Source organism: Elaeis guineensis, chromosome 2 (assembly GCF_000442705.2).
Source record: "Elaeis guineensis isolate ETL-2024a chromosome 2, EG11, whole genome shotgun sequence".
NCBI classification, from domain to species: domain Eukaryota; kingdom Viridiplantae; phylum Streptophyta; class Magnoliopsida; order Arecales; family Arecaceae; genus Elaeis; species Elaeis guineensis.
This window is the reverse complement of record NC_025994.2, coordinates 100,904,191-100,975,258: the sequence shown is the minus strand read 5'-3', so window position 1 is coordinate 100,975,258 and position 71,068 is coordinate 100,904,191. Positions and strand designations below refer to the sequence as shown.

Here is a 71,068-nt window from a genome sequence, read left to right as displayed (position 1 = left end):
AGGACATCTTCGACAGGCTGCTGCTCCAACTTCAGAAAGAGTTCTGAAGTACCTTCAAATCAGATAAAGATCTGATTTTTGGAGCGTAGATTCATGAGGAGAAGATGTTCTAGATCCTACCTGAGTGAATACCGGTAGAGGCCAGACGCTTACGTGGCTACATCAGAACCTCAGACTGTGCAGAGATCATCTACAGGGTAATCAGATTACCCTTGAGGTATTTCTTCTTTTATCATCATTTTAGATTTAATTTTAGATTTTAAATATCAGATAATAAAATTAGATCTAAAATATGTAGGATAAATTTTTTTAAAAAATCATTCCGCTCCAGATTTGATGAAATCTAGAAGATCCTACGCGGAGAAACCGTTTCTCCTCCTTCAAGTGGTATCAGAGCCAGATTGTTGGCTCTATTTCAGATCTATTTTAGATCTAATTTTAATTTATTTGATATTAAAAAATTTTAAATATCACATCAGATATGATAGGATCTGAAATCAAAATATTTAAAATTAAATCTAAGAAAATCTAACATGCATAAGATGCATGACTAGACTAGGATTAGTTGAATTTATGAATGGTCTTAAGTTTTATATTTTAATGAGATTAAAATATAAATTAAATCTAATTTATTTTTTATTTTTTAATATTATAAGTGTTATAATTAGATCAAAAAATAAAAAATAAAATTTTAATTTTTTTCATAAAATTGATCTACTGCATGCCTAAACTAGTTGTAGAATTGTTCTAGTAACTTGTCTAGAATAGATTTAATTTTGAATAATTTAATTTAAATCTTATTTTTCAGATATTACATGTGATGTATCAGATCTGAAAGTATGCTAATTAGATTAATTTTTGATACATGAGATGTATGCAAAGCATGTATTAGTTAGATCTTAAATTGTATATATAGATATGTTAATTTAGATCTAACTAGTTTTGTAGTTAAATTTATATTTCTGATTAAGGTGTTCCTCATGGTCGTCCGGTCATAAGAACAAAGTAAGGTTTTAAGATCCTCTCTTTCCATTCAATGGGGTGTTCATATGACGTGTAGGGGTGCCGTGCATTCATCCTTAATCAGAAATCAAAACTTACTTTTCTGTAAAATCCTAGATCCTGAAACCTTAGGATTTATTTTACATGTTTTATTTATCAACCCAAATTTAATTAATGAATTAAGCTTATGAAATTAAGTTAGGTCAAAAATTGAGAATTTTAGATCTAAGATATTTTCATAAAATTGGATTCGGGCTTGGGTAGCTCAATTAGGTCTAGCGGTTGATCAAACCGAATCAAGAGTTGGTTAGGTGGGATCATGAAAGCTAATAATTGACCAGTCTAATAGGATTAAGTCTGGGTCAAGGTCGAAATATATTTAGATGTGACTCAATCAAGTTAAGACCTAATTTGGCTCAGTGGTTAGAGCCTAGATTGTAGGCTAACCCAATTAGTTCTGGTTCGACAATTTGGTGTCTAAGGTAAGTTGGGCAAATACGACCGACTAACTTTTAATTGAGAGCTACTCGACTCGAATGCGTTCTTATCGAGTTAATGGCATATCCCTCCCACCGATCTCACTTACCTGGCCATATGTGTCGACTCAGTTCTGATTAGAGGTGGCTAACAATTCGAGCTAACCCATGCCACTAGGTTAGTCATAATTGTTATGACCATGTCAAGTCAAGTTTAATGAGATTTAAATAAATCTCTCTAAAAAAATATTAAGTCTAGGTCTTCCACCATTGTGGATGTGCGGACCCTTTCCGGGGTTGATTGTTCTCGGCTGGTTACAGTGGCTCAGTTGCATCGGAAAGACGCAACCATGTCCATTAGGCATTGGATGCTATGGATTAGAGGATGGGTTGGGCTCAATATTTCAGATACGGTGAGGAACCCAATCAAGAATCTAGTTCGTACAAATGGTGGGTGTGACTTAACTAAGGATTGAAGCAATATCCCAGAGACGGTGAGCTTCATGAATTAGAGACCAAGTTTTGGATGCACCATGATTAGAGAATCATTGGACAAGAGTTGTCCACTCATTGGTTGACCCATCACCAATAATTGTTAGGTGAGGTGATGAGCCAGTCGGTGAGACCGCACCACCCACTAAAAATCACTGATCACGGAGATTTTCACATCTCTATCAAGGGAGTGTAGGGATCTGAGAAAATAGTGAAAGCTTAATTTGTTTAAAAATAAAAATCTTAAATAAATTGGTTGAGTCTGATTACAAAATCTAACTAGAAACTTTTGACTCTCTATAGGAAACATGTCTGTCTCAAACTCTCTGACCAAAATTCTAGACACCCATAGACTGACTGGACCCAATTTCAAAAACTGGTTGAGGAACTATAGAATTATTTTGGATTTCAAAAAATTGACTCATGTCTTAGACCAGGATCCACCTGCCATCCCAGCACGTCCGACTGCTGAACAGAGAGCGTCTCTGGAAAAGTGGACGGATGATGATAACAAAGCAAGGTACTACATGTTGGGTGCAATGTTTGATGACTTGCAGCGCCAACATGAGAATATTTTGACTACTCACTAAATATTGGCTCACCTACAAGAGTTATTTGGTGAACAGAGTCGCGCGGCCAAGTATCAAGTCTGTCAAAGACTTTTTAAGGCCAAGATGCGTGATAGACAGTCAGTCCAAGATCATTGTTTGACAATGATCAAGGATCTTGAGAAGCTCGGTATCATCTTAGACAAGGATTTTTAGATTGATGTGATCCTTCAGTCCTTGTTCGATGCATATGGTCAGTTCATCATGAACTTTCATATGTATAAGATGCAGTGTACCTTGGCCGAGTTAATGAACATGCTAGTTACGGCTGAGCTTTCTATGAAGGATTCAAAAAGCTCAGTTCTTGCTGTGGAGCAGACTTCTTCCAAGAGAAAGTCTTTTGGAAAGAAAAAGAAGTCTGCGAAAAAGCAGAAGGTGGATGAGAAGAAGAGGAAACAGAACTGTCCTCAGTACTTGGCCACCCTAAAGAATAAGAAGGATGGTCCTTCTGGAGGTATGCTTATTTTAAAGTCTAATCTTACGATTTCTTCTGCATCCAGTTAGGTGCTTGACTCTGGTTCTAGTGCTCATTTGTGCACTTCTATGCAGGATCTTGAGGAGAGCAGGAGGCTGAGGGATGGAGAGATGATCCTACGCATCGAGAACGGAGCAAGAGTTGCTGCTGTAGCCGTGGGAACCTATCCTCTGTGATTACCGTTAGGATTAGATTTAGTTTTTAGAGACTGTTATTATGTGCCTGCAGCAAGTAAAAATTTGATTTCTGTTTCATGTTTAGCACAAGAAGGCTATGTGATTAGCTTTCATAAGGACCATTGTAATATTTTTATAAAAATAATAAAGTTGCAGATAGTTTTCTTATTAACGATCTCTATCAGCTACATATTGATGTATCTGTATTTAATATTGAGCAAAATATGAATACCATAGGAATTAAAAGGCCTAGAGATAGTCTAAATGATAGGTATCTGTGGCACCTAAGGCTAGGTCATATAGCGGAAGACAGGGTTAACAAATTGGAGAAATCAGACTATTGAGTTCGTTGACTTCCGAGTCCTATCCAGTTTGTGAATCATGCCTTCAAGGCAAAATGACCAAGCTTCCTTTTGTGGGACATGGGAAAAGAGCCACAGACCTACTTGCCCTAGTACATACGGATGTGTGCGGCCTATTTGATGTGCCGGCTAGAGGCAACTACATCTACTTCATTACCTTTATCGATGATATGTCTAAGTACGGGTATGTGTTTCTAATGAAACACAAGTCTGAAGCTTTTGAAAGGTTCAAAGAATTCAAACATGAGATAGAAAAATAAATAGGAAATCCCATTAAGGTTCTTCAATCAGATCGAGGAGATGAATACCTTAGTCGGGAGTTCCTAGACTATCTTAAGAAAAATGGCATAATCTCTCAATGGACTCCATCTGGAACGCTTCAGCTCAACGAGGTTTCAGAATGGAGAAATCGGATCCTATTAGATATGGTCCGCTCCATGATGAGCTTCACAGACCTCCCTGAATTTCTTTGGAGATATTGTTTCATGACAGCAATTTATATATTGAATAGGGTTCCCTCTAAAACCATTCCTACCACACCATATGAGATATGGAATGATAAGAAGCCAAGTCTGAATCATCTCAGAATTTGAGGTTGTCTAGCTCATGTCAAGAGACAGCAGGCTGACAAGTTAGAGTTTAGGTCTTTTAAATCTCGATTCATAGGATATCCTAAAGAATCATTAAGATACTATTTCTATATTTCGGAAGATCACAATGTGATTGTGAGTCGAAATGCTATTTTTTTTGAAAAATAGTTTATTCAAGATGGTGGCATCGGAAGAATAATTAAGCTCAAGGAGAATGTCTCCCAAGAGCAACAAGCTAAAGAACCTGAGGAACCTAATCAATCAGATCGACTATTATTTTTCGTCCTCTTGAAAGGTACTTAGGTACCATACAAGAGGAAGTAGAGAAAATATTCCTCACAAAAAATGGGGTTCATGGTGATGATTCCAAGACCTATGATGAGGCAATATTAGATATCGACTCTGAGAAATGGTTAGAAGAAATGAGATCAGAAATTGACTCGATGCACTCAAACCAAGTCTGCACCTTGGTAGATCCATCTGAAGGTATTGTACCTATTGGATGTAAATGGATCTTCAAGAGAAAGATAGGTGTAAATGGGAATGTGGAGACATTCAAGGCTAGACTCGTAGCAAAAGGTTATAGTCAGCACGAAGACATTGACTATCAGGATACCTTTTCGCCCATAGCCATGCTAAAATCCATCCGCACATTGCTTGCTGTTGCAGCCTATTTCGATTATGAAATATGACAAATGGACGTGAAAATGACGTTCTTAAATGGACATCTTGAGGAAGATATCTATATAGAACAGCCGTTTGGTTTCACATCCAGTGATGATGATCACAAGATCTGCAAGCTGCAAAGGTCCATTTATGGACTTAAACAAGCATCTCGGAGTTGGAATACTCGTTTCAATGATGTCATCAAAATGTTTGATTTCATCAAGAATGAGGAGGAACCATGTGTGTTCAAAAAGGTCAGTGGGAGCGCAGTTGTCTTCCTCGTATTGTACGTAGATGACATCCTCTTAATTGGAAATGACATTCCCATATTGACCTCAGTCAAAGTATGGTTGTCTAAGGAGTTCTCTATGAAAGATGTAGGAGAGGCATCCTTTATACTGGATATTAAGGTCTATAGAGATAGACCAAATAGGATGCTCGAACTTTCACAGAAGATGTACATAGAGGAGATGCTAAAAAGGTTTATCATGGAAAACTCCAAAAGAGGTTTATTACCTTTTAGACATGGCATTCATCTCTCCAAGAAGATGTGCCCTAGCACACCTGAGGAGATTGAACGCATGAGCAAGATCCCTTATGCTTCAGCAATAGGGAGCCTCATGTATGCCATGCTATGTACACGACCTGATATAGCCCATGCTGTGAGTGTCACAAGAAGATATCAGTCGAATCCAAGTGAAGAGCACTGGACTTCTGTGAAATGTATCCTTAAGTACTTGAGAAGGAATAAGGATATGTTTCTAGTCTTTGGGAATGAAAAACTCCAGATTCAGAGATATACAGACTCAGACTTTATGTATGATATAGATGATTGAAAGTCGACATCTGGGAGTCTGTTCATTTGCAATGGTGGTGCAGTTAGCTGGAAGAGTTCCAAGCAGACGGTGATTGCTGATTCCACCATGGAGGAAGAGTATATTGCTGCATCGGAAGCTGCGAAGGAGGCATTCTGGTACAAGAAGTTTGCCGCAGAGCTTGGAGTGATGTCATCAGATGCCATACCTCTTTACTGCGACAATAATGGTGCCATAGCCTTAGCTAAGGAGTCAAGATCTCACCAGAAGTCCAAGCATATCGAGCGGCGATTCTATCTAATCCGTGATTATCTCGAAAAAGATTATGTCGAGGTCAAGAGAGTCGACTCCACAGATAATGTGGCAGACCCACTGACTAAGTCATTGGGCCAACAGAAGATCGAAGCCCACCTTGAGAAGATGGGACTTAGATATGTAGCCAATTGGCATTAGATCAAGTGGGAGTTTGTTAGATGTGTGCCCTAAATGCCAGATCGGCTGACACATTCCTGTACAGATCTAAAGATAAATTTGTAATTTTGATTATAAATGAATAAAAGGGTTATTCTTCTATCACGTTGTGTACATTGTGTCTGTGATACATCCTTTGAGTTAGTGAGAATGTAAATTCATATTTTTAAGAGTTGAAAATTTAAGGCATGAATTTACATAACTAACTCATAAACAGCTCCTGACCATAAGATCATCACGAGGATGGTGATCGATCCGAAAGGTTGGTGTATGATCGCTTCCTTAGGGTAGATGTATCTTGAGTCTATGGTGTGGAGACACCGGAGCGAGAGTACAGGTATTCATTGAGAATGAGAGTACTGAGCGTGACCACTTTGAGCAGTCATAAAGAAGTCTACCTTCTCATCGATGACTAGCTCGATGCTGCAGTTGTGTGTCTAGTTCTTTGACCTGAGATGCATCGACAGTTCACCTTAAGTGTGTTATAGTTTGACTACACCATAACTCGATCTCCTAGCCATTCGAAATCCGGAGGTGTATGTTGGCTGTAGCATATTCATTGTAGGAACTAGGTCGCACCAAGATGAGATCTATCAACCTTGGTAGATGAGAGGAGTAGTCCTATGGTGATCGAAAGATCGAGTCCTTAAGCCTATGACCATGGCAGAGTGAAATAATGAAAAAAGAATTTTTCATTAAGGTTTCATATCGGACTCGGATCGATCGATTAATTCATATGACTGATGTTGGGTTTGACGAGTTCACCTTAACGCTAATTCAGTCGGGACCATGATAGAGGAACTCAATCACATAGGTAGCTGTACCGAGATGTTCGTTTTCAGTTCTGATGGATTGCCACCATATACTGCTAGGTGTCACTGGTAGATTTTGGGAGTAATTAGAATGATATTGATGATCGATCATTCTAATTGTCTGAATCAGAAGAGTTCTGGTCCATCGAAAGGAGTTTCGATGATGTCGATGATGAGATCACGACATGTCTCATTACCATACGGAATTGAACCTGACTGGGTCACACAAATAAGGGTTAGGATCTGGATGTCATCAATTGGACTAACCCAATTGATTTGGATAAGATCCAATTAGGTTCAAAAAAATCGTGCTAGCACTCGATTGAGCCTAACTTTCTCCTCGTGTAATCTTTTCTGTCTCTACTGAGCCAAATGTGATTTGACTCATCCTGAAAATCTTAGAAAGATTTCTCTCAGTCTAAATGAAGATTGTCCAGCTCAGAAAAGCTTGTCTTAATTCATGAGATAAATTTAAGACAACACTTGCTAATTCCTAGCACCTGCCAATTTCATTTTAGGACATCTGTCAAAAATTGACATATGGGTCTTAAACTGAAGAGGACTCATTGGAGGATTTTTGTGGAGTGTCCACATGTCAAAACCTAATTGAATTGGATGCCATAATTAGATTATGGTATGAGCTCAATTGGATTTAAGTGGGCACCCCAAATGGATAAGAACCAAAGAGTCCTGATAAACTTGGACTCTTTGGCGCCACCTTGATTGAGCTTATCCATTGTTGGTGCCAACTTAGGAGAGAGGGTGGAGATTCTTATCTGATGTGATCAGATGACATCACTCCATCAATCAAAATTTTTTTAGAATTTATTAAAATTTTTTAATTGGTTGAATGATGTGGCACTGCGCAGCATACAGGGTCTATATAAACCCTGCTGCGCCTAGGGTTTCGAAAATAAAATTATTTTATGCACAAAATTCAATAGCTGCTGCCTCCTACCCTCTTCTTCATGTCCTCCCTGCTCTCCTTCCTCCCTTCTTCATGTCCAAAAAGTTGGACGTCCATCTGGCAAAGATCCAAGGCGTGGTGACGCCTGGAACAAAAGGCTGCAGGACATCTTCGACAGGCTGCTGCTCCAACTTCAGAAGGAGTTCTGAAGTACCTTCAAATCATATAAATATCTAATTTTTGGAGCGTAGATTCGCGAGGAGAAGACGTTCTAGATCCTACCCGAGTGGATACCGATAGAGGCCAGGCGCTTGCGTGGCTACATCAGAACCTCGGGCTGTGCAGAGATCATCTACAGGATAATCAGATTATCCTTGAGGTATTTCTTTTTTTATCATAGTTTTAGATTTAATTTTAGATTTTAAATATCAGATAATGAAATTAGATCTAGAGAATTAGATCTGAAATATGTAGGATAATTTTTTTTAAAAAATCATTACGCCCCAGATTTGATGAAATCTGGAAGATCCTACGAGGAAAAGCAATTTTCCTCTTTCAATTGGGTCTCCTGAGGATGGAGAAATAGAGGAAAAATAGAAAAAACATAAGAAAAATCAATGAAAAATAAGGAAAGATGGAAAAAATCTGATTATGAGAGCATTTGAGTCCTGTCCAATTTTGGGTCTTGGCGAGCCGACGGGCAAGAGCGTGGATGCAGTAGGTGACATCAGCATGGAGATGGGTGATGGAAGCGGCCGCCAAGGTCTCTGGATAGTAAGGTTAGAGTAAGGTGGGAATCAATGATAGGGCCACCAAGAAGACACAAGTATAGAAGAAAAAAAAGAAGAGGGGGGTAGGCAAAGGAGAGGGGAACCAAAACGCACTCATGAGATGCCTCTCCTTGGGGGGCACTCCACATGATTCGTGGCTTTAATGATGGCAACATCTAGGTCCTTCAATCGGATAATAGTAGCACGCGAATCAGACCGAAAGGGGTTAGATCGGATTCAAGTTAGTTTAGGGTTTTAGAATTGTTTACTTTCATTGGATGTGGGGAAAAAATCAAAAATATCTATAAATGATTATCTATCTTTACCTTGAAATTGCTGTTGAGGTTGATGGTGGTGTCTTTGAGGGTGCCATATGCCTTTTGCCAGCTTTGCAGCAACGCCATCTGCCCTCCTCTTCCGCCTCTCCCTCTGTCTCTGCCTCAACTGCACTGTCCCCTTCGGAATTATCCTTTTACTTCTATTTTCTTGAAAGCAAACTATGTGTTGGGGCTTGCCCTCTCTTTCACTTGCCTTCATCCACCCCCGGCACTCATCGCTCCCTGGCTCCCCATTGTCCCCCTTGTATCCTTGATCTTGTGGTAATAAAAATGATCGACCCTGCACACAAAACCCTAGCCATCGTTTAAGCTTCCCTTTCGATTGCTTCAAGCTTCCCATCCAATTAAGACTCCTCAAGCATTTCGTTATAGGTATACTGAGAAATTATTTTAAAATCTTACGTATCAACATAAAATTTTACTTTTAAGCCTATTGATCATTTTACTTATATTATATATATTTTTTTGAAAAGACTGTGTTGGGGCTTGCCCACTCCTTCACTTGTCTTCCTCCTCCCATGGCACTCGTCACTCCCTGTCTCCCTATTGTCTCTCTCGTGTCCTTGCCCTCGTGGCAATAAAAATGATTGGCCCTATACACAGAACCCCAATCATCGTCTAAGCTTCTTTTTCGACTGCTCCAAGCCTCCCATCCGATTGAGACTCCTCAAGTATTTTGACACGTGGCATATAAAAAAATTATTTTACAATCTTACATGTCAACACAGAATTTCACCTCTAAACTTATTGTTCATTTTATTTATATTATATGGATGCTTTGCAGTCCTCTTGGTGCTCATCAAGAGGGAAAAACAATTCAATCCATCAAAAATCCCAACCACATGACAGTCGTTTCTATAACGATGCACCGAAATATATACTTGGTGAATAAAGTTTACAAGAATAAACTGTCGTGATTGATTGTGTGGAATAATTTCTCCAACGTAGCCCACTGCCGAGGCCCCGCCGCCCGCAACAAATTCTTTAGATTGGCACCCGGGGCCGCTTTAATCTGTTCCTCACGATCAGCCTGTAGATTTCCGTCACAACGTGGCATACTTCTCCGGTGGCATTTCCGTCAAAAGAATGACACGTGCAGCGTGGAGAAAGACCATAGTACCCCTATCTCGGTTCCACCTATAATGGAGGAAGGAGGGGCAACCAAGCCAAAATGGAGGCCAAAGGACCTCCAGCGAACAGACCACGAGCTCAGCGGCGCTAGATGTATAACGGGACGGCCGGGGAGGTAACCGTCCGCCACGTGGCTACTTCGGGTAGCCCGGGCAGTTGGGCAGCACTTCCTCGCCTCCCCCTTAAGCCGGCGGGCCAACTGGCGCGCGCGGACCACGGAGGAGACGACAAAGACACAAGAGGCAGAGCCATGCGCCGCCTTCGCCGGTTTCCCACCCACCCCTCGGGCACGCCACCAATCCTCTCCACCCGCTGTCTTTCTCTCTCTCCCGATATAGAATAGCGATCCAAATCCCCAAAGTGTCTATCTTCCCCGTTTCTCACCTCTGGTGGAATAGAAATCCTCTCCTAAATCTCCGGGAGGCGATGGGAGCGAGAGGGAAGCGGAGCGGCCACTTCCTCTGTTTTGGCGCAGTCGATCCGGTGGAGGAGGAGGCGGCGGCGGTGAAGACAAGAGAAAGCTCCGCCGGATCCTCCGGGAGGAGCGAGGTCCTCGTGCCGGAGGCCCGTCGGCACGGGCGGCGTCTCAACCGCCGGGTTCTCGCGAAGATCTTCAGATCGGTTATGTTTGTTTCCGCTCCGGTGTGGCGTTAGTTCATGAAACTATATCGATTTCGATTCAAATTTGGATTCAAAATCCGGTTTTGAATTTTTTTTTTTTTTTGCTTGATCTCGTTTAGAATCAAAGCAGGAAAGAAGGGAAGGATCCGAACCGCTCGGTAGCGCCAAAGGTCTCCGACGATAAACGGGCGGCGGAATGGAGCAGGAAGTCATCATACGGCGACGACCGAATGGCGGTCACGATCTTTACCTCGTTCCGACAGCCAGAGCACAAACCGAAGCCGGAGCTCCGGCGGAAGAGGGCGTCGTGGATTCCTGAATCGAGGAATCAACCGCCACCGGCGCGGGCGCCGGCGCCGGCCGGAAATTACGGTTCGGCCACGGGGCTCTTCCTCCTCCTCCTAAGCCTATCTGTCATGGTGTTCTGTGGACGCATCTACGCGATCCTATGGACGTCGTCTTGGCTCTGCTTCGTCCCTCGCCGGAATTCCGACGCCGGGCTGGCGGCGGAGAACGTCGCGCCGACGGCGGCGCCGAAGCTCCGGCGGAAGGGGCTTGAGGAGAACGAGAAGAAGAGGATCGTCTTGGAGGGCATATTGGAAAGAAATCGAAGGGTTTGAAAAAAAATAAATAAATAGAATCAAAAAAAAAAGAAAACAACGGAAATTGTGGATTTTTGAGAGAAATTGCATGCTCCTAGTTAATTTTGGCGTGCGGGAACGCGTCTGCAGTCGGTTTTTTTTTTTTTTTTTTTTTTGGGTAGAACATCATGTTGTCTCGGGGTTTTTGATTTACGCTTTTTTTTTTTTTCAAGAAAATAAAAATGAGAATATGCTCCCTTTGTCTTCGGGATCAGAAGATTTTTTTTTTTTTTTTTTCATTTTTGAGTAACAGAATCAGAATATCTTCTTATCTTCTTATGCCAGGAATTTACTTGTTGATGTACATACAGAACTCAGATATCTCAGACTTTGTTACGGGTAAATATTTATTGCATCTTACGTTGTTGTCGTTGTTATTGATTTTACTGCATCCTATGCTGTGATTATAATTATTTTTTTTTAAATATTAATTTATTGGAATGCTCCGCTCAATATCTCTTATAGTTTTTTTTCTAATATAATCGAATATTCATACAACTCTGATGTGTGCATAAGCCGCAGAATCAGCGTGCGCAAGATCCTTCAATGCCGGTGGGCATAAGTCACCTTATCCTCAAGTTCAAATTTTAGAATATTCTTTAGTATAAGCAGCAATGCTACACTAAAATATGCCAGATATGAGCAGTGTCATGGAGAAGCAGATGAGTCTTAAATTGCTTGTTATTGTCTCAAATCCATAATAATAGCCGAATCTCTCTTTACGAAAATTCTTTTTATTCGCAATATCTTTCTGTCTTTATAATGTCCGCTCAGACTGCATGAAGGCATCCAGGATAGAAGATTTGAAAAGAAAAGAGTCTCTCGAAGGATTTTTTTGTTTTTCAATGAGGCTTCCTTTGAAGGTCGAATTGGAGGATTTGGATTCTTTATCTAATAATTCTGTGGGTGATCTGGTCACGATTTTGTTCCTATTTTTTGAAGGCTTGAAGAGGTTGATTAGTTTTTTTTTCTTGACTGATTATAGTAAATAAGTTAATTAATTATTTATCCATGATGAATTAATTAGATTGGTTAAATTTATTTAGTTAAGATAAAGTCATTTGGAAAGGCTGCACTAAGCACTTGGGACTGATGATTTACACGCTGTATATATATATATTATTAAATAGGCACTTAATATATTTGTTTAGTCTATACTCTTAGTTATTTGGTAAGCTTTGATGGGATTATAGTTACTAATGTTGGAAAGTTAAAAAGGCAACAAGAAAAACACTTCCATGAAATATATTATTTAGGATTTGCTTGTAGCCACGTTCCCGTGATTGGATGGCGCACGGGTGAGATTAAAATATTTGAGGTCATATCTTAGTCACTAAGATTCTCATGCGAACGGATAATGTTAGAAAATGTTCATCTCCACCTACGTTCCATCAGGAGTGCACTTTGGCCTCTAAAATTTTATCTTTATAAAGCAAAGCAAAGGTGTTTAAGTGACAAGTGTCCACCGTATATACAACCAACAATTGAAATGGCTGTGAGCTTTCCACCTTATCACAAAAAAAAAAAAAAAAAAAAAGACAACAACATATTTTGGTTGAGGGATTTCTAATACCTTCCAAAAAAACAAAAAAAAAAAAAAAAACAATTGTTATAAGATACACTTAGTAAGCTAGATGGTTATTATAGTTCATAAGAGTAGTGCTATCACTTTCTTTGAGTCCTATGATAATCTTCATATGAAAAATTCAAAGTCTTGACAGACCTTTCAGCCCTCGATGAATATTTTCCAATCTTGGAGGTGATTTCTCGAATGTTTGACAAAGATAATCTTGCATTATCTCTTTGAAATGATTGCTGGAGCTCAATTGTCTGTTATTTTAGAAGGAGGGATAGCTTCTTGTTGCATCAATATTATGTCTAAAATTAACTGCAGCTTTTTTTTTCTAGGAGCCCTGTTATTTCTGGATGCATGTTAGGGTTTTTTCAGCTACAAAATTATAAGCTAAATCATTATACAGCCTTCTGAGACAAGGTATGTATTACATATCCAAAAGCAAATATCTTGGACTATCCTATGTAGAATCAAGAAATTAAGCATCATTTTTCTTGGTAAAATGAAATTAAGCACCATCGGATGATAGAATCTGTACCTCTCTATGGTAAAAGGAAGTTTTTTTTGGGTGTAAAGCGGAATTCAAAAAAAAAAAGAGTGCCATAGAGTACGATGGTGACAACGCCAACAAAGAAACCATACATCCAAATACAACAAAATATTAGTTTTCTTCGAGATTAGTACCAGGGCTCTAAAAGGTGATGTTGATTCCCGGCATCCCTAACTTCATCACAAAGACTCCCTACTTTTTAAAGTTTGTTTTGCATAAAGTAATGTTTCCAAAATATCATAACTAGAAACAATTCTGCTACTTTGTAAACTACGTGAAATCATTGACTACCCTTTAATTAATTATTTATTTATTTTCAAATCTCAATGCATTTTTTTTTTTTTTTTCTTTCTTTCTTTTCTCCCGGAATAGAGGTGATGAAGATATTCATTACAAATTATTATAACCCAATCAAAAATCAAAAATCGATAATTAATGTAGGGCATCATTTACGAAAATCAATAAAATACCAACATTCGATGAAAGGCGTTCTTATTGAATTATGATAAATTTGATGTGACATTACTATTGCAATGAATATTTTTTCATAAACATGGTAGACTTTTTGTACAGTATTTTTTGATTTTGCATCTAATTTTATTTGTCACTCCCCGCTAAATAGTGGACGTGGCAATCTTCTTGTCACTTAATTTTAGAGTTTGATGATAGGATGCTTAAATTCTATAGCAAAGCACCATAACATTTTAATTAAGATAATATATTATTATATTTAATTAATAATAATATAGTTTTTTCATAACTCTAACTAAATTTTAATGTCTTACTATCTGGATTATAAAAGATAGGGTAAATAGTATTTCATTTTTGGATCAAAAAAATATCAAATAAGTTCAAAAAATGAAAGAATTAAGGATAGCTACTAGAAAGATAAATCTAATCCATAATAATATATCAAAAAAATATTTTTTTATTATTTGACCAACCATCAGATAAAGAAATACAACTGATATATTAAATAATAGGATTGATAAAATTGCAATCAATAGATGAAAGCTCCATTGTAAATAATGGTACTTCTATGGTTTGGGGCCCCGCCACTGTCGTGGTTAGGAGGTGATGGACAAGGATGGTGGCCTCTTGTTAGCCGACTTTAGATGGCACTCCGAGGGCACCAAAAAAGAAAAAGGATAAAGAGATCCTCTATTCTTTGTGTCCTTTTGTTTTTTCGGATTGTGACTCATTCTTTATTATTGTTATTATTTTAAGAAACCAGCTTTGGGTAGATTGAATGATCTAAAGGTATCAATTTGTCATTTAAGGCCTGCAACATTTGCCTCAATCAATCCCAGAGGTAGCAGTGCCAAGATTGTCATGAGGGCTGCCAAATGATGGATGATGGGGCACCTTGAAGGCCCACATACCTGATCATGAGTGAGGATTGGTCTGAATTGGGTAAGGTTGCAACTCAAAGAGATTGGACCGGGTCGACGATAAATTCGAGCCCAATGGGATTGAGTTGGACCATAATAATTAGGTTAGATTGGATTGAATAAAAATATAAGATTAAAAAAAATATTTGGGATATTTTTTGGTAGATTAATAGTCTTTGAATGGAGAGCTTGGTCATTCACCAATTTAATGACAGACTTTGATGTAATTTAATAAAGCTGACAATATAATGATGTGAAACATATAAGTAACTTGCATGCAACATAAATACGAAATTTAAATATATATACAATTATTTGATTGATATATCCCGTTAGATCTGCTAGGGTAGGATAAGAGTTTGGAAGTCCAAATCCAACCCAAATTTATAAAAGCTCCATCCAACCCTACTTAGATAATGAACAGGGTTGTGCCCAACCCAGGCTGCACCACTAGAATTTTGGTAGTTTTGGGTTAGACAAGAATTTAGGTCTAGTATTTGGATGAATAAGTTCAGTAGTCTTCAGTTAGAAAAGATTTTAGGTCTACTATTTGGACGAAAGCCTTCCTTATTTAATCAAAGGGCTTGGGTTGAGACATATCTTGCCATTGATCTAGTTCAAGTCAAAATCCAAAATTTTGCACTACAAGGCTGAAATCTTCAGCTATTTACTTTGATCCAGTATGAAATATAGTCATTTCCCCCATAATGGTATCATGGAAGTCATGACCAACTCAACTTGAGAAATTAGTCTAGCCAAAGCACATGAATTTTTTTTTGGCTTGAGACCATTTCATCTTTATCAAAAAAAAAAAAAAAGAAAACAGAAAAGATCAACCTTAACAAATTTGTTTATAAAATAGTTAGTATCGGCGGTGTTAGAGCAGGCATTGTTTATAATATGGTAAGCACAATAACAGCTATCGTACTATTATTTTAGTTGAAATCTAAAAGCTAATGTGGTGGATGTCAATGTCGTCGCTTTCATTGGCTTTGCACTACTCTTTTTGAAGCGTGCATGCTAGAAATTCTTGCAACTTTATAGATAACAGAGAAATCTAACCCCTTTTTCTCTGTACATGATAGATTCTTAAAGGGTTTAATTTCAAAGATGTTTGACTTTCGATTTAGACATTGATACAAGCTTTCTAAAGCCATTATTTACTACTCTTTTTATCCTATTTGATTATTTAGTTATAACAATTCCCAAAAAAGTCAAGGGAAAAAGGAATTATGAAAAGGGTGCATGCCCGCATGGAGAATTTCTCCCCTTTCACGCCAAAATGCAGCTTGAGATGGTGTTACATTAATAAAGGTGTTTTCATGTCAAAAAGCCTATTTTTTGTCTTAGCTAGTGGTACGCATGGGGTACCCTCAAGGAATTGGAGTTGTTCTCCAATTGCATGAATTCTGACTTTATGTTCGTTAGATGAGATTAAGTCTTCTAAGTTGCACTTTGGAGAAGAAAGGAAAAAAAAAAAAAGAAAAGCCAATAAGATCTTGTAGTACCACGGAGAACTCGAATTGTATCTGAAGAGCCGCATTGACCGATGAGGAAAAGTTGGAATAGGACCGGCCAAAATTACGAGCCATGTTTTTATGGGCCAGGCCGAGTTGGAGTCAACATTGTCGCCCTTGCCCTAACCACCAGGCAAAATTGGCCCGGCCCGTTAAGTGTTCGACAACTTTGCCTGTGCGTTTAGATCTTTGATATGTTGAACAGCCTAAAAGAGAAAGCCATTGTCCACCGCAGTGCAATAAAATTACGTAGAATATATCACTCAACTACATTGAAATATACAGTTACTATTTTTTAATATAAATTTAATAATATATTTAATATTTATAATTCTATTTTTTTGTTTAAAATTTTAAATAATAAAAATGCATCCTTTTTCTGAAAAAATTATTACATCATGTGATCATATTATGATATGACATTCTATGATCAAATTATGACTTTCTGCATACAACATGTCGTAATTTTTTTTTCAGAGACAGAAAGATATTTTCATCATTCAAAATTCATAAATTTTTTAAATAAAAAAATACCCCTCTTTGATATTTTATGTGTAGAAAGTTATAATTTGACTGCGGAATGTCAAAATATAATCACGGTATGTCATAATTTTTTTAGAAAAAAAAGATATTTTCATCATTCAAAATTTTGAACGAAAAAAAGGGACCTGTAGATATTAAATGCACGTTGGAAATTGGAAGTCATGTGGCCCAATCAAATAGGACGGTATATTTTTTTTCTATACCGAATGAGGTGTACAAAGAATTACTCCAGCCTAAAATCCACAACCATTTAATGTTTCTTAGGATTGACTCAAGGTTGGGGTCTAAACTCCGGACCCAACTGCTGCAACTTTCTTGGGCCTGGGCCTTGGTCACCTCTCTTGGGCTTGGGCCTAGATCTAAGGTCTAACTTAATATTTTATTTATTTATTCTTTTTTAAGTCAGGTATTCAAATTGATGGAGCCAACTTTGCTCCCTTGTCACTTCTTATAACATATTATTAGGTTGGGTCTCTCCCGAGTGATGCTCTTAGCTACATAAATACATGGATGATTCTCCTTTATATTAAACATTTTACCTTTTACTTTATGGATATCTTACTTTACCCATCCATTGTATCATAATGATCTTTCATTTTCATTTTGTGGGGTGGATTTTCCTTTTTACTCATGATTACAAAAATAAATAATTACTATTGTAATTTTCCAATGAGAGAAAGAGTGAATTTATTTTGAGCGACAAACTTGAAAGAAAGATTGAAGAATAAATAATGTTTAAATAGTAAAATTTTTAAAATATTTAAAGAATAAGAAATTAATTCCTTTCTCATGTTCAAAAGGGGAAAAAGTCGTGCAAAATCCGTGAAAGAAGATCAATCATTATTTTATGTAAAAGATAAAATCCGAACCGTCCAGATTTGTATACTCTTTAACTCTCCATAAGATAAGATAAGGACTTGTGGCCACAAGATTTTGATCATCGGTGGTGTAGTAGAATGGAGATGGGTTATCAGGAGAATGAAGATATAAAGATGCTTTAATGCCAAGAATAGGTAAATCTTCGTTGGAGTAGCTATTTTCATTATAAATAAGTCTATCTACCATTCTTGGACATGCCTTCATCCGAAAATAGAATAATTTATTCTACAACGAAATGAGATTTAAGTATAATTTAACAGAAATAAAAGATTGGGTATAAATTTTGTTAATATTCTACGACCAAATACAATCTTAATGAAGAATTTAAGATTTATAAATACTCTTCATTTGGCATTTTATAGAATGAGGTTCCATAAATAAGTGATGTCGCACAGTCGCATGGACTTCTACGATATTTTTGCCATATAGACAGATTATATATTTCTTTTGGGTCTCCCTCGGCTCCCCGAGTCCTCTATCGCCGATGTTTTCTTTACCGGCGCTCCGACCTCACTCCCGCTTCCCCCTCTCCTTTCCATCCCCGCACCGTTTCCTCCCCAAACCCTCCCTCTTCTCCGCCCTCTCTGCATCCCTAACCCTAGCCCTAGATCCGGACCACCGGCCACTCCACTACGGCCCCTCCCTCCGCCGAGGCCGGAGGCCCTCCCCGGCGTCGCCCCCCTCCCTGGGCTCCGGCGATGGACCATTGATCGACAAGGCGAGCTTCGGTCGCGTCTTCGATGTGGCCGCCCTCCGGGTGCCAGCGGAGGAGTGCGCCGCCCTTGAGAACCGCCTCCGCGGCCACCTCCTCAACTGGCCCCGCGTCCGCAACGTCGCGCGGGTCTCCGGTGACGATGTGGAGCCGGAGTTCAAGAGGATTATGAGGGACGCCGAGGGGGACGGTGGAGATCGGCTCCGTTCCCTGGCACGGCGGGTGGATGGGGTTTCCGACGGCGAGGAGGTGGTTGCCCCGAGCCCGGTGATGTACAGGGAGAAGCTCGCGAAGGATTTCAACTGGCGCGGTTTTGTTAGGTTTAGGAATTTGGCGAAGATCTCGCGGCCGAAAAAGAAAAAGAAGAAGCGGGACGGGGAGAGGGAGGGTATTGAAGCGAAGGAGAGAATGGAAAAGAATGGTTTTTCTTTCTTGGAGGTGGTCGAAGATGGTGGAGGGGATGGAGAAGAGGAGGACGATATGAGGGGTTTGCTAGGGGCAGACTTCCATGTTGGGAGGTGGAGAGGTCCAACTCGGTTGCTGCTGTTAGATGAGCGGTATGCGAACAAGGGCATCGATGAGCTCCCAGAGGCTGTCAAGGTGGCTGTGATGCTTTTGTGAGTTGCTTTATTTGATTTTATTTGAGCAATTCAATTTTCCATTTCTCCCTGTTTTTTCCCTATTTTTGTAATGCCAAATATTTTTCGTTTGGGCCCTACATTATTTCAATAGAGCACTCATTCTGGTGAAATTTGGATAAAGAAACAGATTAAGACAACATAGATGTGTCCTCAGAAAACTGAAACAAAACAGTAGGTAAATGGATATGAAGGTTCTAAAGTTCTATACAACTTCAATATAAAAGTTATTGATTCTTGTACAACTTCAAGTTTTAAGGTTAAATAGAAATCTGAATAAGAAGAGAGGGAATAGATGCATAAACTACCTTAGTTGGACTGTGTTACATGCTTTGTAAAGTCTGGAAGTACATGCATAAGCTGGAGGTAGGATCAAAGTTCGTTGTTTCGGTAATGGAACCGTAATAGTACCATCCTATTATAGTAATGGTATGCAGTATGGTACGAGATGGCAAGACATATCAATTGTCGGTATGGTATGAGACTACATGTCGGTTTGGTACCGACCAGTATGGTAAACCTTGGATAGGATACTTCATCTTCATCACTAAAGAAGATAAGTTTTTCTCCTGATAGGTTTTTAATGGGATCTTATCTCACTGGAGGTTATTTTCGAAAAAATTCACTTGTGGCTGTTTGAGAAATATGCCTAGACATATTACCAGAGCAAAGTGAGAGATGCTTTATCCGACATTGAAGGATGCAAAAGGTTCTGAAGGTTGATGTGCTCGTAGGCCTAGATGTTCTCTTGGTATGTTGTTCAAGAAAAGATCTCGAGTGTTGAGATAATAAGAAAAGAGAGAAGGGGCTAGACATCAGGTACCGAGTTTGTCTCACATGTGTGCTTTTAAAATATACTAAATGCTGTTTTGCTTTATACTTTATTTTGCTGGATTTAGAGTCAACATGAAATATCAGAGGTCCACATTGTGGAAAGACTGATGCATGCTTTGTTTGTGACCTTGCATATTTGTTTTTTCTTCGTATACTGAATATCTTGTTAGAAGGGTAAAGAGGCATCATATTATCTCGTTATTTTTCATGATTGTAGAACTTTCTTTCTTATATTTCTCGCTTCTGAATGTTTTAAAAGCTAATATATAGATATTTTATTTTTGCCCTTTCAGGTTGTGTTACTAGGTGATAGTCGGAAAAGCATGCCTTCAATATATGAACTTGTGCAATGCCATTTGACATTATTTTATAACTATTGGCAGATGAATGAGGTATGTGGCACCTTTGTTTACCCTCCAGATTCCTATATTTTGTTGTAAATCCCTTTTTCCTTGTTGCGGTTTGTTTGTAAGATTCATTTTATGTAGTTCTTTTTATCTTGCGAACTGTTTACACTTAGTATTTTTTTGCAGCTTTTGGAGGACTTGCTTCCTGAGAATATGGTTGTTCCAACAGGTTTTGAAACAGTTGGGCATATTGCACACTTGAATTTGAGAGATGAGCACCTGCCGTACAAGAAACTTATTGCTCAGGTTGTGTTTCAACAATGTAGATATATCTATCTAAAGAGATATATCTATCTAAAGTTTATATTCCTAGCAACGCTCCTTGTCTCACAGTCATTTCCCTAAATAGATAAGGTTCTTGAACTCTTTCAGGTAGTCTTGGATAAGAACAAGCCAAAGATACAGACGGTCGTTAACAAGATTGATGCTATTCAAAATGATTACAGAACAATGCAGCTTGAAGTATTGGCTGGCAACCATTCTCTTGTTACTACAGTTGTTGAGAATGGCATACGTTTTCAAGTTGATTTAGCAACAGTGTATGTTTTCTTTTCCTTGTACAAGTACCAAAATAGATCACGTTTTTTCTAAGAATATAAAAATTGGGGCTGATTACCTGATAAGTGATACCTGACCAAGGGCTAACTGGTTGAACATGATCTGGGGCGTGACATCCCAGTTTTTGACACATGAAGAGACTTTTTTATTCTTACAATACAAAGTAAGGAGTTTATTCGTGACCACTTACTTTTATTTTTCCTTATGTTTAATGAAGATGACGCTCTTAAGGAGTGTCTAAGCTGTTGAGGGCTATGTATACCAACATGGGATATTGAAGTGACAATTTAGAAACAAATGCAGAGATCATTGAATCTTTAAATAGGATAAGCTGATGATAATTGGCTGTTTGATATGTTAAAAAGCACTCTGGACCTTTCTTTCTGAGGTGCTTAGATTAGATGATGTGCAAAAATGCATGTGTATATCTCTGGTTTTTGGCTCAATGCCTGGTTTATCAGAACCTCTCTTGCTCCCAACAACTCTTATTTGTGGATCTAGCATTCCTATTTTGTTTGTCAAGCCTCTTCTTCGTGTATTCTTAGCTTATTGTTTTTCTTGAAGGGTTGATGGTGATCATTCTCTTGATGGTCTGGATTTTTTTTTTTTTTGCTAATCTTTTTTGTCTTTTAGTAGTCCTTCCTTCTTAAAATTGTGGGTGAAAATTTTTATTCTCCTTTTGGGTGTCGGGCAGGTCTCTATCCTACTGTCTTAGTGAAATTTTTTAATACAGGCCACCTCACTCTTTCTGTGAAATGAAAATTAATGGAGCAGTAGAGAAATTAGTGATAGATGAGAGGAACCAGCTAAGCTCTGAGTAGGTCCTGGTGCTGGCTGTGGTTGGGCCCATGAGATGGTCTCTCAGAAAATGTTGGTGTTTTTTGTTTCTTTCTTTGCTTCTTGTTTCCCCTTTTTTTGATTTTTTGGATGACTGCTGGAACAGCTTAGAGTTAATATTTGTTGGTCATCTGAACTTGTTAAGCGGTAACACTGGTTGTTTGGTTTGCCTCATAATGTTTCATTCCATTTTTGGAGGAAGATATTGAAGTGAACTAATCACGATATGTAAAGTACATGATTATGTATTTGATGGGACTTTGTAACAATGCCAACCTTTTTGACTTAAATGCTTACCTTGATGTCCCCTAACCAATCAAGCTGTTAGTTTGCTATGTCTTTGGTTGATGGCGAGCAAGGTGGGTTTGACTAAATATAATAGAGTGTAGAGGATGCTTCTTTCTTAAATGGTTGGGCTTCCTCAATCTTTTCTGTATTAGATCATTCCCCTGTCAGTGCCTAAATCTTCTCTACTCCATTTATGTTTAGAATTTTTAGTTTCATTTTTAGGGAAAGGGGATTTTTCACTATGATTTGGGACAAGTTTTTCAAAATTTTTGGACTACATATCCAATGGTGTTTTTCATTTCTTTGTAGTTACTGGAATTCCAGATTGGCGACTGAAAGACAAAGGGTTGTAAGTGGCTTTACAAGCTCTGATGTGGTTTGTAAGTTTCCTTTTATCTGTTATTTAAATTACTGAATTAGTTTGTTGTTGCAACCATCTGCTGTTTGTTCTACCTATTTTTACATTGTATAGCATGATTGGCATATCTCAAGTCACATGTAGTTTATTAAATGTTTGTCACGGTTTAAGCAAAAACACTGACATTGTTTAGACTGAAAAAGTTTGGCTTGGAAACAATTGATCCATAAAGTTCTTATTTAATATAAACTCTAGATTTAGGACAAGGATTGAAATGCTGACTGTGCTGGTTGGCATGGACATGGCATGGCTGCATGCCAATGTGTGCATGCCTACGCATGCCGGTTGTGCCATGCACTGGCATGTCCCTAATACATGGCACTTATTCTGCTAAACTTATGTCATTTCTATGTGTAATGTTTCTTTAGAACATTATATGTTTCTTATATATGTTGCAGTTATCTTTTGGTTTACTGTTCAGGAATGATACTATCAGAAGGTCGTGCCAGATGATATTTGTTTCATGGATCTCTGACATTGTGTTTAACATCATTAGTACAATAGAAGAATCACTCAAATATGAATATTGGTATATATGTCAACATTTTCACAAAACTCTAAGATTGTATTTGATGTCACTGGAATAATAGAATAATCACTCACATATGAATATTGGTATGTATGTCAGTATGTTTCCTACACTGACAGCTAATTCATGTTAAAGAATTCATGCAAGGCAAGATATCATACTGCAGAAATGGATTGACATTATTATGTAGAGAACTGATAAGTATTATAAGTATCACTTAGCTTGATCCTTCTTGAATCATTTTAACAAAAGATTGTGAGTATTTTTGCAAGTTATATATGGATGAAATTGAATTTGGTGATTGTGCATAAAATGGGTCTCAACATAAAAAAAGAAAAAGTATCATAGAAGAAAAGGACAGTTCTTTTCTTTCTTCCTTTTCCTTGACTTCTGATGCAGGACAGTAAGGGTAAAATAGTTTATAGCTAATTCTAACACAGATCTGATTTAATATATTGTAGAAAATCAATCTGTAGTGCCAACAATCTAGTGAAGAAGACATAAGAGAAAGAAGTTGAAAGCATGGAAGAAATAAAGGGTAGCAGTAAGAGGGGAAGAAGAAGAAAGAAATGAGGAAGAGAATAGGGATAGAAAGAGAGAAAGATAACAAAGGATCAAACATGACCCAAAGAAATTATTTCATTCATTCAAAAAAAAATCACATACAATGCTTGTTTATTCAACTCTAGACTTTACATGACTTGCTTTCCAAGCAAACTGGGACTCTTGATAGGCAAGCAATTGATCTCCAAAATATTTTCTAAAAAATGGGAATAGCACATAATCCTATATGGAAAGACACCTAAAATAACCAATAATCAAATCGTAATTATTTCTTGACGTGTCCAACCATCATATACCTAATATAAGATTCTCTTACACCAATTTAACTTAAAATAGGATTCTAAAACCAATTCTAAAAATTATCTAAATAGAAATTCTAAAAAAATAAAAACTTGAACTCCACATTTTTTATTTGCCATCATAGGTATAACTTGGGTTTGTAACCCAAAAAAAAAAAAGAAAAAGAAAAAGAAAAAGAAAAAAGCTTCATTTTTGCTCCTTAAAGTTCCAAGAGTATCCATGGCAAAAGGGCAGCCCCTGCAGTCTTCTATTTTGACCTCATATCTACTAAAAATTAAACTTCATGGCGCCATTCATAACATAACTATATCTAATCAAGGATAGTCTCTCATGGATTATCCATCATCATGTTTTAAAGTTTGCAATGCAGAAAGACTGGATTTGAAATAGAGGGAAACATTTAAATGTGAAAAGCACGATATCTATGAAGTCTCGTCAGGTGATTATAACTGCATCAATTTTCAATGCTTATCCAGAAGGACCAGAACTTCACTGTGCATGTATATATATAGCTCTGTGCTTCAGTTGTATGATAAGGCCATAATTAATTTCAATCTTTGATGAAGCTTGTTTTAGTTGACATCTAGCTTCATGTCATTAGAGAATAAGAAGCCTAGCCACAGTGGTGATGAAGATCTTGTTTTAGATGTGTAAGCTGTAACATTTTTTGACTTTTACCTAAGTTTCCAAGTAAGATCGTCAACCAATTGAACAATATTTATCAGATTATTCAAAATGTTCTTGTGCTTGCTTTTTATTGCTTTCCATAAACATTTGACGTGCCATGCCATAACATTAATTACTTTAGTCAATCATACCTGCATTTTAGGCTTCAGCTGTTTGGTGAAGCTCATGTTGACATCATGTTTCCTTTAAAGCACATTGCAATAAATGGATGATCCTGGTCTGATTTCAATGAACAGGTGATGTCTTCTCTGGTGTTGGGCCAATAGCTATTTCTGCAGCAAAGAAAGTGAAACATGTATATGCTAATGATTTAAACCCCATTGCTGTGGAATATCTTGAAAGAAACATCGTTCTCAACAGGCTTGAGAGAAAAATTTCGGTAAGGAGATTTAACCAAATAGCCTTTATGGATCATGATTATTGAGTATCAAGAGAAAGTTTTATTGTGAATTATGACTTGTTTACACATATTCAACATTAAGATGTGGCACAACTTGATGAATTTTCTATGTTTCATTGACCATGCTTTAGTCATGACATGCTCATGCAATGTATGATAATTTTTGTTTTTCACAGTCTAACATATTTGGTGTCTCCAGTGTCATAGGACCAAATGAAAAGTAATGGCGAGCAATCATAATTTATAGCCTTTTTTTGATGGTACTTGTCAGATTTACAATGTTACTATTATTTCTGCCATTACCGTCTAGTACTTTTCAGAGAATTCATCAGCTATTTTTTATTTAATAATTTAACTGTGTGATGAATTGGGGGCACATGGTAGCCCGTAACATTTTATTCACTGTGGAATTGAAATGCCATTGAATTGAATGAAGAAAGTCCAGGTTCAACATTTTAATCTTAATTTTTTCTACAGACAGTATATTGAATAATCGATCCATGTGCATATGCAGATCCATGTGCAGCACTTAATTTTTTCTTTTTCCTGTCTTGATTTGTTTTCCTTCTACTTGTGAGCATAATTCAGATGTGACTTTTCATTCTCCTGATGCTGCAACGTAGCACTGCATACAATTATAAATTATTTTGCTCATAAGTCAGTTTCCGTCCTTGTCAGGTTTTTAACATGGAGGGCAGGAGGTTCATTTGTGCTATATTTGCTAACCAACGGCCTTATCCTATTACACAAGTGGTTATGAATTTGCCGAATGATGCTGCTGAGTTCCTTGGTTTGTTCAATATGAATTTGTAATATCCATGAATTTCAATTAGCTTCTGCTTCAATTGCTCTTAGTATTTGCTGACTAAATGAGGTTCCATAGTTTCCTATCCAATGTCCCTCATCTTAATTAGATTATTGACTGCCTAAGTTTTGAATAACACCTTTATTGCCTTGCATCTTCTCCTGGTGAAATCATTATTTACTGTTATAGCAGATATTATGGCTATTGATTGACAAGTCGAGTTGTTTTCTGTTTTGCCATGCTGCGTGGCTGAGGGGGGATAGGGATAAAGTATTAGTTTTATATAGGCTGTTACTATCCATTAGAACGTGCAATAACAGGCAGCAACAGTAGGAAAAACAGCATAATTTTATTTTTATTACTCTTGGAATAAACTCTATCATTGTTCTCTTCCTGTTGCAAATTCACCTAAATATACAGAGAACTTGTTCAATATTGGCTGAAATTTTAATGTGGATTTGAGAACTTTTGTCTGCAATTTAATTGCTTTTTAACTTATATTGAACATCTCATTGGAAGATTAAAAAACTGTTGGGGGGTTTTGGTTTTCTGTGTACCATGAATTTATCACTAAGGTCCTGTTTAGTATTACTCCTGTTTTCTGTTTTGTTTGCAAAAACCAAGAAGAAAAATGAACTAGACAGAATAATAGACATGATGAAATCCCTTGTTTATTCAAATCACTTGTAAAATCTTGAAAGTTTGTGGAAGCAAATATTTTATGCTTTCAGAAAAGAATGAAAATAAAGGAAATGGGTAGTTGAAGCTTTGTACAAATGCTATCTTCAACATCAATTTCCAGGTGGTATTTCATTAATTTGTAGAAAAGACGAAAACACAAAAACAGCAACAATTCTAAACAGGCCCTGATTTAATGGACAATCTAATCTTCAGCCAAAATGAATTCTGGATGGCTTCCTTACTTCTTTATAGCTTGTAATTTGTTGATTGTTCTTTTGGAGAAGTGTCATGTTTTTGCTCGTCGAATGGACATGGCACCATTCTCGAGCCTAAAAGAATATAAAATGGTTGCAGATGCATTCAGAGGCATCTTCAGGAAGAGACCGAGGGAGAACGATTGCAATTTGCCTAAGATTCACCTATATGGATTCTCCAAGGCCCAAAATCCTGAGTATGACTTTCATCAGGTTAGGCCCTGTTGTTGGACAAACAGGAAGTGTCTTTTTGAAAAAATAATTACGTTGTGGAAATTGTGTCCTAATATATACAAAATGGTTTTCTATTTGCAGCGGATAAACATGGCACTTTGCGAGACAGTAGCCGACATAGAAATGCATAGAGTCCGGCTTGTTGCACCTGGGAAATGGATGCTCTGTGCAACATTTACTCTACCACTAACTGTTGCATTGGCAAAGCAAACTGGTCATTAGAGATACTTTGCTCTTTTGTAATGATATATACTCTTTTTTTAACAAGAAAGGTGCAGATAAGTTACTTGCAACTGTTCTCCTGCGGAGGTGCACGTCTGAAATAATCACTTACAATTCATGGAATTCCTATACATTTCCCAGTCCATATTGCTTGAATCATTAGACCCAGAACCAACCTCCTGAAGGCTCGCCGACTTGTGAGGCGGCAAGGTGATGACGGGAAATGGGCAGGAGAGGTTTCCCCCCTCTCCTTCAGCTAGCAAGAAAATTTTGCTGGTTTCTTTTTCATAAATGTGACGAGCATATCTTGCTGCTCGCTTGTAAGAAGCCTTTGAGCTGCTGTCAAATAATATTTGGCATCAATGACATGAATTTATGATGGTTGCGTGTATGATATTAAATGGTCACATTGGAGATCAACAAGCCAAAGCATTTCAGAAAGTTAAAAATCGAGGTGGTGGAATTAATGCGTGTTTACTTTCTTGATTACTAGCTTTCGACCTGAAGCATAATTTCATAATCTTGCATTTTGGGTTGATCCTAGTAATCATCTATCTTGACTTTTGTGCTTTGGTTCAGTTTTGTGAGACATCAGGTTGCCTCCAATCGTAGGATCTGCATTAAAAGAACCGACACTGTTCCATAATAAAGACTCCTGGTACTGGAAAAGTAAGTGTGTAACTCGCATACTTATTGCTTCTGATATTGTCATTGTTATATGTGTTTTTATAATTATTGTTGAGGGCCGTTACATCCTTATAGCAATGGTTTATCTGTGGACAGCAAGGGGGCCTTCCTACCCTCTCCTCATCTGCTTTCTCTCACTGTAGACCATTATTTTTTTCTATTGGCCGCGTATCTCAGTTCAGATACAACCGATCTTCTCCTCCTCTCTGACCCCACTTTCCTGATTTTGTTGGGCTCTTTTAAAAAAGCCTACCATCCTCCATTCTATTTGCAGCATCCTTTTCAGTGGAGGCCGTTTCTCTTCTTCCTTTCCTTTCGTCCTACTTTAGCTTCTTTTTGCCACTTCCCCTTTTGAGCCCTTTGTCCCTTTATGGACTATTATGGAGCTGGTCCCCTCCCTATTCCCTCCAACTTTTCATAGAACTCAAAGGAAACAAAAGTTGTTGTCCTCGTTTCCACCCCACCTCCACCACCAGGTTGGATTTTCTCTCTCTTTTATCTCCATTTTGCGCATCCAAGAAGGTGCTAGATCTGGATGCCATGGTACTCACTTGAAATTACTGAACTGCTCCTTCCTGCCATCATCTCTCACGTAGATGTGTATGAGCCTTTCATGGGAAGGTCGACATAAGACGGATGCATGTCCGACCACCGTCTTTCTCCAAGATGAGCCTTCAAGCCAGAATAGAATTTTATGAATGACGATGCAAATTTGCTTGTGGTGGTATGCATGTGGAAATGAACAACTAGTTCTCTGTTTTGCTTCTTTCATCATCGGGTGCAAGTGGCGATAATAAGACAGCAAGGAGGAATTAATTGGACATAGAAATGGTGCTTGCTTTTTTGTGCCTTTTCATAAGATCCAATTTTTGCTGTGAAGTCCATCTTCTTTATCATATTGAACAATTTCTATGGTCATTTGTCAATCTTTTTTAACTTTTGCGCAGGGTTTGGGCTTATTAAATAGCAACTTTCATAAAAGATGCATGTCATAATAAAGTTTTAACCTCTGAACTGTATTTAAAAAAAAAAAAAAGAAAAACAGCCTCCAGAACCACTGCAAAAGTTAAAAAATTTTAATTACTGGTCTCTTAAGGATATTTAATTTTTTAAATTTTTTAGATGTATCTATAAAAAAATTGTACCTTCCCCCCATATATATATATATATATATATATATATATATATATATATATATATATATATGGGTGCTCATGTATGTGTGCGCATGCGTGCGCACGTGTCTGTATATATATCTATCTATTTATTTATTTTTTTAAAATTTTGAAATAAAAAAATAATTTAAGATAAGTAGGATCAGATCTTGGCCATAGCCTTAAACTTAGGGTAGGGGTTTTCACCAAAGAAAAAAAAAAACAATAGGATAACGTTAAGCCATAATGTATTGTGGACTGTATCAACAAAACATAATCTAATTACTCACATAAATTGAATCACAATATTTTCTTGTCTTTTTTTTTTTAAAAAAAAACGTTAAGGAAGGTGCGTGTAGGGGCATTCTCGGTAGTGAATGATAGTTCAGCACGTCTTCATGCCATAGCAGCCTTAGCAGGGCTGATGAGGAGGACAGTTCGCACAAACCAAAAGGCTGGAAGAGTGGTAGTCGGAGGCAGCTGCTGCTGCCTTTTTTTTTTTATTTTTCTTCGCTTCGTGCCGTTTTGTGGGGCCCATCCACAGATTCTGACGTCCTTCGCCACCAATCATTTCTCTTAGTGGCACGATCCCCCTCCACAGTCCCTCCATACTCACCATGTCTGCTCCCATGCGGGTAAGAAAATAACATATTTATAATAATATTATTAATAGTAAAGATTTCAATTAAAATAAATATATCCAGCTAATAAAACTATCAAAATTTCAGCGTCCCTTGTTCATTTTTTCTTTTCAAAAAATCCTTCTTTTCTAGCTGGACGCGTGCCGGTTTTTTTCCCGTCGCTTTTGCCAGCCGCCACCGTCCGTACCCGAAATATCACCCTCTCCTCGTACGACGCAGCTTCCAGCAGTGGTCCCATTCAGACCCTGCCACGTCATTCCTAGACCCGACATGTGGACCACCGAATTGAACCCAGTATTTGTAGCCGACGCGGAACATTTAACCCCACCCCTGTCTTACCACGCGGCAGAAGTTCACGGCTCTCTCTCTTTTATGGGGAGCCTACGAATCCAGCGACGCGGTTTCCTGAACCAAAGGAATCTAGCCGTCTTATCTTGGGGGGGGAACTACTACCGCTTTCCCAAAATAACGCCAACCTAACAATAACAAAATCTCGGAAGAAATAGGACCTATCTTTCTTTTTCCAGTATAATAACTATCGTATTAGTGCCATAATCTTATTACATCGAACAGATCTTTTTGTGTCCAGATATAGGGCTCACTCTCTTCCCATGAACCTACTTTAATATACGCTAGTTTCATAGCCCCTACTTTTACTAGTGACCATCGGATGGCTATTACTGCTCATCATCAATCTTCCTTCTATTGGCCAGTTCAAGGATACCACTGATGCTATGTACAAGTTGGCACCAGGAGGCCCTGATTCAAGAATGCTAGAGGATTTCCTGCGGCATAAAACGACGTCCTTAACCACTGTTAGCTATAACGGCCACTGCAGTTGTGGTATCCCCGATAACTCCGTGAGTGCATATATCATCGATACCCATTTTCCTTCAACTCACAAGCTCTCTGTCGTCGCCCTTTACAATTTCCCTTTAGAATCAAATTTTCACCTTCCTCTACTCTTGTATTTATACACATTTTCCAATAAATGTACTTATCCACATAAGTTCTAAAACAAGAAAGAAATAATTATAACATATCAAACCAAGATTATGTTATCAAAATTAATCCAGACAAAATAATATTTGCATCATGTTACCATCCATCAAATATCCAAAGATGAGTAGGAAAATCACTAATATTTATTAATAATAGCACCACTCAACACCTGCATTCATAATTACAAAAGAAGGTATTATCTATCCAGTGCAATCTTAGGTTAAATTTTCATGTGTGCAAGGCAAGTAACTATAACAAACATTATTAGTTCTTAGAGTAGAAACAATAAATGACAATGATAATTTAATAATATCCTATGGTATCACTATTGTTTGCATGCCTGCATTTTGAATACATACGGAGAATATTTAGAAAATGTATTCTTTTAATGTCATAAATATTGAGTTTAAAATATTGTATGATGGTTACATTAATAAAGCAATGACTAAATTTTGAATGCATGTCGCATAGCCATAATGCACATCACAATGAAATACCCCACAAAAATATTATTCAAATGCCTACTTTGAATTAGCTTGTTAACCTTGTAAAGTATATTTTCATATAAAATTTTTATATAATTTAAATATAATACACAAATCTATGAATAGTAATATAATCAAATAGAGTCATTATTTATTCAAAAGGGTGGCTACACTTTTGCACCGTTGTTGTATTTTATAGCTAGTCAAACTAGAATCCACATGGTCATTCAAGAGGTGCACACCCAATCAGATAGCAACTTACCTGTACATAGCTTTATATGGAGATAAACTTTTTCTTTTGTCCTGTTGCTTATCACTTCGCATGATTAATGGCTAACAACGGTCATTATAAATCATAATGCATATATCTATCGTTATTTTAAAAAATACTATTAATTCTGTTACAACTGAAAATCTAACCGTTCCAAAGACGGGCGTTGTGATAAATAACGGCGTTAGCCGGAAATGTATTGGACCCCACACGAAGGGATTTAGGAGAGAGGGAGACACGGAGAGTGGCTAAAGACAGTGGAGGCCCACTTGGCAGGAGGGTTCCGACCACGCCCGCCACCAGCAGGAGGCCGTATGTGCAGCCTTCTCCCACTTTCCGGACACGTGCCAGTCTCTCTCTCTGGGACCACAACCTTCCACGGCCTCAAATGCGCTTCTCTTTTGGATCTCTCTCACCCACTCTCTCCCTCCCTCTCTCTCTCTCTCTCCTCTCTAAAGAGGAGCGACGTCCAGCATGTCCGACTCCCCGTTAAACAAATCCAAACCCTAAGTTCTTCTCGCTCCCCCTTTCCTATAAATACTCCCCCACCCCACATTCCTCTCTCTCCTCTTTGTTTATTTCTTCAATGGCGACTCCGGCATTCCTCCTCTGGTCCTCCGCTGCTGCCTCCTCCTCCTCCCAGGAGGACAGAAACGACGGCAGCGCCGCGCAGAATGGACTCCCGCCCCCGCCGGATCCGGCGGCCAAAGAGTCCTCCCTAGCGAGGCCGAAGCCGAAGAAGGCCTCCAAGGCGGCGGCCCCCAAGAGACCCCCTCAGCGAGGCCTCGGCGTAGCCCAGCTCGAGCGCCTCCGCCTCCAGGAGCGCCCCTCCCGCGAGGTCCATTCATTCCCGGGCCAGCTTCCCGTCTACGATTACTCGCCCGCCGTCGCCCCTCTCGGCGCCTACGGCGCCCCCGCCCCGCCTCCAGCCCCTGCCGGGGTCGCCGCCTACGGCAGTGGTTGGGTGCAGGCGAGGGGGATGTGCTACATCCAGCAGTGCCGGCCGGCAAGCCCGGGACTGGCAGGGTACGACGGCGCCGCCGCCTCCACCGTCCGATCGGTGCTCCACGAGCAGTACTCGTTAGATCGGTACCGGATGGGGATGGCAGGTGGGGAGGGCCGGTTCCAGGTCGGGAGTCCATTTCCAGAGCCCCCTTCAAACCAAAAGATGCAGTGCTTCTCCGATCAGTGCGAGTTCTGTGCCAGGGTGAGCTCCTCTTGTTCTCAACTCTAATCTACATTAGGGTTTCCATCTTTCTCTGCCATTCTTGACGTATCTCGATGGTGGTACAATATCCTGCAGAAGAAGCGCCTGTTCGGCGACAATCCAGGGTTTAGCGGAAACAACGGCGTGGATTACTTCGAGATGGATCTGGCCGCCGCTATGGCCGTTGATCAGGTGATCCTTTGTCCTCGAAAAACACAACTTCCAATCTACTGTTCCATTAATGCATTCCCTTTGTTCGCTATGTTTCGTTAATTTCTTGCTCTCTCTCTTTTTTTTTTTTGATGAATTTCTTGCTCTCTTCTTGGAATGTAGGAATCGCAGGGCTTGTATGGATGCGGGCCGAGAAGGGGGAAAGCGATGATGGAGAGCAGTGAGACGATCAAGGAGTTCGACTTCTTCCCCCAGAGCCGGAGCGCGTCCGTGGGACATTCCGAGTTCGGTAATCGGGGGGCCGGAGATGCCTTCTCCTCCTCCTCTTCCTCCGCCGCCGCTTCTCCTAGTTTCATCGACCTCTCTCTTAAGCTCTCCGTCTAAAAGAGCCCTTCTCTTCTCTTCTCCAACTTCTTCTTCTTGTTCTTGTTGTTGCTGTTGTTTTGTTTTTGTTTGTTTTTTTTTTTTTTTTTCTGAATCCCAACTCTGCTTCTCTTTGGTCTCTGTGATTAATGTTAGTGGGTTTTGATTTCCATTTGCTTAATTATGTTTATGAAGTGATTAATTAGAAGCGGCAGAAAATAGAAGACCTAGGAGGAGAGCCGTACAGGAGAAGAAAGACGTAAAGAGAGAGAGGTACGAATGGAGTGAATCCAACTCGAGTCCCAGGACACGGTTATTAACATAAAGCTGTACTAATAACAGACGGTAATAAAACTAACCGGAGTTTACTTTGGTTTCCTCTTCAATTAACTGACAGGTTGGGTGAACGCGGCATCCAAAAACGATAGGTTGGTACTTTTCACACTCGCGGTGATGCTACCGATTCGATAACCGCCCTTCCGGGGGCTGTAAAAGAGTAATACCAGACTGGTAGTTTCCATGATGGGTGACTGTGGCTTTTCGGTGAGGGGAAAGAAAGAGGGCAAAGGTGAGGGCTTCTTTGGGGAGAGGCTGTGCTTCCTATAATGCTACAATCTTCTTTAGAACGAGCTACTCGATGGTACGTGTTATTGCAATGGGTTTTGGGCATTTGCAGGAGGTTTCCAGAATCTTTTGATGCTTGAATGGTTTGATGCAACTGAGAAACGGGTGAAGCATTCTCTAGGTTCGCCTCATTTTAAGCCTAAGAGGTGGATGGAAAGGGTGTGGGACGGAGAGAGAGAGAGAGAGAGAGCGAGAGAGAGCGAATAATGTGTGTGAGTTGGAGGGGGTACGGAGGGTATCGGAGCTTCCTGGATGAAAGTTGGAATAAATAGCATTTCTTTAGAGCAGTACAAGCTCCACGCACTCTCTCTCTCTGTTGGAGGGGGTACGGAGGGTATCGGAGCTTCCTGGATGAAAGTTGGAATAAATAGCATTTCTTTAGAGCAGTACAAGCTCCACACACTCGTTTTCTCTCTCTCTCTCTCTGTGAGCGTGTGTGTGCCTGCGTGGTTTTTTTGGGCGACGACGAGTCAGTTTGGTCCGGGTGTGAGAGAGAGATGCTCCTGGTAGCTCCGACCATGGTGCAGTATGGCGTGACTAGAATTTTGCCTCCTTTTTTTAATGAGTTTGCGAGGATGTCTCTGTTCTTGCCTTGAATTTACATCAAACGGTTTGGATGTTGCAATTAGATTCCAGCTAAATGGACAAAACATAGCTATTGAGACGGAGTATGATGTACGATATAGGGCTTCCAAGAATTTTTGATGGATTTGCCTAACATCCCACGCCCTCATCAAAAATAGATAAATAAATAAATAAATAGAGAGAAGATGTTATTTGAATTCTTTCGTCTTATACAAATATATATCCAAAATCTTCTTAATAAATAATTAATTTAAAATTAAATATATATTTGTATAAGTCCTCACGAACTTTCCTATATTTAAGTATTAGAGTCATCACTAATTTAAGGATCCAAATTCACAACTTATTTATGATCAATCTCGTGTTATAATGTCTTTTAGTCCACATGGATCATAGGCTGAGCTGACTCTAATATCATTTATAATAATCTAAAATATTATCCAAAAAAATTAGTTGAAAAATATAATTTAAAATTTTTAATTTTATATAAATATTTAAAATTTTTTTAATGAATAATAAATGTAAGACTAAATATACATCTACATCTATCTTTATCATTTGTTCTGTGATAGAAAATATTATATAGAATCAAAGGGACTACTTAAAATATTCCTACTACTCATGCTAGATGTATACGAGCAAGTAATGTGGAGGGTACGAGGAAGTGGTAGAATAAAGTCTCGGAGGAACTGTCAGATGTTGAAAACTGGTGGGAAGGAAGAGATTAAGGTGGGCTGAAACCATCAGCTAGAAGCCATTTAGATTTTACTAATCACCCTAAAACTAGAGAATGACCTCTCCGTACGTTGGCAGGAGTGCACATTTTATCACCATGGCAGACATCCGCAGACTGTCGCTAGACCTTTCAGCTTTGACCAAATCAACTTATTCAAGCTGTCTTTGAATTAACTTCAAAGTTTCCAGATGTTAACTCGAGCTCTTTAAGCATATCTTGCACTTGGGTGTTCATCTAGTTTTTGGTTACATGGTAGCTAGATCAGGAATAACTTATTAGTGGAAATTTTTAAATGTCAAACAGCTGATAAGCAGGGGCAATTTAAAGAAGCGGATATTCATAGATTTTGCCTCTATGACCTCAATGCTGATGGTCGTGGTAGTTGTGATATATAAATGATTTCGGGTTTTATCTTTCTGCATAGATCTTAAAGCAAGCATTGCGAGCTCTTTTGATCCGGAAAGCACTCCACCACCATCACCACCGCCACCACCACAACAACAACCACCAAAAAGAACAAGAGAAAAGAAAAACAATACCTCAGTGGACAAAGATACATTCTGATTTCAGGACCTCCCTTTCTAATCCTTATCTTGATAATGACATAGATAATGGACTCATAGTATCGCTTCAATTCATCTCAGCGGTTATAGCATTTATGCATTTGCAACCACGTCAGCGGCAGCTATGCAGATAAATATTATTATATAGTGATATTAATTGATGCTATATTTATCTCCGTTACTTTAATAAATATATTTCAAGATGGGTTTATGTGACCACTGATCCATGTTATGGTTGTTCCTCCTGATGCTATAGTGAGTCTATCTAAAAAAAAAAACATCAATCTAAAACATTTTAGGCTCATTAGCAGGTATAGATTCCTAAAAAACACCGTAATTGCTGTACTGTACCCAATAAAAAGATCATTACAATTGTTGTGAACATACATGGTGGTTAGCACAGGCTAGGCTTCGACAAGTTTCATAAGCGAGTTCCAGTGGTTAATGGGCTAGCTTGTGATGGGCCAGAACTCAATCCAGACCGAATTGATGGTGAGGCTAGTCTTCAATTTTGAACATGGCATTATTGTTGTTCCTGGATATGTTTTAGAGCAAGGTTGTTGCCAACCAAGACAATTACTGTATGCCCATCTAAGGACCTTAAGAAGCTAATCTATGGAGATGATATAAGAAATGGGCAAGAACTTAACTACAGAATGAGGATGGCTAGCGGAAATACGTTGGTTCTTACTTGCAGTCTGCAGAAAGGAACTAATTTTCGGCCAAAGTAGATCTAGGAGCTAAAAGAATATATCCCAAGCAATTGGAAAAAATTAGGTTCATCGATGTATATTCATTGTAATGTAGGCTATCCTAAGTTTAGTATTTAAATTAACAACCCTGCACTCTTGCTAACGAAAAAAAAAAACTTAATCCAAGCAACTACGGGTCATCTATTTTATTCAAAATCATCGAAGATCATAATCATGCAATACAATTTGTGGTCTAAGATGATTAGCTTTGGAGCCCAACTTAACATCACCAATAGGATCTGACTGGGTGGGTGCAAATCTGCTGCGTGCCCTTGGATACTCATGACTAGTGGAACCACGTAGACATTACAAAGTACGAGTTTCTGAGTTCCACCTCAACCACCGAACTTTAGTTTAGATGGTACGGGGATTCAATTCTCAAGGATGTCAACCCTCCTTCCGATAGCTGGTTCTCTGCAACTTGGTTTTGCGAGCATTAGGTTCAGACTATATCCTTGGACCGGATTTTTAGTTCAGGGGAATCAAAGGTGTGGATATAGGATAAGATCTGGGGTTAGAACCTGAAAAAGAAAAGGAAAAATCTATCACTTATTGTTGTTAATAAGACCTGCTATGTCCAAAATCTGCTACTGGTTCTTCGTTTGCCTCATGGTGAGGTGAAATCAGAAGTGTTTTGCTCGGTGATTTTTTTTTTTTTCGAAAACATGGTTTAAAGCTTTTGGAGACACAAGACATTTCCCTCGTCAAATTACCTATGAAATCTTTCATGCTAGGATTAATTTGTTTTTCTTGTAATCTTCAATTGAGAATTGAGAAATACCGGAGGCTTCTCCAGTGTCTTGTGTCAAAAAAAATAAAATAAAATAAAATAAAATAAAACTAAACTAAACTAAACTAAAAGGAACTGGATAATAGAAATTTCCACAATAATAAATAAAGCTTTCCACGGGAGGAATAGCCTTACCTTTTTTTTTTTTTTTTTTTTGACGGTAGGATTTAGGGTTGAGCACGGATCGGATTCGGTTGAGTTGAAAAAAAATTTCATCAGACCAAATTCAATCGGATTGAAGAAAATTCAAACCGTTGCCGACCATTTATCATGTATAAATCGTTTGAAATTAAAGTGAACGGTTTATAGCGGGTTCGGATGGATTGTGTGGGTTTGGACTTCAATGTTGACTCAATATTAGTTTTAAGTCCAATATTGACCAACTTAAATTTATTTATTTTTTTTATCAATTTAATACAAAAAATATCTAAACTTTATAAATTATAAATTTTGAGCTTATTTTTGAACATATACAAAATAAAACAGAAAAAGAAAAGATTTACTTATCTGTAAAAGTAACAACATCCGAAAGATTTCGCTTTAAAATTATCTTAAATTAATGTACTTTCATCAATAATTTAATATTAATATTTTTATGAATCTAAATAGATGATGCGGTATTTTTAGAATAAAGTATTGAAGTGGAAACGATGCTGTCCTAAAATGAAAATGAGTTTGTGGAATACTATATTGATTGGATTCGATTTCATATGAGTTAAAAGTATAAAAACTAAATCCGACTGTAATAATCAATTTTTTATAAATTCCAACTCGATTTCATCTGATTTATATCTTTCAACCGACCGAAATTGATGTTTATTGGATCGATTTCTTTGAGTTTCGATTACTTGCTCAGCCTTAGTAGGATTTGAACCTAGGATGGCAAAAAAAAGCCCGCATGAGTTCATGCTCGATAACCACTGTGGCACATCCATTGAATATAATTAATAAATAATTTTTGAAATGTAGGAATTTATTTACAAAGGCTCATTGGTAAGATTGTAAATACATCTAGTTGATCCATGACCAAATTCAGCCCGATCCTCTTAAACTCGATCCAATTCATTTTAACATATCCATAGGCCGAGTTGGATTTTAAAATTAGTATCATTCTATTTTTTGGATCAGAACTGGATTTACTAAATTCAAATTTGGCTTAACTTATTTGGTTTCTGGATTATTTTGAATCTTCTACTTTATAATTTGATCTATCTCGATCTTAAGTCGGTATACCATTAGAATCTGTTGCAGTCAATGGCTCATGACTCGGCACGTGAGATATTGTCCGCTTTGACTCATGACTATCTTTAGGCTCCAGTGGATCTTGATCATTTAGAGGCTTATGATTTTGCCTCTTAAAAGACGCTTCACGTGAGAAGAATGATCCTCTCTTCTATAAATCAGAGTCCCCCCAATTAAAGGGGAACAATATAGCCCCCCCAGTTAAGGAAGAATCTGTGTACTCCATAGACCGTGTCTGTGTACTCTCACAGAATGGTGTTTAGATAAAAGAAGCCTCACAGTTTATTGAGGATGACGTCCCCCAATTAAGGGGGAACAACATAGTCCCCCCAGTTAAGGGGAAATCTGTGTACACGGTTTGTCCCCCCAGTTAAGAGAAAATTGGTTTGTCCCCCCAGTTAAGAGAAAAATCTGTGTACTCCACAGACCGTGTTTGTGTACTTCCACAGAGTGGTGTTTAGGTAAAAGGAGCCCCACAGTCTATTGAGGATGACGCCCTTCCTCTAGTACTAATATTACAATCAATAGCTCATGGCTCGGTATATGAGGTATTATCCGCTTTGATTTATGACCATCTTTAGGCTTCAGTGGATCTTAGTCATTTAAAGCTTCACGGTTTTATCCCTTAAAAGACACCTCACATGGGAAGGATGATATCCTCCTATATAAATCAGAGTCTCCCTTGACTCCAATCAATATGGGACCAATGATGCCCTTTCTTCCATACCACAACAAGACCTCAATTTGTTTTAGCCTTTTAAATTATAATTTAAGACTTGTACGAGCAATATTTATAATATAAAGATATGTTTAAAATTATTTTTATATTTTAATTTATTTTGAAAGTAATATTTTATATTATCTATTTTTTTATGATTAATAATAGTTATATAATAATTAAAATATAGTTGGCTACATTTGATTCGAATCCAATATGAGGATGATCTAAATTTGAATTTTAGAGTTGGAATGGATTATACATGAAGTTGATCTAATCTGAATGATCCGTTAGATCGAAAATTTTGATCATGAATCTAATCTAATCTGATCTAATCCAATTTAATTTTTTATTGGATTAGATTTGAATCTAATATTAAAATCTGATCAAAGAATTAGGTTGGACGAGGATTATTCATAACCCTATCCATTTGCACTTACTATCCATAGGTGATCCCGCAGGCACTTGTGTGAGATCTATGCGTGCCTCCGTAATCGCAGCTGAAATGAAAATAGGTGCTGTTTGTACCCACCTTTTTCAAATCCTGAAGAGCCTTGCGAAGTTTTAAGAACATACTGTTTTCGCCTTTTCGTAGGAGATGATGGCATTTTTATTTTCTAGTGTGAGAAAATATATATTTTATTAAGAAAGGAAGGGAGTTACATGAAGAAGAGTATATAAAATTTCTTCAAAACACCCCTGTAGGAGAGAGAAGGTGCCGCTTGAATCCTTGGTTGAAAAATAATACGCATTAGAAAGTTTTCGTAGAGCATCTTTGTAAAAGAAGTTGAATTTATTATTTTGTTTCTTTTTTTAAATAAAATTATTTTCTCTCTATTTTTTTTCATTATTGTTGCTTGATTGCATCAGTACTTATCGTGGATCGTAGCCCGGTGTCGATCTCATAAAATAAAAAAAAAGCAAAACGTGAACGGTAGGATTCGAACCTACGCGGGCAGAGCCCACATGATTTCTAGTCATGCCCGATAACCACTCCGGCACGTCCACGGGTTGCTTGCAAGGCTTGAGATTTTGCTAATTATTTAATGATAAAATCTGGCCTAACAAAAACCATGTCATTTGTTCACCACTAAATCTCAGTCTCCTATTCAAATACTATCTCAACATACTTCCCACCGAAGGAGTACAGAACTCAATAAAATAAGAAAAAAATCCAACACAATGCCGTACAGGCTCCATAATTACCCAGTCAAGGTCCATTAAGATGGTCTCAGACTCAACCTTGTGGCCGGTCGGATCCAAACTTCGAAAATAGCTGACTCCTTTCTTTTGGTAAGAAAACATCTGACCGCTCCGTAGATGCATATGAACAAAGTAAACCTTCCTATAAACCAGTCTGATTAAATATCTTGCTAAACTTTTGAGTCAGTAATATTTCTTGTTTTCCAAATATAACTACCACGCGAACTTTCACATCTAATGTAAATAAGCTAGCTTGAATTCATTGAGATGGCCGGGGAGCTCATGAAAGTTCCAGCAATTAAATCTTCTGATGCCTACTCCAAAACATCAATGAGAGTGAGAACCAGGCTTATCACAGTAGTCTCATACTATTGAGATAACTATGAGTGTCACCAAAGGCATCTACACTTCAACATGATACAAGGGCGGAAAAAATTGGTCTAGTTTATGGCTGACAAATAATATGTTGCAATAGCTTAGAAAGAAATCTAACTTTATAGTTTAGGGGCAACAACATAGCTAGCCATTGCAGGTGTTCTGGCTAGGCATTTTATTTCATTTGTCTGCATGCACATGTGTGGGCAATTTTGTGATACAATATTTAATGACTCTAATAACCATCATTATTTATACAAGTATATTTCTAGAGACGGTATACATGACCATTGAAAGATGTTGGGACAGCTTATGACAAACAGAATGATGAACGTATGGTGGGTCATATTCCAAATATTTCATTAGAATTTCATATAAGAATTTCTAGTGCTTTGATCATTTTCTAATGGTTAATTAACTGGCATAGCTTGGAATTGGCCCAATCATTGAATTCAAATCGATAAGAAGCCAGTATTCAACCTAGGACCGCAACCATCTGGCTTACACGCCCATGCCTGAATTAAATTCAAAAACGAAGCAAGCCACACTCTTTTTGTAACGTTCGTTTATGGCAAAGGTGGCTCATATATAGCACTTAATAAATAAACCTGCAAGCTGAATAAAAATACCTGCAAGCTTTTATCTTTATTCTTTTGCTCTCAAAAAGTGGGGAAAGGAAATAATACTCTAAAGCCTAGACCGGAACTAGTTATTCATGGAATGAAATAGTTTTTTAGCAATATGGTGACACGCCTAATGGGTGCCCTTAGAAAAGGGGCGCCAACCAGATGACATAACAGTTGGTATCTTGTTTCAGATAATTGGCTCTAATGATTATTCCAAGATGAACATGGTGCTCTACCATCTATGCATTAACCCACTCTCGTGCCAGGTTTAGGTGGAGTCTTAAGGATTCAGTCGTCCAATTGAAATGGTCCAAGGCTTAATCTGGTGGTGGATGGAATCTAAAATTCAAAAAGATCCAGCCCCCACATAGTTGTGCATCTTCAAGTTAAAACCTTGCCAAGACCACAGATTACATATCTTAAAGCCTTGCCGCACCTCCAATATAAGCTAGCTTGAGCCAAATCAGATAGAAAGCTTAGGAAAGTTTGGGAAGAACCATTCACGCCGCCACCAAGAAATCAGTAGGTGCGGCAAAAGGTTCATCACAACTAGCCGCATACGATTAGAACACGGGTTTTGCTGTGATAATTTTTTATATTATTTTATAAAAAATTAGGAGGCACTTTCGCCATCAAATAGAACAGAACATTTAAGGTATTTTGTCATTAACAGGTTACAAGCGAGTTTCCAATTCTCTTTATTTTTTAATAATTTTTCCTCAAAATATTTTATTATTTTTATTAGTTATCAGCCTCTTTAGTTTTTATCATTTTCTGAAAAATATTATATTTTATTATTTTTCTATTTTCGTCGGTCTTCTCCAAATCCTCTTCAAAGCATCTTCCAGCGAGCGTTCTCTATAGATTTTTTTGGAGATTTTTGGGTTTATCTTATACTGTATGTTGACGATCTTGGCAGCGAAGTAGTGATAGAGAAAGAGGAAGACGAGATTGGCTCTATGGACTTGGGGCGGCTCTATGGGTGGATCAAGTCGAGTGCTCTTGAGGAAGACGGGAGCAGACTGGGTGTTGGGGTGGCTGGCGGAGGCAAGAACCACAGTGGCAGGATTACAGGAGAACGCAGTGGAGATTATGGTGCAGATATTGAAGAGGTAGGAGGCCTTGCAAGGATCATCGAAAGAGTTGGATGAAGAGGAGGGGGGGCTACAGAGGATGGGGCATCAAGAGCCGAAGGTGATAACAGTGTCGAAGATGGAGGCAGAGCCGGAGCCATTGAACTCTTGGACTTTGAAGTCCAGGAGTCTCCTGAGGCTGTCGTTTATGATGAAAGGGTAGAGGGTAGAGGCGGCGGCCGAAGATGATATATGCGTAGCCAAGATCCTGGAGTAGCTTTACATAGCATAGTTTGACGGATAAAATTTTTATGATGAGATCGATCATGAAAAAAATTATAGCCGGATCATCGTTGCTGCCACATCTCTGAAGCACACCGTATACATTTATATGCATATGTTAAAATATTAAAAAAATAAAAATAAATAAATTTTAAAAAATTATATAATATTTATGATTGAATCAATCATGAAAAAAATTATAATTAAATCATCATTGCTGCCGCATCTTTAAAGCACATCGTATACACTTATATGCATATATTAAAATATTAAAAAAAATAAATAAATAAATTTTAAAAAATTATATAATATTTATCAAAATTATTCAAAAATTTTTAGGATCTTCATTTTTTTTAATATTTTAATATACGTACAACATATTCAAAGACATAATAGACAATGAATGACTGATCATGCGTGTTCGGAGACATAATAGACAGCAACGGACCAACTATGAAAGGACGCACACACGACATGTTCGGAGACATAGCAGGTGACGACGGTTCGTTTATAATTCCTTCCATCCGATCACAATTCCTTTCATTAATCCGACCATAAAAATTTTATCCTAATTTGGCCGGCGAATCAGATGGCAAAGAGAAATCCAGCCAACTACAACATTGTGACGAAGACGAGTCGTGGAGAAGGAATCAGATTCTCAGGTATTAATATTTTGGTCTCCCAACCTGTTGGTTTTCCTTTTCTATATTCTGTAAAGCGATGCAACAATTTTTGGGCTTGGTGTTAGTTTTCTTTGGGTTTGTATTTTTCTTTGGTTCATTGGAACCCATATACTAACAAAAAAAAAAAAAAAAAAAAGAGAAATCCAGTGATTAAAGGACAAAAATATCCCCTAGAGTACCGTAGCAAATACCGTAGAGGGAAAAAAATTGATCGGGGCCCTGGACGGAAAAAAATGTTAAAAAAAAATTGCCTGAATAAAGTCTTTACACTTCTGTTACGCCGAGAAGCTACAGCTCCCTACAATTACACATTCAGAGGGCTGGTTGTGCCCTTCCCAAGCACAAATCCACCGCCAGCCTACTGCTACCAAGTCCTGACCTGAAGCGCTTCTTATGATGAGGGGGTTGTTTCACACCATTGATGCTGGCTACAATCTTCATGAGATCCAGACAACAAAGTCCAGGCTGGTTATCGTGGGACAAAGCCTGCGACTCATCAGTTGGCGATCTACAGATCATAATTTTAAAATAATAGTGTGCTTCTCTGGGCTGGCACAGTAAGCTCAACTGACCATGATGCATGGTTAGCTAGCTTAGATTTCAACAATGCTGTTCCAGTTGCGCTGATGGTAGCAGAGGTTCCGAATGGCTATCATCTGTACTCCACGAGTGCTCACCACCATCAGATTTTCTTTCCATGCTACAGAGCCCCGGGGACCCGGTTGGCATCAGAGGAGGCTTCTGGAGGGCAATCAACGCCTTGTTTCCTTCACCACCAGTGCCCAAGCATATGGTGTCACCCCGGCCGTGCCACACACCATCCTGGACATTGTTCATCTCCAGCGTTCTAGACTCCTGCACAATCAAACCAAAGTCTGCTGAAGTTTGTATGGATTGAATTACAGACGTTTCAACACAATGACATCGATCATTAGGGGTTTTTGAAAGTTGATGATTACCTGGCATAACGTACAGCAGGGGCAGATGAGATGGTTAACACAGTCATCTAAATAATTGTCGCTGCCCTGCGGACCAACATTAAAAATGCAAGAACAGCAAAAGATACATGCATTAATAGTGTTCATACATATAAAATGGCAGCCATAATGTGTAGGGAGTAAATTTTCATTGCAATGGTGATACTATGTCACCATTGTAACAAACCAATCACCAGTCGAAAATGGGTGAAATACAAGGGGTAGTGTAGGGTATTATCTACGAAAATCAATGAAATACACGGCAACCGATGAAATATAAAGATTTTCATTGGTTTGTTATAGATTTGACGTGGTATCACTGTTGCAACAAATATTTTTTCATGTGGAGGCTAGCATTCGATGCTAATCACATTAAAAGTTGAGACCGGAAGGAATTGTATCATGTCTAATGCAGACACCTGAGAGGCTGAGACCCACATATAAATTCAAGCATGTTATATAATGCTATCGGACTCTTAGCTGCCATAATTGATTACTGCTGCTGGAGTGGGTGTGGGCAAGCAGATAATTTAAACACTTTTAGTAAGGAAGTGTTTAAGAAGAGGGTGCGGATTCCAGGTCCTGGGAGGATTTCAAAGCTCTAGGTAGAAGGTTCTGGAGACTAAAATAGACTAGAACATTACCTACTTCCATAATCGATTAATAATGATTCACAAACAAATGGAGGACACTTATGGCCCAATGTGAAGACATCTTGAGATCTTCAAAACATTTTTCTTTTTTTTTTTTTTTTATTCTTGGGCTGTGGGGAGCAGCGGAAAGGGGATTATAACCACAAGACACCCACAACAGTAAACATGCTGTTCTAGGAAAGTGAACTTAAATAATGAGGAAAACTTGGAGACTACAACCATAAAATTCATTGATACTGTCAACTAACAAGCCATCAAAAACAATTATATCAAATGTGATAGCATCAGGGAGATGCTTACCCTTATGTTAAACTGCTTTCTCATCCTCATCCGAAAATAACCAAGATATATTCCAAATGAGATGACAGAAGCAACTCCAATAAACAGAATGCTATGCCGCTTGGTAATACCAAAAGCAATGAGGTTGAACAGTACAAAAAGTGCAAGAATAAAATAGACAGTTCCCTGGAGAAAAATAGAAATGCTTCAATGTCACGAGATCAGAAGATCAGATAAACATCAAGGTCATGCTTTACTTTATCATAGGCAAAATGCAACAATAACTTGAACTTGATAGTTACCATATCATGACATGTGCTTTGCACGTGCCGTAAGAATACATAGACCTGACCTTTAACAGAGGAGAAAGAGGAAGACCAAGATTTGAGATATCTTTTCTCGATGGACTTGGAAGGGCCAGCTTTCCAAGAGTTCTATTAATATATTGTTTTACGATTCCAATAATGTTGAAATTCTAAATTTTGCATAAATAAAGAGAGTTTTGTGTGAGAGTCTTCGAATAAAAAGATTTTTCTTGAGAGAATGCCCTTCCATAGAAAAAAAATCTCACATTTTAATGATCAAAATTGGATTTGGAGTTGGGTGCAGACCAAAGAGGAGAGAGAGGATTCACACTCTCTCATCTCTTTACATGGCAGCTTTCATTGTTTTCGTATATAAGTGAAACATGCTGCCTGTTTGCCTTTGATTTGGGAAGGAAACATGATTCTGAGGCTCTCCTTATTGTTGGCTGCAGTCCATCAATTATTGTTCAATTGTAAAAAGAAAATAAATGCATATAAGAAACTTAAACCAATTATCTGCACCTTGTCTAGGGGTAATGAACAACCAATGACCTTTTTCATCAATGTTTCTTGGAGTAATATAGTTTGATATCAATTTATTAGGAAAGTTAAACTATACACTCATGGATTCTTGTTATAAGTTTCTTTGTTGAAAACAAGGGGTTAGATGCGGGTCTGTAGACAGAAAGGTGTATGGCCTACAAATTTGAAGGTAACACGTACCAACATGACAAAGTAAGGGAAGAAGAAGTTCTCAAAAGTTTCAAGGGCAATATTGCAACAACCAGCAATGGCTCAACATTCATATGAATGATTAAAATTCTTGATGTGTGAAGGACAGACAATGTGGACGCTTACAGACCACTCACAAGGAACAGATGTCCAAATAACTTTCAGCACAACTAGGTCCACGCCAGTGTAGCATTAAATATCACATAAACTATCTCTAGCCCTCTTGGAACTGGAGAGATTCCAGAAAGCAATTCTCTGCACTCTATATGATGCTGCACTGTTAGATATAAGCCATATCCTTAAATTGTTAATTAGAATTTGTATCACATCTACCGTGTTATGATCAAACAGCTTACTGATTAACTCCTAACTTGCAATTTTTCTCCTACCTCCATCATGAAACGAAATGTGCAAAAATTACTGGTAAAAATCACATATAAAATCATTAAAAATATATCCGAGAGCAGGAAGCAACGTTCTCCATCTAAGTTAAGCCTCACCTGAAGAAAACAAGACCCAAGGTTGGCTCTTCGCATGTTCCTCCCAAATCTATAGCACGGGCAACTGCACAAACCAACATTCTTCAATCAAACAACCATCTCCATTCCATAATAAAAGTCCATACGAAATATGTATTTTGAATTTACACGTTGGCCCAAAACACGGATTTGAAAGAGGAAAAGGAAACAACTTTCTGAGTGTCTTCGTCTCGAATCCACAGCTTCTAAATCCTTCAAGTCAACTTCTCCAAAATGAGATCTTGAGCACAGTAAGAACAAAAACTTATTAAAAACAGAATCGCCAGAGGCAGAGCTCACCATGCGGACTCGATCGCGATCCGCCGGTCCTCGAAGCAATCAAGGACATGTCCCTCCCACATCCGCTGCAGCCCATCAAACTCCCCCCTCTCCTCCCCCTCCTCCTCCTCCTCCTCCGCCATCCCCATCCGCCTCTTCTCGACCGTGAAACCCTGCGTCTGGAGCGCCACGGTGGCGCAGAGCATGTCGAAATCCAGCACGGCCACCCGTTCCACCACATTCTCCTTCCCCTCCACCGGTGCCCCCTTCTCCTCCGCCTCCGCCATCACCCCACCAGCCCTTCGAATCAAAAGAGATGGGCCTAGGATTAGGGTTAGACTTCGCGTCTCCCTCTTCTCCTTGGAATCCCTCGCTGCCTTCCTCCTTCCCCTCACCCGCATTCCTCGAAGAAAACTCTAATCCGTAATCTCCTGCATCCAATTGCCGCTCCACTTGGAACCCTAAAAGCCTCGCGAGATTTATTAACTTTAATTATAATTTTGATACTTCCGGAAAGGTAGCTTCAATGTAACAAGAAAAGAAAAGAAAAAAAAAAAAAAAGGAAAAGAAAAGGTGATTTCAGATTAATTCTCCGCGCGAGCGGGTGAGGAGGTTGTTGGCCGGCGCACCAATTGCAGGTGGGTCCCACAGTTTCAACCATTTCCCTACGCTCGTCTACCTTCGGTCGGGTGGCGTCGTGCCACGTGTCCATCCTGTAATTATTTAGCCTGTCGGCGACGGGTGATCAGGTAATTATTTAGCCGGGTTGGCCGCCCGAAATCGTTGCATGCACCATATATGCAAGTGGACCAGGACAAATCCCTGAGCATATGTACGGTGGATAGCGCGGGAATTAATGAAATACATAGCGTGGCGTGTTATCCACCGTGGGATTTGCCGCGGTCCAATTACACTTTGGTGCATGCGATACGGAAGCCATGCAGACACGGCTCTTGGAAGCGGGTGTATAGGATTTCAATCACCGCCGTTTCGACGGCTCTGCTCACGCAATTCATCGAAAGATGGTCTACTCCAGCGCCGCGGGGATAAAGGCGATAACGTATCCTTGGATTGGATATTATTACAGGTGCGTAACTTATCTTGCAGCGCGGGATACCGGGAGAGGATAGAGCGTGCCGCCAGTGGATAGGTATTGCTTTCCCGACAACCCCTATCTGCACACACGCTTTTCACACTGTCCAAACACGCAAGCACCGATTTCCCGCCTCCAGTGGTGGAATAGGAACAGGGTGACCACCCCAACTAGACGAATCCCGTCAATCTTCCGTACATCAAGAAGAGAGAGAAAGAAAAGGCCTTTCAGAATTTTTTTCATACCAAAAAAATTTAGAGTTCTGATTCCCACGTTTCAGTTCTTGAACTCAAACGTAAAACCTATGCAACTGACTCGCTCATGCTTTCTCTTCCTTACTCCTTTTGGTCTCTCTCTCTCTCTGTATTGAATATTACATCCAATTATATATTCTCTTTCAGAAATATATTTTACAGCTATTATGACATGCCAATATTGTCAAACACAAGAATATCTATTTGCCGTATTTAATTAAACTCATCAGCCATTGATATGCCTAACGGAGCTCATTATGAAATTATCCAAAATTTAACCCATTAGCCACGGATGCTGTAACATGTTGGTGAACTGTTGTCAATCTCGAGCCTCGGTAATCATGGAGATGCATGAGAAGCACATGACCATCATCAATCGAGCAATAAATTGCTTTTATCAAAAAAAAAAAAAACAACAACAACAACACATTGCTTCCGTTGTACCAAAAAGGAGGAATTGTTTTCATTGGTGTAGAGGTGTGTCAATGTGTTTGTCGAGCCATGTGCCTGTGAAGTTTTGCAGCGAAGCAATCGTGAATAAAATAAGGCCCGAAGCAAGGACTGTATGTTATGCTTGTACTTGTCGTGCCGGTAGATTTTATCCGGTTGGCCTCGTTCTCCGCCGGTGGGGAAATCTTTTTGTTATGCCATCGACGGCACCGTGTGAATCAGTGAATCCACCAAAGGCCACATTAGACAGAAAAATGGCCAGTGACAACTACGGCTGCAAATGGATCCGGTCAACTTATGATCCAATCCACTTTCGGCTCGATTAAACTCAAGCTCGATCCATATAAGAAGACCCAGGGTCTGTGCTAGGTTCAAAAATTAGACTTAATATTTAGATCCAATTTAAGTCATGCAATTTTCCAATTGAATATGATCCATATATCATCTGGGACTAATCTAATTTAATAAAAAAATAAAATTAATAGTTTATCCAAAAAATTAAAATTGATCCAACTTGAATCTGATCTCATCGGTCAATTTCTTATCTATTTTTTATTTATATTATAAATATTTATATTTTATTATTTGATTTGGTGAATTCTCACACGCATGTATATAAACTCATAGATTTTGAATTTAAGAATGATCAATTAGCTGAAGAAAATTATATTTTTTTGAATTAAAACTCTAGTTTAAGTTAGCCACTTTTAGTTATTTTATTTTTTAGTGACTTTACATTAAATTGTAAATTATTGTACTAGCAAAATAACAGTTAGGTGCTTCAAAAAAAAAAAAATATATATATATATATATATATATTTTTCTCACTCTCCTACTACCTAGTAAACTACGCTAACACGGCAAAGTTATTGCCCAACCTGTCCCACTATTCCTTCCGGTGCCTACACCTAACCTCAATTTTTTCCATCAAAGCTTTTCGTGATGTACATTTTTCCTTTTAACAAGGAGTACTATACGTCCCTTCATAAATTGAAATAGTTGATGTGTTTGTTTTGCTCAATCCTTGGATAACAGAAGTTATTAATGTCTACTATAAGTTGTACGCTCCACCTTCAATGGACAAAAGAACTAATAGATCTACCTGTTTTACTCCATCCATCATCTTGTATATGTTTCTTTCCCTTTTCCATGGAATGTGTTTATAAGTTTACATGAAAAAAAAAAGATTAGATAGAAGAATCGGCCGCCCATACAAGTTCTCGTTTTAGTTTAGCTGAGTTAGACTGTGATTTTTTTATTGATTCATTTATTTATTTTTTTGAAGCAAACAGCAAGAAGATGTGCATAGATAAGGATAGATGGCAAAGCAACTATGGCTTCTCATATGACAGAAAAAATCGACTACACATTTGTTATATTCAAATTTAGCAAATGCAACGTACTCATCATGCAATATACTATTATGCTAACGATCAGAGACATTTGTTAATAAAAACATTGAAGCACATTATGCGTTCAAATGATCCGTTGAATAGAGAAAATAAAGTTGGATGTCATCTTGCTGCTCCCCAGTTATTGTGCAAAAACAAGTTAGTCGAGTCTTCTAATTTTACCAGATGAGAAGTACTTTTTAATTACCTTATGAATGCTTAAACTATTGCTTCCTTTGCTTGGCATACTCATTCATGTTTTTCACCTTCTTTATCAAATGAATCACTTCAAAACAGTCTAGCGAACACTATTTTTGTAGTGAATACTCTTTTATATGTGTTTTTCATGTTTTTGCGTTTTTAGAGTGTTATTGCTTTAGAAAATAACTTTCATGACAAATTTTGCAATCTAAATACAAGATTAAACTTAAATAACATTGAAGGCGGGTAATGAGAAACAAGTTTAATCTTAGTAAAGATAAGAATTATGCCTAAACAAATTTTTATATAATTATATATGTAAATGTAAGTTAACTTCATGGTAAAATCATGGAAATATAAAAAAAAATCTTATATAATCTCCATCATAGGTATTTCTTTGGGCCCTCCCATATTTGCACCACTAGCATGCCATAAGGCATGAAGGAGATTGGCCTAATTATAACGATCCAGGACTAGTTCATCCATAAAGACTAACTGAAAAGTATTATTTAGATTCTTTAGTTTTTTTTTAATTACTTAAGATTTACATAATGCATAGCCAATGTGGGACTAAATATATGCTAACAATGATTCTTATATATAATTTAAAAATTTCAACCATTTCTCAATTTATACATGTCATTCTTATGCAGGGGCTATACTAATTTTCTCCATATTATTCTAAATTTATCGAAGGTCTCCAAAAAGAATGTGAAGATTTGTGCAGGTGTATCTCTAATCCTATATTAGTATATAATGGGTAGATTTAGATATTTATATATGGCGAAGGAATCTAAATGATATCTTTTGATTAACTTATTTGGATAACATTTTGAGTTATTACAAATACTATCAAAGTGGATCTGGCTCATGACCTATATAGACTAGAGAATACTATAATACGAGTCTATCGGGATTGACCACGAGCTCATCATAGTATTCGTGAGGATTTATGATACTCATGAATAGATTTAGATCCTTAGTATGGTGAAAATATTAGAGCTTAAACAGAGGATGTAAGGATCCGTATGCATATATGTTTAGTCACACATCACTATATATTGGATAGATATTGGATGCTTATATAGAGTTAAAAAATTTAAATAATATCTTATGGCTATTTTTTTTTTTTTAGATGAGATCTCTGGTTGTAATATTAATAGCATTTTCTTTTAGATATATGATAACAACATTTTTCTTTAGATATATGGTAATTTTATCACTTTCAAAAAAATTATAGATAACCAGTAAAAACTTAGATATATGAAATTTAATAAGATGGATAGCCAACATATCTAAAAGAATTCATAATACAACCTAAAAAAATAAATCTGGCCAAATTCTTAGGTCCAGATCAAATTCTAGCTGGCTCCATGCCGTGCATAACTCTCGCACGCACCCACGGTTGGGTCACATTGAAAAGGCCTTCCCATTCTAAATAAAGGACTCTATTTGCACCAAATATTGCCTCTCCGGCCCCGTGCACCATACTTCATGATAGAAAAGAATCAGTTGTCTGAAAAAAAAAAAAAAATGATTCCTTGGTCACTGCCATGCCTAATCACCAAAATGACAGACTTGGCATGAAGTATGAACTCTTTTTCTCGATATCCTGAAAACATTTCCTCCGCGTTGAGACCTTATAAAGTAATCCGGGGCATATCAGAACGATCACCAATCGAACGGTCCGCGATGGGGTTTCGCACGTGCGAAGTGTTTCTGTGCGTTTTCTAATTCTTCAACGGGCCTGCAAGAAAACCGTTACCCGGAAAGGTAAAGAAAAGAGATTAAAAAAGAAGCAGAGAACAAAATAAGAAAAAGGAAATTGGAAATATCTCCGGTGGGCATTTAAACTCCAAGCCCACCCCCTCCGTCCCCATTTCCCCGCCCTCCCTCCCTCTCCCTCTCTCTCTCTCTCTCTCTCTCTCTCTCTCTCTCTCTCTGTCGAATTGGATTCTTGTCTGATATATGGATGGAGAACCGAGACGGGTACTTAATTTAATCTTTGTTTAATGTGTTTCTTGAATAATAATTTCTGAATTTTTTGAAATATTTCGTGTTTCATGATTAATTTGTTTGTCCTATTTTGGTGAATTCTTACCGAAATTTCTTGAAGTTGCGTTTGGTTTTGTGTTGAATGAGGGGAAATCTTGGTTTAGAGTTTCTTGATCTGATGTCTTAACGTTGGGATGGACTCTGGGCTTAGAATATTTCTTTTCTTATCTTGGTTTTCTTGTTTGGAATAACTGTGAGGGCTTGAATTGAAAAGATAAACGATCGTTAGATATTCCTGAAGATGGTTTGGAAATGTTGCATCTGGTAAGAGATTGATTAGGAACTTGATGAGGCTAAAAGTCTGTCTTTTAAGGGTTCTTTGCATCACGTGGGCCTTAGTGAGGTTCTTGAAGTTCTGATCGTTAGTGATTTGTCTAATGATAAGATTTCGGGGAGGATAAGGTTCTTTAAGGCAGAATAGTTTTTCGCGGGTTTGCTTGGCGGGGATTACAGGGTTTTTTTCCCCTTCGGGGTTGCATTTGGCGCAGGAGGGTAAATTTTAGCGTTTTACCTTGGTGTGGGAGGACACAGCTAGATTTGATGGTTTATATGTGATGAAAAGTTTCTTTTTCCTTGGATCAAGAGCAGCAGGAATTGGGTGTTCACTGCCTTCCACTTAAGATCATGAGATTGACTTTGAGGGACGTGAGTGCAAATGCAATGTTTTGATGCAAACCCTATGATGAATGTCTAGAACTTCCCTGGCATATTGGAAGTCGAGCTTTCCATTGCAATATTCTTTTCTTGGTGCTAAAAATGCAAATATCTGAATATATCTGAGATAGTGCATAAGAATGTTACTTATTCTTCCAAGGGGTTATCTCTAGGCTATTTCATGCAACAGCCAAGACAGAATTATGTTTCCTTTTCTCCACCCATCTTTCATTCCTTTTTTCAGGAGATTGTCTCCAATTTCTTTGCTTTTAAATCGACTTGGAGAAGGGTTCCTACTATGTTGATTTCTCATCTTAAAGACTGGTTAAACAAATACATATCAGAAAGTTTAACTTGATCTTTGGTATTATATTTGTAGCCTTACAGTTTATACTCTAACAAACTAGAAACGCCTTGGCCAAGAAGAGGTCTTTCTTCCAAGGGGTTCTCTCTAGGCTGTTGCATGCAATAGGTCTTTCTTCCAAGGGGTTCTCTCTAGGCTGTTGCATGTATTGCATGCAACAGCCAAGACAGAATGATGTTTCCATTTCTCCACTCTTCTTTTATTCCTTTTTTCAGGAGAATGTCTCCAATTTCTTTGCTTTTAAATCATCTTGGAGAAGGGTTCCTACTATGTTGATTTCTCATCTCAAAGACTGGTTAAAGAAATACATATAAGAAAGTTTAACTAGGTCTTTGCTATTATACGTGTAGCCTAACAGTTTATACTGTAACAAAATTTAAAACACCTTGGCCAATTGCAAGAGGCTTAACTAAGCAAATATGTGGCATGAAAAGTCAAGGATTCATGAATATTAGCGAGTTCTACTTAACAGTTGCTAACATTCATGAATCTTAACAAATTTAAAATTCCTTGGCCAATTGCAAGAGATTTAACTAAGCAAATATGTGGCATTAAAAGTCAAGGATTCATGAATGTTAGCAACTTCTACTTACAGAGGTTCCATTGTAATATTTTTCTGCAAACATAATGCATTGCAGCTATTTCAGATGTCTCTGTTTTTATGGACCCCAAGTTCACCTATGGGAAATAACTTGTTTGATTGATAACAATGACTTCACCATGCAGAACTAGTGGTGCTGCTGCCAGTGCAGTTGGTGAGTGTGTAAAGCACATAGCTTCTCAGTTGTCTAGAGGTCAAGAATCTGAACATCTAGAGGTCAAGAATTTGAACCTCTCTTACTTCCGAGTTTTATCTCAATCAAAAGCTGATTAACACCGAAAATCGTCCTTGTACCTCCAACAACTCTTGAATTTTGACCACTGACTAATGATGATCTTTCTCTTAACCTCATATATGCATTCACATATCATGTCCTTGATGTCATTCTTTTCTTGTTGTGTATACATACAAGTGGATGTTGCATACTAGTCACCATCCCCAGAAGGTGTGCATCTATTACAGGAGTTAGGGTTCTCCCATAAGGATAAGCGGCACTGATCTCATACCACCTGTAACCTGTATATTTTTTGAAGAACATTAGAAGAAAATGTCAAAACCATTTGTTAGGTTTAGTGGCAGCAAATTTGGGTACCGCCCTACTCTGGGATTCACCTTCATGTAGAGGAGGATATTGGGATTTTATTTTGTAGGCTTCATGCAATATGATATTATCCCTTCACTTGGAGTTCTGTGATAATCTTGCTAATGTGGCTTTATTGACTATGATACTATTGTTGCCAAGACACTGAATATGTATGGTATGAATAGTTGTATATTTTTGCAGACATTATATATTTATGTTATATGAAAAAGACCATGTCTTATGTCTTTATGATATATTACCTTTGTCTATAATATTTACACTACTATCCGTTTATTTATTTTCGTACCAATATTTCAGGTTTCAGTTTCAGATTGGTGCTGTACAATCTGTTATGCATGTGATAATTTTACACCCTCCTGTCTTTCTACTTAAGTATCTGGTACTTGGATCATAGCCTCCAAACTATGTAGGAGCCATATACAAAATGAATATCCCTGGGTTAATGCTTCCCGCTTTCACTTTTTCAACTGACTGAACAGCAGAAATCTTTTAGATGTAATGACTTGAGGATTAAAAGTTCTTGTGCTGGTGATATGTCCAGACCTTTGGGAAATGCAATAAAAGAAGCTTCACGAGGTGTCAAATCCCAAGAGAATCTGACAGACATTGGATCCCTCAAGCAGTGTTCAGATGATCTTGGTCAACTCTCCAGACATTCCTCTAATGGGAATAAATCAGCTGGCTTAGCATCAAAATCATCAAATACAGATGAGCCAATGAAAAGGACCTCTAAGAAAAAGAGAAAGAAGGGGAAGTTGAACAAAAAGCAATTTCAAAATACTGTTGCCTCGAAAACTGATTTGGCCAGTCTGACTTCTACTATCACTCAAATTGGTCTGGAAGAGAGTTCTATGGCAGGACCAAATGAACGGAACCAACACAATGAAGGGGTATGTTATCAATCATTGAAAGAGGTAATTGATTGCTGTGCTCACAATGATGTTGCTTCCAGATGTGATAATGCACATTCGCAGTCTACTCTTGACCCAGAAGGATCGCAACGTGTTTCAAAGACTGATGATATTGAATGTTTATCCAGAAGCAATAGGGAAACCTCCGAGGTTGTTGTTTTGCAGGATTCTACATCACACTTCTGTAAAGTTGACGACATCAACAGCACACAGTTAGTAAGGAAGAATGATAAAGATGTAACTTTCCCAGGTTCTGTAGTTATATCTGCCACAGGCTGGGAAAACGTGGATTCATGTTTGAAGGATGCAGGTGACTGTGAAGAAAAATCATCCAGTAATGCACATTACCAAGATACCTGTGGTGTCATTGGAAGCCAAATACTGCCTGAGGATACTTGCTGCAGAAGCATGGAAGCTTTTGAAAATAGGTCAGATGCAACAAATTTTGGAACAAAGAGATCAAACACAAGTCAAAATAAAGTTAATGCAGACTTCAGTGATGTCAGGAATGGGAGAAACATCAAATCACCCCATATGAGATCTCAGTCAGTAAACCATTTGGCACATTGTATCAGCAGCACGAAAATGTCAATGGATGTGCAAGAGTTCAGCAAAGATGGTAGTATTGAGAAGAACAACTCCAGCAACCAGTATTTCAAGGCAAGTGATGATCCTGCAATTGTAACAAATCAAGACGTTGAACATGATGAGGGGAAAGCTCACACTCTGATTGATGCATCTCAGTTGCCAAGCCAGATAAATAACCATAAGCGTATCGGGAAGGAGAATGCTTGCTACGTTTGGCAAAAGACCAGGAAAAATATTGGAAGTATGCAGGCTCGTGGCAGGAGAAGATTTAATTGCTATAAGATGTGCATGGATGCTGATACAGCAGGCAGAACTTCTCTATCAAGGCACAATTCCTTTGCAGGAGATGGTTTGTTACCTCGTCCACAATCTTCTTATACTAATATGGATGGTTTTCAGCAAAGAGCAAAAAAATTGGGGATCAGTGATCAAGAAAGATGCATAAGTCATGGACAAGTACTAATTGAGTCACCGAAATGGGCTTTTCCACAGAGCTTGAATGTTGGATGTGGTCAGAACATGTCCATATCAGGAGATGATGGCTCCATCGGGAGCATGGCTTGGGAAAATTTGAAAGATAAACTAAACCAGCCTTTTAAGCAAGAGAATGTCATCCATTACAGAAGGGGATTTTGGGTCAGTAAAGCCAATTTATGTAAGCCTCGGACCAAGATGAATATCGTTTATAGCAATTTTTTAGAAATTCCAAGGACAATTTCCCATCATAGGAGTAATATTGCTGGGAAAAGAAGCAGCCTTGGCAATCATCACTATAAATTTGATTTTTCAGAAGCATGTGAATTTGTGCCCTCTTTTCCAGCCTGTTCCTCTAATGGACAGCTGCATGGACCATGGACAGGGACATCAAGTCATCAAAAGCTTCTGCATGAAATCCAACCACATGCTGCAACAAGGGTGCCCCTATCTGAAGATGTACTAGGTGAATGTTATCATGCTTTTCTGGATAATGAAAATAACTCACCCACGCGCGTTGAATTTGAACTTCATTGTGACAATAATTCTAAAGAGCGCATCTCTTCCACTGTTAGTTCACAGAAGTGGATTCCTGTTGGTAAGAAAGACCCCTTGATCAAATCGAGTATGGTTACTGATGCGAGTAACAGCAAGAAACTAAAATTCCATCACAAAACAGATAGTGTTGCTATTTGTGATGAAGCTAGTGTTGTGGATGTTTGTAAAGACATGAATGATGGTCTTATTAGTGGTAGACCAGGAAGATCCCTGTGGGAAGGCAAAACTGATCAAAATGCATCTGGTGCTAACTCAAAAAACTTGCCTATATACATTGGTTCAGAGCTGACAACGCAAACTCTAGATGCTGCTTACAGATTTCAGCTAGCTTCTGAACGTATTCAGCTGGAGACAGGTAGACCCATTGCTGAGTTTGAAAAATTGCTCTACTCTGCTTCTCCAGTCATTATTTCATCTGTTCTGCAGTACCATGAGGATAACAGTAGAGATCAGTCCATTCCAATTTCTTTTATCAAATTCCAGAATATAGATGTTTTATTACAAGACGTTTGGAGATGGTATGAGAGACCTGGAAATTATGGCTTGGAAATAAAAGCAGAAGAGCCTCAAAACACCAAAGGATTGGAAACTAATGTTGTGTCATTTCATGCTCATTTTGTTCCATATCTCTCAGCAGTTCAGCTGTTCGTCCACTCCCAACATCCTTCAACTGGAGGCAGCCCTGCAAACAAAACATCTGATGTGTCACAGAAGGGAGAAACTGAGCCATGCGCATTATCTTCCTTGTCTCAAAATCAGTTATGCCCTGAATTAGCAGAGCAAACATTTGTTTCTGATCTTTTCCATTCAAGAGAGAGGGATATGAAGCCATTCCACATGGCAACATCGGATAGAGATGACTCCTGCAATTCTCTTTATGCATCCTCCTTCCCTGATGATTCAGAAGTGGTGTTTGAATACTTTGAAAAGGAACCACCACAACAGCGCAAGCCTTTCTATACAAAGTGAGAACTGGAGTCTATTTTTCAGTTGTAATTGAAGCATGGTTCTTATTGTCACATCATTTAAAGTTGTCATTAATTCCTTACCAAAAATAAGTTGCTGTTAATTGTTGCAAATGTGACAATTGTCCTAAACCATTTATTTTATGGTCAACTTCAGGGTGAAGGAGCTCATGGAGATGGGTTCTTCCAATCCTTTGGTATTTGGTGACCCCTCCAAGCTAGGGAACATGAATCTGCAAGATCTCCACCCTGCTTCTTGGTTAGTAACAAGCACCTTGTTCTGTGTCTCGTAGCTTGCAAGTTACATACCAGTGCTATAACCGGTCCAAGCTTGAAATGTCTAACATGTATTAGGATTATGAATCATGTGAACTTATCGAATTTGTATACTTATTTTTCAGGTTCTCAGTTGCTTGGTATCCTATATATCGAATTCCAGAAGGTAGTTTCCGTGCATCATTTTTGACCTATCATTCTTTAGGCCATTTGGTTCTGAGACGCATCAAATTAGAATCTCTGGAGAATACTGCCTTTTGTGCTGTCGTTCCTGTTCTTGGATTGCAAAGCTACAATGCGCAGGTAAATATGGCGCCTACGAATTAGATTTAAAATTGTTTAAAGATTCATCCAATCATCAAAAATGAAAAATGAGAACTACTGTGATTTCCATGCCAAAACTTATAATATAAGATCTCAAGCTGTAATGATAAGCAAGAATTATGCTATAGCTATGTTGTGTCTGCACGCACCCACATGTATGCTAATAATTAGTATATGATTTTGCAACTCATTGTGCTGAGAACTATTTTGATTGCATTAGAATTAAATGTTTATGAAGTTGCACTTAGTGAAATCCTTCAAACACAAGGTTCTATATCATACATGCTGGTACGAGTGATACTTGTATCCTCCCTGGTTTAGCAGAACTACTCTTATTATTTTGATGATTCTGGATTTAGGGCATAAAATTGGACTTTGAATGATTTATAAATTTCACTAAGGATCCACATTCTGCCATCCACAAATTTTGGGGAGCCTTGATGATTATGGTTATGGTGTTTTGTAGGTAAAATGCTGACTTCGAATACTGGGATGAGGCTGGTTGTGGATTGTTTCTACTCGATAAAATGTGTTAGGATTGTTCTGAACAGGCTTTTCTATTGGTCAGCGTTGTTTATTCTTGTTACAAGGGTTCTATGTTGTGGTAACAGTATTGACCATTCACCAAGATAAAGGGTTTGAGTTATGGCTCACAACTGAAAATAATGCGCACGTGCCCATGTTAGAGATATTTGCCTCTCACGTGGTGGGTCTGAAACCACGTTCAATATGCTCTTTTGGTTCACAACCCTAAACTTCACAGTTCAAAAAGGTGGCATTCTGTCCCTTTTTAAGTATCATAGCAAGCCTCTCTCCCTCTCTTTCCCAAAGTTTTCAGGGCCTAAATTTCAGCATCAGTTTAGCAAGCCGACATCAGGTATAAGATCTGGTCATGGAGCCCTCTTTGACTTTGATGGGGTATGTCATGATTTGTAGACCTGAACTTTTCTAGATGGGTTACAGCTTGTTGGTTTTCTCATTATGATGAATAAAAATAATGCATACAGCTTCATAGGCTAGAACAACATTACAGCATATACTTGTAATTTCTGATGTAAAATTTTCTTTTTTCAAGTCATCTCTTTACATTCACTTTTTGCAGCAGGGTGAGTGCTGGTTCTGTCCTAAGAAGTCAGCTGGATCTGTTTTGATAGATGGCACATTTTTTGACATTTCCGAAATACTCAAAGAAAGATTGAGAACTCTGGAGGAAACTTCTGCACTCTTTGCAAGGGGACATGTTCGCAAATATCAGATCAGAACACCTAATAGGCAGCCTGACTATGAGTTCTTTCTTTCTCGAAAACAATGAGTGTAGCTGCTTCTGACATCTCGTTTGGATTCTGACATCTCATTTGGAAGCACCTTCATCTTCGTTCTCTTCCTCAGTTTCGGGTTCCTTTACACTGTGAAGCATGAACAAAGGGACATCAAGGTGGCCAACATGTGCATAAAGAAAACAGAAGATTGTAAATATAGATGAAACCCATACTATTTTGATACAAAACAGTTTCGGTGATTATTTGCAAAGTGGAAGTGTAAATACAAATGCATGCAGCTCTAGGTACCATTACCAGCCATTCACACTGGTCTTACTGTCCTCAGTGCAAGTGACTCTTTAAATAGGACTCAAGATAAGTTGTATAAAGTATCCTGATCATTATAGTGGTATGGTTCTTGATGGTGCTCTTCTAAGGGTCATTTCTATTTTTCCAGTTATTTTGTTTCTTGTAAGTGAAAATACTTATTATACTGCTAAAGCATGCATTTGGAAAACTGACTTCATGTTTGCTAAGTGAATCAAGAAAAATGTGACACAGATATGATCATTCCATTGATTAAAATTTATACTTTGGGTCATTTGATAAATCTATCAGCATCTTATTAATTAATTATGGGCCAACTGTGTTTCAGTGCTTGAACCTCACATTTAGCAGTGGAAAGTGAAAACTGCATTGTGCAGAGACCATCAAACACAAAGCCACTTTGTAACAAGCATAACACAAGGTGGAGAAGTAAATGTTTCTGGTAAATCTAGCACATGATCTGAATCATTTTCTGTTCCAGTGCCCATGTAACAAAAGGAGTTTCAATAAATATAAATGGAAAGCTTTTGGAGGAGATCACTATATTTGTTGAAATGCATAGCAGCAACTCTGTTTCCCTTTTAAAGAGTAAGGTACAGATCTCATGCACCAAACTCTCTATCTCGCTTCCCTCCCTCCCTTTTTTTATTAGTCTCTCTTCCACAGTGATGTTAAGTTTTATATATTCCCCTTTTTTCCATGTGAACGTTTTGGTATTGGTAAAACCTAGAAGCGAAGTGCTATTTTAATTGTATTAGTATTCTGTACGTGTTTTAGAAAAAAAAACTGAAAGTGAAATAAAGTAAGAAAAGAAAAACGTAGTTATTGCAGGAGTTCACCCCCCTTTCTCCTGCAAGTGTTTTCTTGGATTCCAGAGGTTGCACTATTGGGGTCTAACTACACAGTGTGAATTCCAGGAGTTTCCATCATATAACTAGAATAAGTTTCCACCATTTCTAATATGCTCAGTCGTTGCATCTCCCAATTTTACTGGAGATGGGTGGTAGCGAGCGAGCTAGCATGAAGGCAAGGGGAGACAATCAAACACAGAATTTGCAGACTGATGGGCTTCACAATGTAGAAAAAGGACTAACATAGTGTTAAAACATGAATTTGTAGAAGAGGGATTATAGAGCCCTCTCTAATGCCTCCACATATTGTGACCATTTCAAGGAGGTCAAGCTCCAATTAAAAGAGAAAAAGGAGAGGAAGAAGAAAGAGATTTAGAGAAAAAAAGAGTTTTCTTTATTGCTCGATTGTCAAGCCAATGGCTTACATTATATAAATTGATTCAAACCCAATATCCCATTTATTACATCTTACTTAATTTAACGTAATTGCTAAATAAATATAATATCAAACAGGCCATATGATTCTAAATGATATCAATTCCAAAATAAGGAAAACTAAGGAAAACTAAAAAGGAGATCCTAATAGACGATAATATCAGTACCAAAATGACAGAGGTTAAGTGGAAAATCTCAATTTATTCTTATTGCCAAAGTTGGGTTCCTATCACTCCACCACCATTGGAAATAATCTTATCCTGAAGGTTGAAATTTTGAAAAGTGCTTCTTAAGCTTATGCCAATCTTCTTGTATGGCATCTTCAGAAAGCAATTGGGCCCATTGGACTAGCACCTTAGCTATTGCATGCTTACGATACTTTTCTAGATGATATCCAAGAATTTTTACATGCTGAATTTTAAGTATCCCATCCTTTAAATTAGATAATTGAGAAATTAGCAGATCTATTAAGCCAATCTTCTTTTTCAAGCAGCAGACATGAACAATCAGATGAATTTTAGATCCACTTGGGAGCTCAAGCCTGTAAGCAACTAGTTCAATTTTCTCAATGACTTTGTATGGTCTATAGAATTGAGGAGATAGCTTGAGATTGTTGCAAACAGCAAGAGAAGTTTGTCGATACAGTTGGAGCTGAAGATATACTATATCACCAATTACAAAGTCTCTTTTAGAATGATGTTTGTTTGCTTGTTGCTTCATTTTAGCATGGGCTTTGTACAGTTTCCTTCGACAAGTGAAGGATGTATTCTTGATCCTTTAGTTTTTCCTCTAATTAATGGATATTAGTAGTTCTAGGGATATAGGAGAGGACTATAGGTGGGGCCTATTCATAAATTACCTCATGTGGAAGAATGATATCTAGTATTGAACCACCAACCCATGGAAGTCATTTGGTCCACTTCTTAGACTATTGACTAGTGAAGCATTTAAGATAGGTCTCCAAGCTTCAATTGACTTCTTCTATTGGACGATCAGATTGGGGATGATAAGTTAAACTCATGCATAGTTTAGTACCTTAAAGATGGAACAACTTCTGTCAAAATATGCTAGTGAACGTTGGATCATAGTCACAAATGATTGATGTAGGCATCTCATGTAATTTGAAACATACTCTACAAACAATTAAGCAATTTGGGAAGTACCATATGGATGCACTACTACAATAAAATAGATGTATTTAGAAAAATGGTCAACAACCACTATTATCGTGTTCTTCCCTAGAGAGTTTGGCAGGTCATCAATGAAATCCATAAAAATATCTGTCCAGATGCGTTGAGAATTAGTAAGGACAGAAGAAGTCCTGATGGTCCAAGTGTTTCTATTTTATTCCTCTGACATACATCGCGAGAAGCAATATAATATTTTATGTCTCTCTTAATTTCCTTCCAATATAAACTCTTGATAACACTCTTATACGTCTTATCAAAATTGAAGTATCCTGCTTCTCGAGAATCATGTAAAAATTGAAGAACCTTCCCTCGCCACTCAGAGTTGGCTTCTAGATCCATCCTATTTTTTTTATAAAAAAAGTCCTCCAATATATAAAAAAAATCCTCCAATATATATATAGGGTGAAGGCTTATTAGGATTATTTTGAATCTCCTGAATAATTGCCTGTAAGAAGTCATCATGTTTTATTTTTGCTCAAACTTGCTTTATCCAATTGGGTAACGGGTAAGACATAGCATGCAATCACCTTCCATGTTGCGTGATAAAGCATCAACAACTGAATTATCAACTCCAAATTTGTATGTGATCTTATAGTCGGATCCCAAGAGCTTGGCAGTCTATTTTGGTTATGCCTCCAAAGAGATTTACTGTTCTATCAAGTACTTGAGGCTATGGTGGTCGGTGTAAATTATAAAATATCTTTCCATCAGGTACTATTACTATTTGTCAACAGCATGTAATATAGCTATCATCTCTTTTTCATAGGTAGGAAGACCCAAGTGCTTCTCTAACAGGGCTTTGCTAGTCAAGGCAAGATGTTGTCCTACTTGTCTCAATATAGTACTAATCCCAATGCCCGATGCATCACATTCTATAACAAATGATTTGGAGAAATTAGGAAGCGCTAGTATTGGAGCAGGTACTATAACTTGCTTGAGAACTTGAAAGGCCGACTCTACAGTACTATTCCATTGGAAGGAATCCTTCTTTAATAAGGCAGTTAATGGAGTATTGATCTTTCCATAGTCTTTGATAAATTTTTTGTAGTAACTAGTAAGCCCTAAGGATCCCACAATTCTTTAGCATCTTTAAGTGTAGGCCACTCCAAAATATAAGATATCTTTTGGGGATCGATAGTGACGCTTTTTTTTGGATATAAAATGCCCCAAATACTTCACCTGTCTTTGACCAAATGAACACTTTGAATATTGGATAAATAATTTATTTTCTTGAAGGGTCTGAAATATTACCTCTAGATGAGCTAGGTATAGATCAGGATGTTGTCAAAAAAAAAAAAAACTAACACAAAGCACCACAAAAACGGTCAGAAAACACCATTCACAAGATTTTGGGAAGTCGATGGATTATTAGTTCACCCAAAGGGCATAACTAAGAATTCATAGAGGCCTTCATGAGATCTGAAAGTTGTCTTCAGAATATTATCTTCATAAACTCGAACTTGATGATAGCCTGATCTGAGGTCTAACTTAGAGAAATAAGTAGCTCCATGTAGCTCATCTAATAGCTCATTAATAGTTGGGATTCGAAATTTATCCTTGATGGTGATGTTGTCCAAAGCTCTATAATCGATACACATCCATCAAGATCCATCTTACTTCTGTACTAATGACACTGATGATGAATAAGGACTACTGCTTGGTTGAATAAGGCCATTAGCAAGCATCTCTTATGATTGACGCTCATAGGGCCGAATATTGGAGAGTGATTGTCGGGCAGAAGAGGAATCCGATGATCATGAGCTCGACTAGAAGGCAGTGTTGTAAGGGTCGAGAAGATAACTTTATAGATTTCTAACAAGTTCTATAACTCCAAAGACAAGGGTTGTTCCAATTTTATATTTTCTATAGAATGCAGAATCATATATATTGCAATTCCTCCCTTTGCCAAGATCTTTTTGATGGAGTGGCTGCTCATGATTTGTGTGGCTAGAGCTTTGGAACCTTTTAGTGAATGTTATCGTCCCAAGTTGTAAATTGCATAGACATCTTCAAGATGTCTCAGGTCATGGATCCAAGGTGTGAAGCCAATAGGCTCTAAGCACCACCTCACAACCCCAAAGAGGAAGCATATATAGATCTGTCTTAAAATAAAAATCTTAAATAGTAATTGATAGTTTAGAGTATTTATCATTTATTGCTAATTTGTCCCCATTAGTAGCCATTACTTCCAAAAAATTTTTCTTTATGGATAGCCATTGAATTCTTTTAGCAAGAGTAGGGTCAATTAGGGGTGTAAATGAGTCGAGTTGCTCACGAGCTACTCGAGATTGATTCGAGTCTGAGCTCGACTCGATTCGGTTATTATCGAGCTTGAGTCATTTTGAGTCAATTCGAGTAGTAGAATACTTAGCTCGAAAGCTCGCAAGCTTACATTTCGAGCTGGAGTATGGCTCAGTTAATATTCGAGTCGAGTCGAATCGATCTCAATTTTGCCTATTTTTTATCAGGCTGAGCTCGAGTTTGGGATACTAAGACTCGATCGATCTCAAATTGAGTTTCAAATCTGAGTATTTTGAGTCGAGTCAAGCTTAGCTTCCAACTACTCGACTCAGTTCGACTCGATTGCACCCCTAAGGTTGATGAAATTGTGGATACTTCCAGAGTCAATAAGAATAAAGACTGGTTGATGCTTGATTAGCCCCTGAACCCGCATTGTCTGAGGGGATAAGGATCCTAAGATAGCATGTATAGAGATTTCAGGTGCCATCTTTTCCATAGCCTTTTCATCTATCTCCTCCATGGTTTCCTCGATCTCATTATTAGACTCACCCTCGATCAAGAATAATTGCTTTGATCTATATTGATGGCCGGAGTTAAAATTTTCATTATAGTTGTAACAAGTGCCCTTATCTTTCTGTGCCTTTGCTTCAGCAGGCATCAGGTGCTTAATAGGAGGAAGTGCCTCCGTACGTATAGTTGTTGTAAAAATTGCATGTTGAATAAGGGATGGCTTTGACGTGCGGTGTTAGGCGATTTGCTTTTCTTCTTATAGATGAGCAAAATCAATAACCACAGACATGGGAGCAAGATAAAAAATTTGTACATTATGTTTCAAATCTTCTCTTAGTCCACTAATAAAGCAGCTAATAATGAACTCCTCAGTTAACCTAGTTATGTAATTTGCAAGCAAGCATCTCAAATCGTGCTTGATAATCTCGAACTGATTGAGTAGGGTCTTGACACAGCTTCATTAGTTCTCTCATATAATCCTCATATATAGTTGGACCAAAATGGTTGTAAAGAGCTTCAACAAACTCTGTCCAAGATAAAATTTTATCATTTTTTTTCAAATCATTGGAAGCATTGTAGAGTCTCTTTCTTTAGGTGATTGGATGCAAGTGGTACTTTTTAGATTTCAAATATTTGATTGAATTTGAAGAATTGCTCTACCGATAAATCCATCCAATAGGAGTCATCATCATCAAAGCGAGGAAACTCTAATCAAGTGACCCATGGCTGTACCATAGTCACGATCTCTATAAGTGAAAGATGTGATCTTTCTCTTATGGCATGGGAGGAAGTGGGTGGTCCGTATCGGAACTTAGCATGGACACCTCCATTAAAATAGATGGCTGGGAGTCGATCTTCATATTCATGTCAACAATCAAGTTTTTAAGATCATCAATGGATTGGTAATATTTTGTACCTCACTCTCAAGCTTAGTAACCTAGACATTAGTGGACTCCCTTTCTGCTAACTCCACATCCATCTTCTTCTTTTGAGATCAGTTTGTCATGCCCCAAATCTGAAATATAACACGATCATACTACTGAGGGATATCATCTTTGACAACACGAAGTCTATCAATCACAGTCAGTTAAAATTTATTATAAATAAAATATTATAAAAAATTAAATTTTATTATTCATCAAGTAATTAAACAAGATTGATTCAGAGCATCTAAATCTAAAATTAAATGCCAAACCTATGTCTCAAAATTTATTAATAATTGACTATAAGTCTATAATTATCTAATAAATTAAGATTCAACTACAAAATCTTCAAGCTGGCTAGGATAGATCCTCAAGCCTGGATCATCTTTCATTCTTAATATTATTTGTCTGAATAGAAAATGAAAAAAAAAATATAAGCTACACCAGTTCAATAAGTAAACCTTATACTATCTTATCTAGATCAAGTATAAGTTTATACATACATCAATAAATCTTTTAAAAAAGATGATTATTATTAATAGATAAAACTTTCATAATAATAGTATATTATAAATCAATCACACTCTTGCATCCGTATAAATCATGCAATTTACATAAATATAATTTTTAATATATAAAATAAATAAATTCATAAATCATGTTAACTTTATAAATAAAGTCATAAATTATCTCATTTTATCATATCATAATTTTTAATAATTATCTCAGACTAAATGCTAAAATCACTTTATACCTGTGATAGGACCATAATCAAAGTATACCAACTACTATAACCTATTGGTGAGGGCCATAGGCTGAGCTACTATAAACTACTGATGAGGGCCATATGCCAAGCCACTATAATCCACTAGTAAGGGTCGTGTGCCAAACTACTATAATTTACTGACTAGCATCATGTGTCGAGCTACCATTATCCAGTGACGAGGGTCGTATGCCAACTACTGTAATCCGCTGACGAGAACCATATACCAACTACTATAATCCATTGACGAGGGCCGCACGCCAACTACTGTACCTATTGGTAGAGTGGTATATAGATATCTGAGAATCTATAGTTATACTTCTTAAATTATATTTTCTTAAAATACGTATTCTTACATCGTAAATAAATAAGTTGAAAGATATTTAACGACTTTACATAGTTCATAATCCATAAAGTGAAATAATAATGAAATCAGTATTTTCATAACAACTATACAGATTTTCATAAATATAAGATCCATAGTTTACAAACAAATCAGTAATATTAGAATATCCATAAAATCATACTTTTTATGACAATGCATGATTTACATAATATCATATGCTTGATCCCTAATTTAAAAAAAATAAAAAATCATCGATGTTAAATTTTTTTTTATATTTCATAAAATCTTAAGCATTGAAAGTATTTGATAATTCAAAAATAAATAAAGAGTGTCGAGGTTACTTATCTCTTCCATCATAGCCCTTCAAACTTCGCTAAATAAATTTATTGAACCAATTTAGCATATAAAAAATATAATTAATTCCTATTCGATAAATTTAATCATAAGAAAAAAAGATTGCAGATATGATGGTTAGTCCAACAAGTTGTCCTGGCACCTGGACAATTCAGGACTTTGTAATCGAGGATTAGATCTAAACGACTCGATCAAAAAATCATAAAGTATAGATTAGATTATTGGATTTAGAAGAGGCTGTTGATGTTCTTCGGTTGATCTCTATTGTTATCGAAGTGGATGATAAACTATTTTTTAAGCTATTCAAATGAATAAATAGACTTCGGTTGGAGTCCGGAATACCATACCTGTGCCAACATGGCTGGGAATGCAAAATAGAAGAGGGATGCCCCTTGGAGCCTCATAAGGGCTTTATAGCCCTCCAGGTGGTCAAATAGATTTGAGGAGCCATCGTATGGCTCCATCCAAGACATCTTAAACCAACTCGAGATCAGTTCATTCAGTACTAAGCGAACAAAAGGGGCTGCAAGTTGAAATTAAGGCCATCGTCATTCTTCTGGCTCCCACTTTGCACCTCCCCAAGGCGGCGCTCAACTTTTCGGACCCTTTGTTCCAAGTCATGCTCTCTTGATGAGATTTTTTAGAAAGTGTGGAGTACCCCAGGGTTGAATTAACCCCCAAAAATGCAGGAGAGTGTCAATTGGTAGAAGCGAAATAATGTGTGCATCGAGGAGTTGGATCCATGCTCCTAAGGCAAGACCAACGGCTATGTCGAGAAGAAGCAGCCCAGTGGATAAGCTTCTAGAGTTGCTGCTGCTCTGTTGCCTATTAAAGTTGCTGCACAGCATTGGTGAGGGCCTAGACCTATTAGACCATGATGTTGAATTATTGTGGGCTTACTATAATAGGAGGTTGCACTATCCCTCCACGATGGATTGTCGGGTGATGCCACCTTGGCTACGATGAGCTGATTGTTAGTGAGAGGTGGAGTTGTGCACTCTCATTCTTATCATGGTTCACTTTCTTCTAGTCTTAGGGTTGAAAATCATTCCTTTAGCACCAATCTGTTGCCACGAAATTTTGATTCTAGGTGAGTAGCTGTGGTTGGGACCGTTCGAGCTAGTGGTCGGCCCTGATCCAAGGACAACGATAATTTCTTGGAGAACCTAAAAAGCAGTTCTCTCATGTCGAAAATTCTTCGATGGAGGATCCTCCGATGCTTAAGTAAGTTAGAGTTTGAGAATAATAGAAGAAAAAAAAATAGAAAGTATAGAGTCTCTTCTTTTTTTGTTGACTTACCTAGGTCCCCTGTGCCTCCCTTTGTACGGAGGTGGGTAGTTGTCCGTTACCCCTAATTCCAATAATGACAATGGCAAATCAACACCACAAGCATGAGAATTACGAGTAGTGGCTATAGGCATTACTCGCATGAAGTTAGTCCATGTGCCTGTATTTTTAGTAAACTACCCAAGATTTTAGGAGTTTTATCTGGGATGATCTTTATTTCTATAACTGCCTGATGGTTTAAAACCTCATCTCGAGTTGTCGGCATGTTCCTGACCTACATCTTGAGTCTTCGGCAGGCTCCCGACCTGATGGTCGGTATGTATCCAACGATGGGGTTTGGTGACCGATGATAGGAGGCTGTTCTAATTTGGGTGCTTTGACTCTTTCAAGTCATCGATAATGAATGCTCGGTCACAGTTCGAAGGGAGTGTGGTCGAGGCCGGGTAGCAGACTCCCCCCAAAGCTTTGGGAAGGACATATAATTGTTTTTTCTTGGTAAAGAGGGAAATGTAATGTTGGAAATTATTAGTAGAATGGCGTCCACCTCGCTGCATTTAACAAGATCTTCTAAGAAAATAAATGCCAACATGAAACCCACAACCACAACAAACACCAGCATTTAGGATCCCCTCCTCGTTCTTCAAACAAAAATCAGATGGGGCAGGCACTATCAAACATTACATGACTAGGTTTCATAGTTTGGTATGTTTCTTTTAATATCAATTTTAAAGAATAAATTTAAAAATTAAATATTTTTTAATAATAAAATTATTAATTCGATGATTAAAAAAATGATATTTTTTTTCTTCCTTATTTTCAGTACATATTTTTAGTGATATATAATATATAATCATATGATAGATACTAAATAAATTAATTACCAAATAAGTCAATACACATCTACAAATAAATTGATAAATAATTTTTAGAATATAGAGTTTATCCATATACAGTATATAGCTAGATGATATATACTATAAGTTTTTTTGATATGCATCTATAGATAAATTGATATATAGTTTATCGAACTTTGTATTCATCACTATATATTTATAGATAAATTGATATACATATATAGATAAATTGATATATAGTTTACCAAACTTAGTATTCATTAGTTCTCAACATGTGGCCAGTTGATATACATCTAACAAAATATTTGTTTGACATCCCAATATACATTTGTAGATAAAGGATACATAGTTTTAGAACATAATATTTATCAATATACAGTATATGACCAAATGATATAAACGAGATGACTTACTGATACATACTATAAGCTTTTTTAATACATATTTAGTAATTACCATCCAATACATATTTACAGATAAATTGATACATAGTTTATCAAGTTTAATATTCATCAATGCACAATATATGATTAGTTGATATACACTTAGTAAAATATTTATCCGACATATTAATACGCACTTCTAGATAAAATGATACGTAATTTTCATAAACTTTTTGTTAGGATTTGATACCTCGAGATTCAGCCTACATTAAGCCCACAGCGAGGTTCGCGGCGAAAAACGAAGTTCAACGAGACCAAGATCACCTGAAACGGAGCTCGGATGGAGGAGATACGAGCTTTTGAAGTCGGCACGAGAATCGAGGCGGTGGAGGACCGCCGGCGACCGGCGGCAGCGGTGCGATCCAGGCCCAG

The 71,068-nt window shown here is 37.8% G+C and overlaps 5 protein-coding genes and 2 non-coding genes across 14 annotated transcripts; 4 read left to right on the top strand and 3 right to left on the bottom strand.

Moving 5' to 3' along the window:
• The first annotated feature begins 10,135 nt into the window (after positions 1-10,135).
• On the top strand, positions 10,136-11,347 carry LOC105049835 (uncharacterized). Of its 2 annotated transcripts, none has more exons than XM_019845840.3 (2): positions 10,136-10,712; positions 10,832-11,347. In XM_019845840.3, the coding sequence occupies exons 1-2, from the start codon at positions 10,518-10,520 to the stop codon at positions 11,330-11,332; spliced, it is 696 nt and encodes a 231-aa protein (XP_019701399.1). In that variant the 5' UTR covers positions 10,136-10,517; the 3' UTR covers positions 11,333-11,347. The 2 variants fall into 2 exon arrangements, with proteins under 2 accessions (XP_019701399.1, XP_019701397.1); XM_019845838.3 differs by having other exon boundaries at positions 10,139-10,733.
• Positions 11,348-18,208: 6,861 nt separating this feature from the next.
• Positions 18,209-27,565, top strand: LOC105049825 (tRNA (guanine(37)-N(1))-methyltransferase 1). Of its 2 annotated transcripts, none has more exons than XR_832895.3 (9): positions 18,209-19,118; positions 20,284-20,382; positions 20,524-20,643; positions 20,770-20,936; positions 22,390-22,460; positions 24,815-24,957; positions 25,657-25,787; positions 26,819-26,931; positions 27,034-27,245. XR_832895.3 is itself a non-coding variant. In XM_010929588.3 (9 exons), exons 1-9 carry the CDS (start codon positions 18,291-18,293, stop codon positions 27,172-27,174), a joined length of 1,794 nt encoding a protein of 597 aa, XP_010927890.1. In that variant the 5' UTR covers positions 18,212-18,290; the 3' UTR covers positions 27,175-27,565. The 2 variants fall into 2 exon arrangements, 1 of the variants encoding a protein (XP_010927890.1); XM_010929588.3 differs by having other exon boundaries at positions 18,212-19,118; positions 25,657-25,768; positions 27,034-27,565.
• Positions 27,566-31,854: 4,289 nt separating this feature from the next.
• LOC105049816 (uncharacterized) lies at positions 31,855-33,438 on the top strand. Its single transcript, XM_010929579.4, has 3 exons — positions 31,855-32,621; positions 32,718-32,813; positions 32,955-33,438. The coding sequence occupies exons 1-3, from the start codon at positions 32,001-32,003 to the stop codon at positions 33,174-33,176; spliced, it is 939 nt and encodes a 312-aa protein (XP_010927881.1). The 5' UTR covers positions 31,855-32,000; the 3' UTR covers positions 33,177-33,438.
• A 6,653-nt stretch (positions 33,439-40,091) lies between these two features.
• TRNAS-AGA (transfer RNA serine (anticodon AGA)) lies at positions 40,092-40,173 on the bottom strand. Its single transcript has one exon. It is a non-coding gene; the product is annotated as a tRNA-Ser (tRNA).
• A 3,460-nt stretch (positions 40,174-43,633) lies between these two features.
• LOC105049789 (uncharacterized) lies at positions 43,634-47,904 on the bottom strand. Of its 2 annotated transcripts, XM_010929543.4 has the most exons (5): positions 47,172-47,900; positions 46,854-46,917; positions 45,338-45,502; positions 44,367-44,432; positions 43,634-44,262 (listed from the first exon to the last, which is right to left on the bottom strand). In XM_010929543.4, the coding sequence occupies exons 1-5, from the start codon at positions 47,549-47,551 to the stop codon at positions 44,008-44,010; spliced, it is 930 nt and encodes a 309-aa protein (XP_010927845.2). In that variant the 5' UTR covers positions 47,552-47,900; the 3' UTR covers positions 43,634-44,007. The 2 variants fall into 2 exon arrangements, with proteins under 2 accessions (XP_010927845.2, XP_010927854.2); XM_010929552.4 differs by lacking the exon at positions 45,338-45,502 and having other exon boundaries at positions 47,172-47,904.
• Positions 47,905-51,146: 3,242 nt separating this feature from the next.
• LOC114913022 (U6 spliceosomal RNA) lies at positions 51,147-51,249 on the bottom strand. The gene has a single exon (XR_003799042.1). It is a non-coding gene; the product is annotated as a U6 spliceosomal RNA (small nuclear RNA).
• A 1,180-nt stretch (positions 51,250-52,429) lies between these two features.
• On the top strand, positions 52,430-60,747 carry LOC105049800 (uncharacterized). Of its 5 annotated transcripts, none has more exons than XR_003801851.2 (6): positions 52,430-52,528; positions 55,359-58,313; positions 58,471-58,572; positions 58,715-58,892; positions 59,380-59,831; positions 60,016-60,149. XR_003801851.2 is itself a non-coding variant. In XM_010929571.3 (5 exons), the coding sequence occupies exons 1-5, from the start codon at positions 52,512-52,514 to the stop codon at positions 60,223-60,225; spliced, it is 3,462 nt and encodes a 1,153-aa protein (XP_010927873.2). In that variant the 5' UTR covers positions 52,430-52,511; the 3' UTR covers positions 60,226-60,747. The 5 variants fall into 5 exon arrangements, 3 of the variants coding, with proteins under 3 accessions (XP_010927873.2, XP_029122550.1, XP_029122551.1); XR_003801852.2 differs by having other exon boundaries at positions 60,019-60,148; XM_010929571.3 differs by lacking the exon at positions 59,380-59,831 and having other exon boundaries at positions 60,016-60,747.
• Positions 60,748-71,068: the final 10,321 nt, after the last annotated feature.

Coding starts and splice junctions, on each gene's coding strand:
- LOC105049835 (XM_019845838.3), top strand. CDS start 10,518: ATGGGAGCGAGAGGGAAGCGGAGCGGCCACTTCCTCTGTTTTGGCGCA. Junction 10,734..10,831: donor TTATGTTTGTTTCCGCTCCG/GTGTGGCGTTAG, acceptor GATCTCGTTTAG/AATCAAAGCAGGAAAGAAGG.
- LOC105049825 (XM_010929588.3), top strand. CDS start 18,291: ATGTTTTCTTTACCGGCGCTCCGACCTCACTCCCGCTTCCCCCTCTCC. Junction 19,119..20,283: donor AGCTCCCAGAGGCTGTCAAG/GTGGCTGTGATG, acceptor TTGCCCTTTCAG/GTTGTGTTACTAGGTGATAG. Junction 22,461..24,814: donor TACAAGCTCTGATGTGGTTT/GTAAGTTTCCTT, acceptor TTCAATGAACAG/GTGATGTCTTCTCTGGTGTT.
- LOC105049816 (XM_010929579.4), top strand. CDS start 32,001: ATGGCGACTCCGGCATTCCTCCTCTGGTCCTCCGCTGCTGCCTCCTCC. Junction 32,622..32,717: donor AGTGCGAGTTCTGTGCCAGG/GTGAGCTCCTCT, acceptor AATATCCTGCAG/AAGAAGCGCCTGTTCGGCGA. Junction 32,814..32,954: donor CCGCTATGGCCGTTGATCAG/GTGATCCTTTGT, acceptor CTTGGAATGTAG/GAATCGCAGGGCTTGTATGG.
- LOC105049789 (XM_010929543.4), bottom strand. CDS start 47,551: ATGCGGGTGAGGGGAAGGAGGAAGGCAGCGAGGGATTCCAAGGAGAAG. Junction 45,503..46,853: donor TTGGGTCTTGTTTTCTTCAG/GTGAGGCTTAAC, acceptor ATTTTTCTCCAG/GGAACTGTCTATTTTATTCT. Junction 44,263..44,366: donor CCTGCTGTACGTTATGCCAG/GTAATCATCAAC, acceptor TTGATTGTGCAG/GAGTCTAGAACGCTGGAGAT.
- LOC105049800 (XM_010929571.3), top strand. Junction 58,314..58,470: donor CGCAAGCCTTTCTATACAAA/GTGAGAACTGGA, acceptor GGTCAACTTCAG/GGTGAAGGAGCTCATGGAGA. Junction 58,893..60,015: donor TGCAAAGCTACAATGCGCAG/GTAAATATGGCG, acceptor CACTTTTTGCAG/CAGGGTGAGTGCTGGTTCTG.